Genomic DNA, 62,336 nt, shown 5'->3' with positions numbered 1-62,336 from the left:
TGTTCTGGGCACAGTGATAGATACTGAAATATATTTGTAGAAAACACATTTATTTTTTCCAAGTACTCATGGCACATTTACAAAAACTAACCTCTTCTTAGGAACCAACAAAGTCTCAACAAGTATCAAAGAACAGATACCGTACAGAAGATTCTCCATCCATAAAAACGCAAAATGGAACATCAATTCCAAGAGAATTCCCCCGACTTCCCTTTCTTGCAGGTCTTAAATGTTATCTCCGCCTTTTATTTTTTAGGGTTGGGAGGAGGTAAAGCTAATAATGAACAGGACTCTTAGGGCTCAGGTTTCACCGGCTGGAGCATAGCTGAGATCTTGCTCATCTCAGGTCCTGATCTGCACCAGCCGTGCAGAGAGCTGCGCTCCCAAAGCCTGTCAGGCTGCTGTCAGGGCCCCCGGGGGGAGCTTGGCCACCCCAGGCCTTCTCGATTCTTTGCTGAGCACGGCTGTCTTCCCAAAGCCAGGGCCGTCCTGGGTCTGAGGTCGGGGGAGGGGGATGAGGGATGGGGCCAGAAGGAGTCCGGGCAGGGGGTGCCGGAAAGAACCCCCCCTCCACCAATGCCCCCAGCAACGAGCCAGAGCACGGCTGCTCGTGCCCGAGGCCTCACCCAGACTTTCATAAACCTTCCAACAAGGGTGTCCGCCGCGCCGCCAGGCCAGGCACAGTCTCCATCTGCAAACCCCAGCACCCTCTTTTCTGGAGCTCCCACATCAGAACACCTCCCTCTTCCTTGAGTCGAAAAGAGATGCTGCCTGGGAAGCCCCATGTCCAGACACAGAGATGCCAGCTCATAGATTAACTCATAGAGGAGATCAAACCTGTGGGAAAGGAAGTGGACTCTGGCCTAAAAGGAGATGTCAAGGTGGCGTGCTGGAGGCCACCACGGTGGGGTCGAGAGATCTACTGACACCACCACTGGCCCCCTTCACAGGGAGACCCTAATGAAGTCACCTTACCTGTCCAGGCTGCCATTTCTTCCTTAAGGTGGGGTGACGCGACCAGATGGATGCAAGGCCCTCTCCAGCGCTCTCAGCTGTACTCAATACAGTGACAAGAGCAGATACGTGGTGGTAGCCTAATGCGCCAGTGTTGTCATTTTAAAAATATAAGAAGGGGGCTTCCCTGGTGGCGCAGTGGTTGGGAGTCTGCCTGCCAATGCAGGGGACACGGGTTTGAGCCCCAGTCCGGGAAGATCCCACGTGCTGCGGGGCAGCTGAGCCTGTGTGCTACAACTATTGAGCCTGTGCTCTAGAGCCTGCGAGCCACAACTACTGGAAAAAAAAAAAAAAAAAAAAAAAAAAGAAGGTATCAGAGCATTATTACATAAATTCCACTCCCCTTCTCTAAACTTTACCTGGAGAGGGAATGATACTGGAGATGCACGAAGAATTAGTTATGTGAGTTAGTCGTGCAAGAGAGCCGCCAAATGTCACGTTTAGAATTAGACCTTCCTAAATGTAAACAAACTAAGTGAGCAATATTAGAAGTGTATTACAATTGCGCTTAAGTATTCCTGAGGCCCCCACCCCGGCCTAGCAGGGTGATCCAAGAGAGGAAGCCATCCAAGCATGTTCCAAAAATCACAAGAGCACATATTCTATCAGCTGGTAAAACCCAGCTACACAGAAAAGCTACAAGTAAACACACACATACACACACACAGTGAAATTAATTAACCACCATGGTGTATCCTTGATCCGGCTCCACCTTTTTTATGTCTTAGAGTGGCCACCTTAAACCCTGAGTTTTATCATTTAATTCAGACACTCTCTTGAGACTTTTATTAAATCATGGAAAAGTTAATAACATTTCTTGAGAAAATACATAAGTCTTTTGAGGACATAGGAAAGTTCCATGCAGATAGTAGGAACATGCATTTATCACTTTGTGTAGTTTAAAATTTTAGTTTCAAAGGTTGGAAACATATAGAGGTGCTTCTTCTCTAGAAAATTCACCAACTATCTCTCTTTGATTAAATAACACATAGATGGATATTTTCAACAGGGAAAACCGAGCTTCCTCCAAATTCTCATAAGAACTTAGTGCTGATATTTGTAGGAAGACTATCTCTTCGGCTAAGGAGAAATATTTGTTCTGTCAGAGGACTGCAATTCCTAACTTGTTAACACAGTTGAATATGCTATTTAACTGCCTGTGTCTAATACTAATGCAAAAATGATTTTTAATATATTCATATATGGCCTGATGGAAGTAACAGATGTTGGACCTATAATGGGAACTTTGTATTTTTTAAAGTATCTTCACCAACTTGAATTTGTTGAAGAAAAATATCATCAAGCCTCTAAGTGTGTACCTGTTAATTTGCCTGCTATGTGACCCCGAGGCTACTAGAGCCTTAAATCACCCAACCCATGTAAAATAGACAATCAGCAAGGACCTACTGTACAGCACAGGGAACTATACTCAATATTCTGTAATACCAAGGGAAAAGAACCTGAAAAAAATAGATATATCAATATGTATAACTAAATCACTTTGGTATAACCTGAAACTAACACAACATTGTGAATCAACTATACTCCAATATAAAATTAAAAGTTAACAAAAAACTCCACCCACCCTAGAGTTCCTTGAGAACTGAGTTCACTCCTATGATGACCGGTTGAGAAGAAGAGTTTGCAATCTGCCTGGCGAGTCAACCAGAGGTCTTATTTGGTGTCCATCCTTCTTCCTGTCCTGTGGTTAGCCATTTCAATCTCTGCTCAGGGAGACTCACTGATCTCATTTGTGTTTCATTGTGTTGTGCTGTGTGTTGGTTGAGTGATGTACTTCTCTCTTGCCCAGGAAGCAATACACTCCACTTTGGTTTTCTTCATCTCTGGTGGTATTTTGATCTGACAGATTCAAAGGAAAAGTTTTTGAAAAATAAACTTGATAACCACTACATATCTACCATAATATTAAATATGCAATGTAAGTTGACAACAAAGTGATAGTGTATAGATTCTATGGGGTTCCAAAATTTTTATCAATTGAGAAGTATTTTCAGTGAAGTCATATCTCAATCCTCTGTTCAGTTCCTCACTCCACCCAAGAGAAATTTTGAAATTTGTGTTTGTAACATAGTTTTTTAGAATGCTTTTATTTTGTATAAGGCACTGTTTTGCAAGGAAAGGAAACTGTAATATCACCAAATAAGTTATCCAGCAGACTTAGTTAGAAGGTACAGAGATTTTTCAACCCCAAATTCTATTTTTCTCTTTAAAACATTCTTATACACTTTCATCTCCATGACAGTGTTCTAAGAGAGAATTGTGGCATTCTCTTCATTCCTAGAGCTGGTATAACAAGTCACCATAAACTGAGCAGCTTAAGAGAACAGAAATTTATTCTCCCACAGTTCTGGAGACTACAAGAGTGAAATCAAGGTGTCAGCAGGGTTGGTTTCTTGTGGAGCTCTGATGGAGAACCTGGTCCTTTCCTCTCTTCTAGCTTCTCATGGCTGTCAGCAATCTTTGGTATTTTTGGCTTGTGGGAGCATCACTCCAACCTCTGCCTCTGTCTTCACATGACCACTTCCCTCTATTGCTGTATGTCCATGGGATTTAGGGCCCACCCTAAATCTTGGATGCCTAATATATGCATAATTAGGCATATGCATAAGAAGAAAAAATACTGTCAACCTAAAATTCTATCCCCAGCAAAAATATGTTTCACAAGCAAAGGTGAAATAAATGTATCTGCAGACACATAAAAGCAGGGAAGCTGTCATCATCAACAAACCTATGCTACAGTAAATGTTAAAGAAAGCTAATCAAGAAGAAGGGAAATAATACCAGTTAAAAATCTGGATCTAGACAAAGAAATTAAGAGTTTGGTAAACGGTAAATATGTGGGTAAATATAAAAGTTTTTTTCTTATTTTAAAAATCTCTTTAGAAGATAGTCACCTTTTTGAAGAAAAAGTAAAAAAAATGTATTATGGGGGTTGTAACATATGTGAATGTAAATTGTATGACAACCATAACACAAAGGTCATTAGAGGAAAAATGAAAATATACTGTTGTAATGTCCTTATACTATGTGTGAAATCATGAAGACAGACTGCTATAAGTTAAAGATGTATACTATAAACCTACAGCAACTACTAGAATAGTACAACAAAAAAGACATAGATAACAAGCCAAGAAAAGAGATAAAATGGAATAATAAACATGTTCAATTAATACAAAACAAGGTAGGAAAAGAGGAGAAAGTAAATAAAAGATAGGACAAACAGAAACAAATAGTAGAATGGTAGATTTAAACCCAACCACTTTGATAAATACATTAAATGTAAATTAAAAGGCAGAGATTGGAATACTAGATTAAAAAGTAAAAAAGCAAGACTCACATGTATCTGCAAAAAAAATCCATTTTAATTGATTTTCGATGTTAAATTAATCTGGCATTCCTGGGATAAGTCCCACTTGATCATAGTGTTTAATCTCTTTTTAATGTTTCTGGATTCGGTTTGCTAGTATTTTGTTGAGGATTTTGACATCTATATTTATAAGCGATATTGGACTTCAGTTTTCTTGTAATTTGTTGTCTGATGTTGGTATTAGAGTAATACTGATATCAGAAAATAATTGATAAGGGTTCCCTCCTCTTCTCTTTTTTGGAAGAATTTATGAAGGATTGATGTTAATTCTTTAACTCTCTGGTAGAATAAACCAGTGATCCTAGTCTTTCCTTTGTTGGAGATTTAAAGAAAAATTTTTATTACTAACAATCTTTTTACTTCTTATTGATCTATATGTCTTTCTAGGAAGTTGTCATTTCATCCAAGTTATCTAATTCTTGGCATACAGGTGTTCAAAATATTCCCTTATAATTATTTTTATTTCTGTAAAATTAGTAGTAATCATTCCCCTCATTCATCCCTCATTTTAGTAATTTCATTATTCTCTCTTTTTTTCCTGGTCAGTCTAGTTAAAAGTTTGCCAATTTTGTTGGTTTTTTTCAAAGAGCCAACTTTTGGTTTCATTTATTTTTCCCTGTTTTTTTATTCTTTACTTCATTAATTCTACTTTAGTCCTTATTATTTCCTTCCTTCTACTTGTTTTGGGTTTAGTTTGTTCTCCTTTTCCCAGTTTCTAAAATAGAAGATTAGATTATTGGTTTCAGATCTTTCTCTTTTTCTTTTATATATATTTTTGCTGATGTAAATTCCCCTCTGGGCACTGCCTTAGCTGCATCACATAAATTGTGTTATTGTTTTCTTTTATTTCAAAAAAGTTTCTAATTTCCATTGTGAATTCCTCTTTGACCCACTGGTTAAGAATGTATTATTTGGGAATTCCCTGGTGGTCCAGTGGTCAGGACTTGGCACGTTCACTGTTTGGTCCCTGGTTGGGGAACTAAGATCCTGAAAGCTGTGTGGTGCAGACAAAAAAAAAAAAAAAGTATTATTTAATTTCCACATATTTGTTGAACTTTCCAGATTACTTTCTGTTATTAATTTCTAACTTAATTCCATTGTGATCAAAGAATATACATTGTTATATTGTATGATTTTAATAGTCTCCAACTATTACTGTTGAATCATATCTTTCTACCTTTGTTTCTGTCAGTTTTTGTTTCATATATTTGGTGCTCTGTTATTAGGTGCACCTATATGTTTTTATCTGTTCGATCTTCCTGATGGATTGGCCAGTTTCTCTTTCTAAAATGTCCTTCTTTATCTCTAGTAACATTCTGTTTTAAAGTCTATTTTGTCTGATATAGCCACTCCAGCTGTGTTTTAGTTGTTGTTTGCATAGTATATCTTTTCCATCTTTTGCTTTCAACCCATTTGTACCTTTGAACCTAAAGTGCATCTCCTATAGACAGCACATAGTTGGGTCATTCTTTTTTACCCAGTCTGACACTTCCTGCATTTTAATGGATTATCTAATCCATGTACGTCTCATGTTATTATTGGCATTACCTCTGTCATTTCGCTTTTTGTCTCTGTTGTGTCCTTTTTGGTCTCTGGTTCTCCTTCACTGTCGTATTTTGTATTAAGTGAATTTTTCTAATGTAACACTTTATTTCTCTTTTATATTTTAAACTTATTTTCTTAGTGGTTGATTTAGAGCTTACACTATACATTTTAACGTATCATAATCTACTTCAGATCTTTACTAACTTAATTCTAGTGAGATATAGAAACTTCACGCCTATATAGGCCCTGTCTTCTTGGCTCCAGCCTTCCAAAGTAGACCTTTTGTTAGGCTGAGCTAGGTGAGGAGCAGACACTCCGAAATCGTCCTGTTCTTACCTCACATACATCCCTCATTTCTTAAGTGTCCAGTGCTTCCAATTCCTGGCCTTTCTGGGACCCTGCAGAGTCCACTGACTAAGGGCTTTCTCTGCTGTAGGCTTAGGTTCCATTAATTCAGTTATCATCCATCTATCTCTCTTCTAGCTTCCAAAAGCTTGTCCTTTTCTTACATCATCTTTGCCCTTATGAACTTATCCTCTTTAAAATCCCTTTTAGCATTTTAAAGGAGTTTCAGTTGGATGAGAGGCATTTTTCCAGCCCACCACATCTGACCAGAAGTCTGTCTCCTGTGACTGTCTAAGGAAAGACTCCCGCCGCCAGCAGACTTCCCCTTCATCTCAACGGTCAGAACCAAGTCACCCACCCAATCCTAAATCAATCACAGGCAAGGAGCATGGAACTGACTAGTGACTTAAAGCCTAACCATCGGGGTGGAGTGGGTGTTTGAGATCAACCACAGCGTTCACCCTCAGGAACCTTAATTAAGGCGTGGAAACGCCAACTCCAAACCACTTACCCGAACCCGAAGACAACCTCTTAAAGGCTGTGGTCATGTTTGATAGCTCCATCTTTAGCAGTGAGCGTGGGTGTTTATTTGACTAAGGGAATGATCTAGTACATAAATACAGCATATGGAGATTATATTTGTGTATAAACCAGTGAGATAGTAAAGGCAAGATGATTATAAAGGTGATCCACCCAGACAAGACCTGGAATCACAGAGGGAGGAAAGCTTTAGAGCCTGTGGTTACACTGCCTGAATCCTGCTGGGCTAGCCAGTGACCCTTTCCTTCTGTGTAAAGAGGCATTTTAAATGTCAAGGAGCTACAGGACAGGCTTATGATAGCTCTCAAGCTGAAAACTAAATCAAATTACTTCAAGGACTCCAATCCTAAGGTCATATATATTTAACAGTGGCCAAAATAGACAAGATTGAAAAGTTTGAGCTATTTTGTTTACCACGGCATTCATACATTCATATATATATATGGCACTCATTTGAAAACCCCCAGTTCTATTCTGCAATACATTTAGAGAACCTCTAACAAATTTAATCAAGTGAATTTTTTGTCTGAAATTAAAGTGTGTCCTAAACATAAGCTTTTTTAATATGAAATTTTAAGAGAAAGTCCATTTATTAAACAGAGGATAGAAGGCATGGTCATACTGCCTTATAAAATAAACAAGCAAAAAACACGGAAGGGCAGAGTTTCTGAATTGCCTGCTACAAAAACCTTGTAGTTTAGGAAAGAATATAAGAGAATAAAGAGGCTCCTTTTTTTCATAAGAAAAGTGCACAATGGGTTACATTTAAATTGCACGCAAATAAGTAGTGCAAACACTTTAGTACTTTTTTTCACACATGTCCTTTATCTTGATGCTAAGATGTACTTTCTTGCAACATCACAGTTTTTATGTGCAATGCACTTGTGAAAAAAATAATAAATTTCTAAATATGATACCCATCTCCAGCAAACCCATGAGCTTATGACCTCCTCATGAGGGAACTGACTCAAAGTTTCACAGAAGAAAAGGATGTTGGAAATCTTCTAAGCTTTTGAAGTTAATGGGTGATCTGAGAAAAGAAGAAAACTATATTACTCGTCTCTCTGATTTTAAAAAATATAATAAAGTTCTTTTTTAATAAATAAATTTATTTATTTATTTTTGGCTGTGTTGGGTCTTCGTTGCTGCACATGGGCTTTGTCTAGCTGCGGCGAAGGGGGCTACTCTTCGTTGCGGTGCGCAGGCTTCTCACTGTGGTGGCTTCTCATGTTGTTGAGCAGGGGCTTTAGGTGGAAGGGCTTCAGTAGTTGTGGCACGCGGGCTCAGTAGTTGTGGCGCATGAGCTTAGTTGCTCGCGGCATGTGGGATCTTCCCAGACCAAGGCTCGAACCCATGTCCCCTGCACTGGCAGGCAGATTCTTAACCACTGCGCCACCAGGGAAGTCCCAAGTTCTTTTTTTTAAGGCAACAAAACTGGTGACGATTGAAAACCCTGGTCTGTTTTCTTCAGCTGTTCCGACTGTTGCTAATAGAGAGACAGGGAGACAGGGGAGCGTGTACAGAACCCAGCTTCCCACCACCTGCCGCGTCCCACAGGGTTCGTGAGGGAAACGTAGGGCAGTGGGGAGAAAATATTTTAAAAAGCAAGCAAATTTTTACTCTTTTATTTTATTATTTTTTAATTTAATTTTTATTTTAGATTGCAGTAGAGTTGATTTACAGTGTTGTGTTAGTTTCAGGTGTACAGCAAAGTGGTTCAGTTATACATACACATACATCCATTCTTTTTCAGATTCTTTTCCCATACAGGTTATTACAGGATATTGAGCAGAGTTCCCTGTGCGATACGGTAGGTCCTTGCTGATTATCTATGTAATATGTAGTAATGTGTATATGTTAATCCCAAACTCCTAATTTATCCCTCCCCCACCCCTCTTCCCCTTTGATAACCATAAATTTGTTTTCTATGTCTGCGAGTCTGTTTCTGTTCTGTAAATAATTTCATTTGTATCATTTTTTTTAGATTCCACATATAAGTGATATCACGTGATTTTTGCCTTTCTCTATCTGACTTATTTCACTTAGCAGAACCATCTCTAGGTCCATCCATGTGCCGCCAATGGCATTATTTCATTCTTGTTACGGCTGATTTAAAATATTTACTATTTTAAAATATTCACTCTTTTTAAGAGCAAGTAAAAATATTCACTATTTTTAAGCCTGTGGCTCTAGGCAAGGACTGCCACGCAAACACCTTTAGAGCCAAATAAGTAACAGCCAAGAGTCAAAGGGCGGGAGGGCTTGACCTGTACTTGCTCCTCCAGGCTGCCCGATGCCCTGCTCAGCCCCTGCTCCTTGGGCCACATGGAATGATGTTGCCAGAATTTCTGATTTTTTAAGAGAAATGCAAACTTTCAATTCTACGTGATCCCTCTCGATTTTTAATTTGGACAAAGCTACTTTGCTGGTGGCCTCACAAAATATACCTGCTGGCCAGAATCAGACCATAACCTTCAACGTTCTAACTCTGCTCTGGGGGAAAACAGTGTCTGCTACGGAGAGGATTGCTGTGTCACTCAGGAAAACGCAGCTGGATCTTGTTGCTGAGCTAGGCTACACTGCCTAGTTGCTCTACGTAACAAATAAGATACATGTTTGATTTCTATGGAATTTCAGGGCCAAAAAAATGTAAACAGACAGGAGAAAACTCTTGGGAGTGAGCAGGAAAGCAGGTTTCAGCAATATGGCTGGTGGTCTGCACCTACGGAGGGGAAGATGGTGAGAAACTCACAGTGATTTATCCTGCGTGAGTAAGTATGATGTGTGTGTGTGGTGTGTGTCGTGCGTGTGTGTGGTGTGCAAGTGCTGCAATAACCCTCTGTTATCATGAACTTTCTGTGCAACTCCATTTTAGCAAAGCATTGCAGTAGTTACACGAGGGAAGTAAAAGCCAGAGTTGCCTCCTCGGACAGTTAAATAAGTTTTGAAAGAAAGTGTTATTATTAGGGACGATAAACACCAGAATGCAAATGTATACAAAAAGGGAAAACAAAGGTTTCGGTTAATTCATTTTCATTTGGAGAGTGACATGTGATCACAGGCACTTAAAAGGAGGCATTATTCCTCTTTCACACGCTGCAAATACCAAGCTTTCTCTGCCACCTACTGGCTGTTGGATGCAATTTTTTAAAAAATCTGGGAACTTCCCTAGTGGTCCAGTGGGTAAGACTCCACACTCCCAGTGCAGGGGCCCGGGTTTCGATCCCTAGTCAGGGAACTAGATCCCGTGTGCATGCCACAACTAAGAAGTCTTCGTGCCACAACTAAAAAAAAAAGATCCCACATGCTGCAATGAAGATCCTGAGTGCCGCAACTACCACAACTAAGACCTGGCGCAGCCTAAATAAATAAATAAATAAATATTTTTAAAAATCTGAATAAGATAAAGTATCAAGAACACCACCACAAACATTAATGTGCCAGCTTTAGCAGCAAAGTATTATCAATAAAGCGTGAGGGCTTCCCTGGTGGCGCAGTGGTTGAGAGTCCGCCTGCCGATGCAGGGGACACGGGTTCGTGACTCGGTCCGGGAGGATCCCACATGCCGCGGAGCCGCTGGGCCTGTGAGCTGTGGCCACTGGGCCTGCACGTCCGGAGCCTGTGCTCCACAACGGGAGAGGCCACAGCAGTGAGAGGCCCGCGTACTGCAAAAAAATTTTTAAAAAGCGTGAAATCTCCTGTCTCCCCTTCCCTGACTGCGTCTCCCTCCTCTTCAGAAATACCCATTATCTTGAATTATATTAGTATCATCCTAACACACTTCTTTATAATTTTCCTACATATATATATATCTCTAAGTAATGCTGGTGTTTTGCATATTTTTGAGGTGCACATAAATGATATCATTCTGTATGGTATCTTGTATGAAATCCTCTGCAGTGTGCTTTTTAAACCTGCGTTATACTTATGAGATTCTTCCTCGTCAACCAGTGAAGTCATTTCCACAGCTATGCAGACTTCTATTTAATGGACATGTCATAATTTATTTGCCCATACTCCTTTTGGTGGGTCTTTAGATAGCTTCCAATTTTTTACTACGGCAAACATTCCTTCTCTGACCATTCTAGAATATGTCGCCATGTGTAAATGTTGAGTTTCTTAGATAAAGGTATTGTCCTTGTCTTGCCATAATCCTTACACATCTTGTCTTTCTTGTCATTGCCAAATTGTTCCTCAGAACGATTCTATCAATGTACACTCTGACCAGCCATGTATAATGGTTCCCACTGCTCACCATCCTCATCCACACTTGACATTGTCAGATTTCTGAATGTTTACAGTTATGATGGGTGTGCAGTGATACATCTAGAGGGCTTCATTTCATTCCCTTGATGGACTTTTGCACTGAATATATGAATCATCTTGGGGAGAACCCTTGCTATTGAATTTTTCTTTTGGCAAATATGTTTTGTTTAGGTCATCTTGAATAGGGGTTTATAATCTTCTCCATAAAGATCTTGCATTTCTTTTATTAGATCCAAGATACTTCATATTTTTAGACTACTATAAATGTGTAGTTTTGAAATGAGACTTCCTAACTCACCGTTTTTGGTATTAGGATGGGTATATTAATGCAACTCATTTTTTATATTGATTTTATGTCCAGTAACACTGTTAAATTATTTCGTTAATGGCAAAGACTTTATTTGTAGATTCTTTTGAATTTTCTATAAAGGCAATCGTATTTTCTAAGAATTTCGATTTTTTTTTCTCCTCTCAAATTCTTATTCCTCTTAACAATTTTTCTGCTCCTATTACACTGTCCTGGGATGTAGCACAGCATTGAATGGGAATGGTGAAAACCACCACCTTTGTTACAGCCCTTGATCTTACCAGGAAGTACTCTTCAGTCCTTGTTTTCTAAGAGTTTGCTTTTTAAAAAAAAAAATCATGTGTGTTAAAATTTATCTTTTTGGGACTTCCCTGGTGGCACAGTGGTTAAGCCTGCCAATGCAGGGGACACAGGTTCGAGCCCTGGTCCAGGAAGATCCCACATGCCGCGGAGAAACTAAGCCCGTGTGCCACAACTACTGAGCCTGTGCTCTAGAGCCTGCGCTCTAGAGCCTGCAGCCACAACTACTGAAGCCCACGCGCTTAGAGCCTGTGCTCCGCAACAAGAGAAGCCACCGCAATGAGAAGCCCGCGCACCGCAATGAAGAGTAGCCCCCGCTTGCCGCAACTAGAGAAAGCCCGCGCGCAGCAACGAAGACCCAACACAGCCAAAAATAAATAAATAAAAGAAAATAAATAAATTTATTTAAAAATTTATCTTTTTGGCCCTGCACATATTGATAATTCTATTCGGTGTGTCTCTTGTATTCTGTTAATCTAGTAAATTACATTAATAGATTTTTTTCCCCAGACTTCAACCATTCTTGCATTTGAGGGATAAACATAACTTGAATTTATTTCAGAGTGAGCCCAGCCTGTAATTTTCCTTCTTACACTCTTTTGTCTACTTCTGTTATAGTGGTCACATAAAATGAATTGGGGCATTGGGGCATATCCTCATGATCTGTTCTCTGCCACAAAAACTAAAGACTTAGTAGAAATATTTGTTCCTGAATTCTGAGGGGCAGTGAGAACATTTAAGTAATACTTCATTTCACTTTACAAATGTATAGTATACTAAATTAAATATTAGAGGAGCCTTTGAAAAAAGAGAAAGGGCTTCCTTGTATGCCCATGAGAAAATAGAACATTAGGGAACCAGTCTGATTTGTCCAAGGATTAACACTGATTACATGAACCTAGTTTCTTATAGAAAATTGCTTCTGAGCTAGCAGTTTCCGTGAGAAGGATTTTTCTTAAAAAGCTATTAGGTTTAACATAGTAGAAGTTTTGTTTCTTTACTTTCTGGGAATTCTGGAAGCACTAGATTTATGAAAGTGCTTAATTAGTCTCTATAAACCAACTAGAATGGAGCTCCTGTTTTGACACTGTCATCTAATTTCTGAATGCCTTCCAGGGATAAGAAAATATTTCATACACATAAAGAAAAGCAAAGCCTTTTCTCAATTACAGCCACACAAACACCCAGAGATCTTACAGCTCCAATTTTACAGCATCAGTCACTCATCAAAAGTGAACAAACAAACAAAAAAACCCTCACCAGTTCAAATGAGACGATAACCTCCTAATTAATTTGGGCTCACAAATAGATTAAAAAAATAAACAAAAGCAGATTATCTCTTATCTTTCACCGGACAGAGACTAGACCCCCACCATCTCAACAGAGATCACCAAATATGTGGACCATAAAATCAGTTTCCCAAGCACTGCCAAACACAGTTCCCAAAATTACTGCCACCAATGGGGAGCAATTTGTTGGACACAAACAAACCATAGTCCCATATATTGGGTTGGTCAAAAAGTTCGTTCAGGTTTTCCATGATACCGAACCCGAATGAACTTTTTGGCCAACCCAACACATAGGGTGTTCTCTTGCCACTCATCGACACTGACTTAGCAGCCCATTACATGCCAGTCCTTGGACCCAGTAACAGAAAAAGACAGAGCCCAAGCTAGGAAAGAACTAACAGACGACCAAGAACCAGAAACAAAATAAAAAACACGGAATCAGAAGAAAAAAGAAAGCGAAAGAATCAGAAAGTCAATGAAAGGAAAGTTCTGTTTCCCCTTGGGATTCCTTCTGGTAGCCAAGAAAAGATGTGTCTGGGGTTAAACAGCCCATGAGGCCAATTCCTTGGGCAACACAGTTTAGGCTCAGACAGGTGAGTCCACGTGGACATCCTGGTGGGGCCTCCAAATTGTCAAAGTATAATTTTTTTTAATTAAAAGCATGACATCACACTAATAGAAAGTGAGCATATGTCAAAGGTTTATTTAACTCCATGAGGGAGCCGGCAGAGGCTGTGAAAGACTGAGGTATAGGTACTGACTACAGATGCTGGAATATGGAGGCTGGATTGGATGCAAAACAGGCTCATGTTTGTACAGGCAATAAAACTGCAACCTTCGAGGTGATCTCTTCCACCAGACAGAAATCTCATTCAGCCCTACAGGTAAGAGTCTTAGTCCTAATTGTTACCGAAAGTGGACTCCAGCTGCTTGCCGCTCTAAAGCCAATACTCGAGAGGCAAAGTTGGTGGAAAGGGAAGTTTGCTTCCTTCAGGAGGCAGGCAGCCAGGGGAGAGGGCGAACGCATGTCCAAAGGCCAACTCCCCCCGGCTGATCAGAGGGCAAGAGCTTTGAAAGGGGAGTTTCAGGTGTGTACAGGAGGAGGGAAGGGGCTATGTGTAGAAACAGCACAGTCAACTCTGACAGTCATCTTGAAATTGGTCCTGCACTGGTCTGATCAGCGTCATCTTGATTAAGTACAATTAATCTTCAGTTCCAGGGTCAGTTTATTCCCACTTCTTTGAGACCAGTTCTTGGAATTTTGCAAGATGGAGTAGCTTATGTCATGGCTACAGCCTGGTCATTGTGTCGTTAACTTCTTCCACCTGCTGGGGGTTTCAGTATCTACAAAACAGCTCACAGGATACGGCTCAGAAAATGGTGTATAGCTCTTGAAGAGGAACTAAAGGTCCTTGAATTTACTTAATGACTAAACTATGATTATTTTGTCATGTTTGACCACTTTCCTATGCTTCTGCATTTTCTCACTTCTCTGATTAAACGTATTCCTTTTTTTTTTTTTCTTTTTTTTTGTGGCCGTGTGGCATGTGGGATCCTAGTTCCCAGACCAGAAATAGAACACTGGCCCCTGCATTAGAAGCACAGAGTCTTAACCACTGGACCACCAGGGAAGTCCCTAAACTTATTCTTTGACGAAAGTTTTTCTATAGACAAAAGGCAGGCGGAGGACATAGGACGGAAGGTCCATAGGGTCCTGCTCCGTTTCACAATCAGCAGTAAATAGTAAATCAAACAAAGCTACAGTTCCTTAGAGAATTATCTAGTCTTTGGTGGGCCTATTAGGTAACGCTCTATTAGGACACTGGAGGGACTTGCAGTCATTCTTTGCCTTATTTCCTTGTTTTGGATTTTCTTAAAAAATTTTTTTTCCTTCCAGTTTTATGGACATAATTGGCATATTGCACTATGTAAGTTTAAGATGTACAGCATAATGGTTTGACTTACACACGTCATTAAATGATGACCACAGTAAGTGTAGTGACACCCATCATCTTATATGGATACAAAATAAAAGCAAAAGAAAAAAATATTTCTTCCTTGTGGTGAGAACACAACTGAATGCCTACTGTGTGCTGAATACCTACCAGTGGACTGAGGGGAGGGAGTGGACCCTTGCTCTCAAGGACTGTGCAGTCCAGCAGAGAGAGACAGCCATGGTAACAACTAAGGTCACTACTGTATTATAGGTACTATGGTAAAAGCTCTCCTGAGGGGCTTCCCTGGTGGCGCAGTGGTTGGGAGTCCGCCTGCCGATGCAGGAGACACGGGTTCGTGCCCCGGTCTGGGAAGATCCCACATGGCGTGGAGCGGCTGGGCCCGTGAGCCATGGCCGCTGAGCCTGCGCGTCCGGAGCCTGTGCTCTGCAACGGGAGAGGCCACAACAGTGAGAAGCCCGCATACAGCAAAAAAAAAAAAAAAAAAAAAAAAAAAAAAAAAAGTCTCCTGAGTACCAAGGAGGGTGTAGTCAGGTCTACTGGAACCAGAGGCATTTATTTACCAGGTGCTGGGGAGGAGAGACCATTCCAGGGAGGAGGAGAGTCATCAAAGGCAAGAAGTTTTTAAAAGCCAGTCATTTGACTTGGCATAACCACTGATTATGGCCTTTAATTACATACCGTCCTGAACTGTCACTTAGCTGCTTTGTGCAATAGCGACGTTTCATGCTTGGAGTGGGTGTAAGACAAAAAAAAAAAAAAGTAAGAGGCAGTGTGGGCAGTGATGGGATTTGTGAAAATCAGGAAAATTGACATTTGGGACCTGGTTTCCAATCCCAGTGCAACCACCTGTTGCTGGGAGACCTTGGGTAAGTTAATAACCCCCCTCTGTGATTCCTTTGTGCAAAAGGGTCCAGAGTCCACCCATCACCAGCACCTGGAGGTTGCAGTGTCTCTTTGGAAGCTCACAGGCAGGAAGGCAGCAGAGTCCAAAGTTCCTGCATTTTTGTCATCCTGCAGGTCCGTGGCCGGTTGGGCTGAGACAGCTGGCAGCACTGTGGAAGCACCAATAGGCCTCCAGTCCCATAATTGCTCTCCAGCTATGTGTGTGTGGGAGAAGGGGTGAGGGTCAAAGGGGACACTGAGGTGAAGCCATAACTGTGGGAACTTCCTAGAGGAGGGAATGGCCTTTTAGAATGAGGGACCTCCAGAGGCCAGCCTGTCAGACTTGTGTTCTAAAATTACCCCTGCGGGCTTTTAATTTATGAAGGTGATCAAGTGCCAGGACAGAGGGTCAAAACCACTGAAAGAAGGATTTATTACATTTCCCAAGAGAATGGGACACCGTGCCATGCAGGGCAACAGGGGAAACCCGGGTCTGATCAGGTGGCAGCAGACAGGAGGAGGGTTAGGGTTAGGCTCAGGGTTAAGCAGAGGCCACAGCCTTTACTGGGATGTTCTTGAGAAAGGCAAGACAGGGCAGAGTATTCACTTAGGATCGGCTAGCTTGAATTATTCCAGTGGCTTGGGCTACAGGGGTGGTGTCCAGTCATCCCGTCCCTGGCTCTGGGGTGATTCAGGGCAGGGGAAATATTCTCAGTGTGTATGAGAGCAGAGAAGGGGATGGGTAGGGTGGGCCTTGGGTCTGCCAGTCTGTGCAGGAAAGACGTGTTCCAGGCCAGCTGTCCCCACCCCCAGGAATTAGCTGGCCCTGGTGCTGGTGGGAGGGTGAGCCTGGACTGTGCTTAGTCCTCTACGATACTGTAGCGTTAATATTAACCCATCTCACAAGGATACGGTGAGACTTAGGTGTAATAGCAGACACTTCATAAAATGACAGCTGTGTGACCTGTTTCACCAGCCTGGGCTTCAATAATCCACATCACTTTTTATGTTATTGTAGTAAAATACACATAACATAAAATGTACCAACTTAACCACTTTTAAGTGTGCGGATCAGTGGTACTAAGTACATTCCCATCACCATCCATCACCAGAACTCTTTTTATCTTGTAAATCTGAAACTTTATACCTATTAAACAACTCCCCATGCTCCTGTCCCCACCAGCCCCTGCCAACCACCATTCTACTTTCTGTCTCTGAATCTGACTACTCTAGTGAAATTATACTGTATTTGTCTTTTTGTGACTGGTTTATTTCACTTGTGTAATGCTGTCAAGATTCATCCATGTTGTAGCATGTGTCAGAATTTCCTTCCTTTTTAAGGCTGAATAATATTCCATGGTATGTAGAGACCACATCTTGTTTATCCGTTCATCCATTGATGGACACTTGGGTTGCTTCCACCTCTTAGCTATTGTGAATAATGCTGCTATAAACGTGGGTGTACAAATATCTCTTCAGGACTCTGTTGTGAATTCTTTGGGTTGTATACCCAGAAGTGGAGTTGCTGGATCATTTGGTAGTTGTATTTTTAATTGTTTGAGGAACCATCATACTGTTTTCCACAGCAGCTGCATCATTTGACATTCCCAACAGTGCACAAGGGTTGCAATTTCTCCACAGCCTTGCCAACCCTTGTTGTTTTCTGGTTTTTGATAATAGCCATCCTAATGGGTATCTTGTGGTTTTTGTATGCATTTCCCTAACAATTAGTGATGGTGCACACCTTCTCATGTGCTTATTGGATCCTTGTATATCATCTCTGGAGAAAGGTCTATACAAGTCCTTTGACCATTTTTAAATCAGGTGGTTTCAGACTAAGACATTTTTTAAAAATATTTATTTATTTATTTGGCTGCACTGAGACTTAGTTGCTGCACGTGGGGTCTTCATTGTGGCATGCGGGATCTTTAGTTGCGGCATGTGGGATCTAGTTCCCTGACCAGGGATGGAACCCAGGCCCCCTGCATTGGGAGCGCAGAGTCAGCCACTGGACCACCAGGGAAGTCCCTTTTTTTAAAAAAAATTTATATGGTCACTCCTTGGTATATTTTTTTAAGATTTTTTTTTGATGTGGACAATTTTTAAAGTCTTTTATTGAATTTGTTACAATATTACTTCTGTTTTCACATTCTTTGGCTGCAAGGCATGTGAGATCTCAGTTCCCTGACTAGGGATTGAACCCACACCTCCTGCACTGGAAGGCGAAGTCTTAACCACTGGACCACCAGGGAAGTCCCTGAGATATTTTAATTAATAAGCGGAAACATGAAATTTGGTAGGTAAAATTTTGTACTTGTATTTATAAATGGAAGGAAGACTTTTTTTTTAATGTTACCTAAGAAGAACAGAGCAAGATGGAAGACACAGGCTCAGAAGGTAGCACTTCTAAATATAGGGCACATTTCACATAGGACTTCAGAGACTGACACTAGAATCCAGTTTCCTGAGTCTTGATCTAGCACAATGGTCACTAAACTAGTTCTCAAACCAGTGTTTTCTCACGACGATGCTCTTTCTTTCAGTCATGGTCTGACACACAAACAGACTAGTCCATGCTTATGTAAAATTTCCACATTTTCTAAGAATTTACTTTCATTTATTTTATTTTGGCTGCCCCACATGGCATGTGAGATCTTATTTCCCTGACCAGGGATTGAACTCGAGCCCCCTGCAGTGGAAGCATGGAGTCTTAACCACTGGACTGCCAGGGAAGTCCTCATTTATTTTATTTTTAAGCAACCACAAACCACTTTTTTGGGGGAATAATGATTATAGAAAAGGAGTTGTGGCACAAAAATGTCTTTTTCTCTGCAAATGAATGAAATTCTTATAGGATATGCAAGAAATTATTTACAGTGATCTCAGGGAGTGTAGAGAGTATGTCAAAAGGTATCATTTGAATTTTGTACCACCTGCACGTACTATTTATTCAAAAGGTTTTAAATTTTCTTTTCAACTAAGATAAAAAAACAGAGACCAATATTTAAGCAACTTACAACTTAAAACAAAATTTTAAGGTAGTGTAGATGTTAAAATCTGACTTTGTCATCCATATACCTTGTGTTTTAGCCTCTGACGCATATTTATTGGTGAATGAAGATCATTGACATTTTCTAGAAATAATCTAAAAACGTTGACTAAATCTGGTGACATGGAAGATAGGGAGGGGCTATTCTTTGTCCCAGGTTTTGTGAGTGTTCATTTGATTAGGAATGAGGCAAACTCACTCTTCTTTCATAGCTGTCAGCCTGTTCTCCAGAGACATTACAAGCAAGTTCAACCGCCTACAACTTGCAGTGCAGACCTTGGGAGACTTCCCTGAGCAAACAGTATAGAAGAAAAAGTCCAGTTCTGTGTCCTCAGATGCATGATTCATTTGCTAGCAGCTTTTAGCTGAAAGGGCCTTGACAGAAGCTTTGGTAGAAAATTACACCAAGAAATAATGAGTGTTTGGAGATGGGGTTCATAGATGTTACTTAATTTTGCTCAAACACTCATAAGCTTCCCACAGGTCCTGAAATCTGTGCAAATAAGTACCTGAGGTCATCTCCAATGTGCTTCTAATATTTAAAGCACTTCCGGGCTTCCCTGGTGGCACAGTGGTTGAGAGTCTGCCTGCCAATGCAGGTGACACGGGTTCGTGCCCCGGTCTGGGAGGATCCCACATGCCGCAGGGTGGCTGGGCCCATGAGCCATGGCCGCTGAGCCTGCATGTCCAGAGCTTGTGCTCCGCAGAGGGAGAGGCCACAACAGTGAGAGGCCCGCATACCGCAAAAAATAAATAAATAAAATAAAATAAAATAAAATAAAATACTTCCTCATGGGAGGCTGGAATTCAGCATGTTCAAAATGTGTAACCATTTCGTTTTCTTAAGAATCTGGAACCCTAGTCAGGCCCTGATTTTTCAAATTGTTCACTTTCGTAAAGAATATAGTAACCTGTTTAATAGGCCTGGTTTTCTTCACCATATTCTTCTATTATCTAGAGTTAGGACTAATTTTTTACTTCTTAGGGAGGCAGTGTAACATGATGGTTGAGGGTGCAGGTTTTGGGGTCAGGCTGCCAGACTTCAAATCCTACATCAGTGGTCCCAGCTACAACAGGAGGATAATAGTGCCTCTCTGACTCATTGCAGTGTCCTGAGGATCAAATGGCATGAACTGTTTGGCAAGGTTTTAATGTACATTAACCACTAGTAAATCAGCTATTTGTTGTTATTTTTCTCCTTTTGTTCTTGGAACCTCGGATGTACAACATTAATCAGAATGCTTGGTTCACAACCCACTATCTTTATTGGCCTGTGTATGGTACTGTTTTCTTCATTTTATTTAATTTGTGTTAATTTTTGTATACTAACTTGATTTAATATGATAGCAGACACACACACTAACTCACTCAGTCTTAGAACTAGAATATTGCTAATAACTTGCCTCTAGTTAAAGGCTCTTATCTTGTCCTATTCTTTAGCCTTCTCCCCTCCCAGAGATAACCACAATCTTGAAGCAATATTGTAACAAATTCAATAAAGACTTTTAAAACAATACATTAAAAAAAAAGATTTGCACGTTATTTTGCTACAATGATTTATCCATGTTATTTCATGAGCTCTAAATCATTTATTTTCAATGTTGTATAATGGTCTATCATGTGACTAAACCACAATTTATCTATTCTATCAATGGGAATTGGGACTGTTTCCTTTTTTCTTTGACACTGTTTCTATGTACATGTCTCTGGTGCATTTGTGCAAGAATTTCTCTTGTGCATATAAATATAATGGATGTGCTAATTTATATACACCTGAATATTAAACTCTACAAGATAATACCAAAGTGTTTCCCAAAATGGGTGTACCAATTTACATTCTCACTAGCAATATATAAAATATCACATTGGTCTATATTCTCTCCAACACTTGGTATTGTCAGACTTCTTTATTTTTAATCATCAAATAAGTATGAAATTATATCTCATTATGGTTTCTGTTTCCATTTCTCTAATTATTGATGGCATTGAACATTTCCTTATATGTTTATTAGCTAAATGTGTTTCCACTTCTGTGAAATTCCTGTTCATATCTTTAGCAGGCAGCCAAACCGGCATTTAATTGTTGTTGATCAGTCTCCTAAAGTTTGTCCTTTGTGTTGATTTTTTCATAGAACCAACTTTTGGCTTCTTTGATTTTCTTTATTGTTTTTCTATTCTCTCATTAATTTCCTCTTTAATGTTTATTATTTCCTTCTGTCTGCATGCTTTAGGTTCATTTTGCTCTTTTGTCTTCCCAGTGTCTTAAAGTTAGATTAGCGATTTGAGCTCTTTCTTCTTTTTTTAAAATACAGACTATAAATTTCCCCTAAGCACTGTTTTAACTGCATCCCATAAGTTTTGGTATTTTGTATCTCAAAGTATTCTCTAATTTCTCTGGTGATTTCTCCTTTGATCCATTGGTTGTTTAAGAGTGTCTCATACTTTTCACATTCTTGTGAGTTTATCAAATTTATTTCCATTATTGATTTCTGATTTAATTCCACTGTGAGCAGAGAATACACACTGTACAATTTCAATACTTTAAAACTTCTTTAGACTTTTTAAAGGCCCAGCATATGATCTATCCTGGAAATGGTCTATGTGATTTAAAAAGAATATGTATTCTACTGTAGTTGGGTACAGTGTGTTATAGATGTCTTCTAGGTCTAGTTAGTTTATATTGTTGTTAAAGTCTTCCATACTCTTGTTGATCTTTCTACTTAGTTCTATTAATTATTGAAGGTAGGATATTAAAGTCTTCAATTATTAGCATTGAATTGATATTTCTCCTTAATTTCTATTACTTTTAACTTCATGTATTTTGGGGCTCTGTTGTTAGATGCATATATGTTTATAATGGTTATATCTTCTCGATAGATTGACCCTTTTATCATTATGAAATATTCCTCTATATTCAGTAATTTTTTTTTCTTTTAAAGTCTATTTTGTCTGATGTCAGCAATGCCACTTCAGCTCTGTTTTGGTTACTCTTTGCCTGGTATGTCATTTCTATCCTTTTATTTTCAAACTTTTTTATATTTAATGTAAAGTGTGTCTCCTATAGACAGCGTATAGCTGGAGCTTATTTTTCTTATCCACTTTGACAATCTCTGCCTTTTGATTGAATTGTTTAAGCCATTCACATTAAATGCTATTATTGATATAGCTGGATTTGTGTCTAGCATTTTGCTTTTTGTTTTCTACATGTCTTATGTCTTATTTCTCTCTTGTCTCCTTCTGGGGCTCCCACCACGCATATGCTGCTCTATTAATTGTTGTTTCAAAGGTCTCTTAGGCCCTGTTAACTTTTCTTTAATCATTTTTCTTTCTCTTCTTCAGACTTGATCATTTCAATTGTCCTAGCTTCATGTTTGCTGAATCTTTCTTTTGCCTGCTTAAATCTGCCTTTGAACCCCTCTAGAGAATTTTTCATTTCTCTTATTGTACTTTTCAGCTACAGAGTTTATTTCTGGTTTCTTTAAAGGTTTTCTACCTATTGATATTTCCATTTTGCTCATACATAGTTTTCTTGACTTTCTCCATACCTTCCTTTCTAGTTCTTGAGCATCTTTAAGACAGTTGTAAAGTCTTTGTCTAGTAGGTTTGCTTTCTTGTCTTTCTTAGGGACAGTTCCGTAGGTTTACTTTTTCCTTTGATTGGGCCATACTTGCCTATTTTTTGGAATGCTTTATGATTTTTTTGTTGAAAAGTGGACGTTTGGATCTAATGATGTGGTAACCAGATTCTACCTCCTCCTCAGGGTTTACTGTTTTTTTCTGGGTTTGGGGTTTTTCTGGTTTTGTTTTTTGGTTTGTTTGTTTGTTATATTTTTATTGTTTTAGGCTGTCTCCTAAGGATCTGTTAAGGATCAACATGAAGTGTAAACTTAAGATCATCTCAGGCCTTTTCTGAGCCTGAGCCTTTCCCTGGGTATGCATGGTGACTTTCTGCTTTCCTTGTATGTGCAGTTGCTTTTGAGTGCCCTAGTCTTTAATGCCTGGTTCTGAAAATGGGAGAAAAAAATGAAGTGGGGAGGAGAAGGCGCCAGTTCTTTAAATCCTTTGAAATCACTTTAGCCAGAGGCGGAGCAGCTTGCCACAGTGAGGGGCATGCGCCGATGGCTGCCCACCTCTGTGTCTGTACCTTTGTGATCAGAAGGAGCACTCAGCAAACAGAACACAGACTTCTGATATTGGAGGAAAGGACCTGATTGCCCACCATGGCTCTCACAAGCTGTGTGCAAGGTCTCCTGCAACTCCTCCACTGCCTGCATGGGCTGGAGGTGTGAGATGGGTAGTTGTCACTAAGCTAAGAGCTGGAATTGACCAAAATTAACCACTGTTTACCATCCAAGCCTTCCCCTGGAAGTTACAAGCCTTTCATAGATTCCGGAGTTCCAGTTACTTATATCAGATAGACTCTGCCCGTACTATTGTTGCTTTGGTTGGGAGACAGATTCTTGGTGCTTCCTCCTCTACCATCTTCCCAGAAACCTCTTTCTTCACTTTCATTTTTGAAAGATAGTTTTGTAACATTACATAGTTACATAATTACATTCTTGGTTAACAGGTTTCTTATTCAGCACTTTGTCATCCCACTGCCTCCTGGTCTTTATCTTTTCTAATGAGAAGTTAGCTGTTAATTGTATTGGTGTTCCTTTGTCTATAAATAGTCACTTTTCTCTTGCTGCTTTCTAATTTTTCCCTTTATCTTTGCTTTTGATCATTTTTACTATGACGTGTGTGGGTGAGGATCTCTGTGTTTATCCTATTTGGTATTCGTTGAGCTTCCTGTGTGTGTAGATTAGTGTTTTTCCTCAAATTTGGGGAGTTTTCAGCCATTATTTCTTCAAATATTTTTTTCTCTCCCTCCCTTCCCCACTCCTTCCCTCCCTCCTCAGCTTCTCTCTCCTCTTCTTCTTCTTCTGGGACTCCCATTATGCATATGTTGGTGTGACTAATGGCATACTATGTTTCTCTGATGCTTTATTCATTTTTCTTCTTTTTTCTCATTATTCAGCTTGCATGATCTGTACTTACCTTCAAGTTCACTGAGTTTCTTCTGCCAGTTCAAACCACTATCAAGTTTCTCTAGTGAATGTTTCATTTTGGTTATTGTACTTTACAATTCCAGAATATCCATTTAGTTCCTTTTTATTTGTATCTCCTTATCGATATTTTCTTTTCGATGAGATATTGTCATTATATCTTCCGTTACTTCTTTAAGCATGGCTTCCACTGGTTCCTTGAACAGATTTGCAATGGCTGTTTTGAAGTCTTTGTCTGTTAATTCTGACGTCTGGGCTCTCTCACAGACAGTTTCTATTGTCTACTCTGTCTCCTGTGTATGAGTTATGTTTTCCTGTTTCTTTGCATGTCTCATAACATTTTGTTAAAAACTGGGCATTTTATATATTGTGGGATCTCTGAACACTGATTCCAATTACTCTCCACCCCCACCTCTGGCTTGCTGTGATTGTTTTCTTTTTTATTTAATCACTTGGCTGGACTAATTTAGTGAGGTTTATTTTCCCTTCCATGTGATGTCTCTGGTTTCATTCCTTAGAAGGTGCAGCCTTGGGCGTGCACACAGTCACTTGGGGTGACAGGTTTTAACAGATCTTTCTTTTCTTACCTGCCTCTTTCCCTGGTTCTCTCTGGTAAGTTAGCTTGTTCTCGCTTGTACAATTTAGCCTGTTGCTCTTGTGGAGCTACCAGCCTCCTCTTAATTGCTAACCACTGGGTTCTCCATTGTTCTTGAGAGCGCCTTAGGCGTGAACTTCCCCTACACACTTGCAAATAAAATAATTTCCTTTGGGGAGAGCTTCAGAGTTCTCTGTCCTTATAGCCTGCCGCACCCCCGAGGAAAAAACCTCAGACACCTTCTGGAGCTGGCAGTGGGGCCCATGGCCTGCTTCTCTAGCACTGATATGCCTGCATTATGAGCAGAGCTCAGCTGGTACTGTAGCCTCTGGTCCCCTTGACTTGCCTCTGCTGGCATGGAAACTTCACCCTTTGAGCATATTAGGGAGAAGGTGATCAGGGTCCCAGTATTCTTGGCCTGCTGCACCTGAGGTAGAGCCTCCATTCTATAGTGGGAGCTGAGTGGAGGAAGGGAGTCCTGACCTCTTGGCTGCACTTGCCTGGAGTTTAGTCTTTGCAACACAAAGGTGGGGGGGGCCTGAGAAATACTGGCAGCCTCCCTTCCCCGGGAGATACATACTATAGCCCATGATTGGGAACTGGGAGAAGAAACATATATGCCACACGGTCTTAACTTTCTTATGAGATTTAGATGTTCCTGAATGTTCATCTGCTGTATGCCCTTAGGACAACATGCACAGATTTTAAATGTTTTTTTTTTTTTTTTCCACCACTTACGGTAGTTATGGTGTGGAGGAGTTCAGAGCTTCTCATGCAGCCATTCCAGAAGCTGTTTACCTACTTATTGTTACTACTGTACAGTTTGTCTCACCAAAAATAGTTTAAAACAATGAAAATTTATTCATATCCCTTATGACGTTTAAAAAATGAAACTTTTATCATCTCTAAACCCAAACTATGAATTTAGAAATGAATAAAAATTCTGAAGATTTTGAGAGTTTAAAAAACTATGTATCATTCAGAAAAAAATCTCATCCAAGGTTAAAAAAAAAATGTATCCAGACATGGAATTGTAAGAGAATATTACTTCAAGCAAACTATTGTTATTTTAAGGCCAAACTTATAATCGCTTTTTTGCTTGTGTGTAAATCAGTTTGCTTGGATATTTTTCTTTCACATCGATTGCATTTTAATACACAACTATATAAAACCATAATGTCCAGAAACACCGGTTACCATCAGCCAAGTGCAATGCTCTTCACTCGCTGCTTATCCAGTTCACAGGGTCCCCAATATCAGGGAGAGTCATAACCAGACAAGCAAATCTGTTCTCTTTTTCCTTTAAATGCTATTCATAGTTGGCTATCTTCTTAAAATTCTGGAACACAGCTGGAGTTTTCTTTTTACAGATCACATGGACTTTTAGATATGTCACTTATGACTGACTTTATAAAAGCCATAGGTTGTGGGTATGTGTGTGTGTGCATAATTTTTTAAATAACTAAAGATGATCAGAGAATATTACTTCAATCTAAAAAAAAAAAACCCGTATCAAGTGAAACTTTCAGCTGCCTTCACCATTATAGTTATACTTCTAAGAAAGGGATTACACAAATTATAGTTAAAAGAAAAAATCTCCTCATGTATTTGAATTTCCAAGCAAAAATTTTTGCTAATAACTTTAGACACCAATGTTTCTTTACTGTAGTGACAGAATTATTTTTAGTACACGTAACAGGTACACAACTAATAAACATTTAGATTTTGCAAAATTTTGAAACTTCTTTAATTTGGAATTTGATAGTTCAAACTATGCAGTAGTTTAAAGCAAAGTTTATAGTTGCATTATAAACAAGTATTTCAAAAAGTGGTAACAAATTCTACTCTATTCCAGAAACCCATTTTAAAGAATCTAAACAGAATTGCTTAAATGTAAATGGCATACAGAGAACAGATGTCCAGTGGTCAGGAGTATTTCACAAAGGGATTCTGCAGGGTTTGGAGGTTCGGCAAGTGTTCAGGTCCATTCTAATTCTAAAATTCTACAGTTTTCCTAGCAGTTCTATTAAGAAACAGTTATTTCTTCTATTATTGCCAAATTATATCATTCATAGATGGAAACTTTAGGATGTCACTATCGGTGCTTAAAATAAATGTCATCTTTCATACTATGGTGAAACTCACAAGGGTCTCCTCCCCACTTGTTCCAGACTGAGACCTTGTCCCTGCTGTTTCAGACTAAGTTTCACTATGATTGAAGAGGACCTATTTTAGCCTAAATGTTCTCCTTCTCTTGGCAATGTCATAAACGATACAATAGACAAAATGAATTTTAACAAAATGAATTTTTAAAACATTTCAACAAATGTTTCTTTCAAATTCAGAAATAAGCGCCTGTACCTCAAACTCCCTATGTTAAACATAATAAATGATTTAAATGCAAACAGTTGGTATACATGCTGCTTGCTCAGTTCTCTCCAAATAGGGATTTATGTCTCATGAAAAAAAAGTAGCTTCAGGTTAAATCATAATGCTAAGACACTAAGTAATTATGATGATCTCTTTTACAATTCAATGTTGGATTCTTGGTTCTGAGAACATGGACACACACACACACACACAGATTTTTTTTACGTAGATGACAATTTAGATTTAAGATATACACTTTGCAAAATATTTACCCACATATTCTCCAGGAATCGTTAGAGAGATGAAATGTAAAAACAAACTACTTAGAGACTTTGTGGCTTCTAAAAACAGTGATGAGACTCACGAATAACTAGAAAAAACTCCTGATTCCTTAGAGTTAGTTCGAAGTGTTATCAGATGACATAATTTCAAGTAATCATAATTTTCTATTTTTGAAATACTGGTTCATAAAAAATCGAATCTCCATGAATCAAAGTACTGGCATGGCAGTGAATTACACTGAAAATCAGGTGTACAAAAGACACTCTTGGACATCACCGCTGAGTATCTTTAATACAGCCTTCAAAGGTCTGTGCAGCACTTTGAAATATTAAATAATTACAGTTGGAGCAGTTACTCTAAATCTCAGTAGGTTATTCCTACAGCAGTACTTGTTTACTCAGAACTGTTTTCATTTCAAATATATGTAAAGTTTCTCACAAAGTCAGGACACAACTCACAGTTTGAACAGAAACCTCAGTATTTGAGTCTCGGCATTAAGTAAAATAAACATTACCTATTAGGATGCTTTTGAATGCAAATCACTCCTTAAGGTAAATGGGATGTAATTTCTAACTTGTGGTAAAAGTGAAGAAATCGTTTTTTATGTGAAGCCTTGACCAAAACCAATTAGTCAAGTGCAAGATTTTCACCTTATGGAACAAGTCAAACTCTACCCACACAACACATCTGGCAGAGATCTGGATGCAGGTACACCTACAGTTGGGGACTGGATGTCCCTTAGCTCGGGGCAGTGAGAGAAAAAGGCAAGCCGTGGATCAGCCCCCATTGGTCATTGGTCATTACCTCACTGATAGCAATGCCTACTTTGCTTACTGGAGAGTGTATCTTGCAGTGGAGACACACTTCTAATTCTATAATGCCAGACAGTGGGGGGAAAGAAGGGTCCACTTTTTAAAAATCCATTCTCTAAAGTCTTTTAACCATTTTGATTAGGTATGGAATGACTCATTTTCTGCTCTAAAGACAACCAATCTTTTTTTTTTAAGTATTGACTTGCCAATTTATCTTTGATAAGTGATTAAGAAAGATAAATGAATCTGCTGACTTTACAAATAAGAATATGTGAATAAGAATATATATATTCTGAGAAGTTACTGTCCCATGCTTCTGATTTAAAATGTGACTCCATGCTTCTGATTTAAAATGTGATTAAGTTCTCTCAATAAACTGTTCATTTAAAATTTTAAACTTAAATCATCCTTACTGCACTATTATCATTCTCTTTACTTTTTATTTTCATATCATTTCTATAAATACTCAAATTAAGAAACAAAAATCCCCAATCTTGAAACCAACTTACAATGAAGCTAGTTTATAACTTTTAAAGTATTTTGTTAAAATGTAAAAACCCTGAAATTACAAACAAAACATTTACAATTTTACAGTATATATCTAATTTATTCTTTTAAAAAAATATTCTGAATTGTTTTTATACAAGTGACCAAGTGTAATTGTTTTCAAATGAAACTCCTCTACAGGCTAGAAGAGGGTAGGTGGTATTGCCCCATTGCACACCAACACAAACTTCACTCTTCATGCTGGGACTTCAACTATTTCAAAATAGTCATTTGGTAGAATCACATAACCCCTCTCGGAGACGTCGTCTTTCTCCTTCTGGAAGTGCACGACCTCCTTTAGCTTCTCCAGCTGCCGCTCCTGTCTTCTGCACCGCTGCTGTGCCGTCTTGAGCTTCTTTCTGAGCTTCTCTACTTGCTGTTCGAGCTGGTGAATCCTCTTCCTCTGGTGCATGGTGTCCTCCACAGTGTAGTTGTGGTCACAGAACACGGAGAGGTTATCAGGGGTCTGAAGAGGAGGCATGAGTAACCCGATAGCAGCATCAACCTGGGAAACGGGGGGTGTTGAAGGAGGGCGGGGAAGCTGTTCTTGGGGCTCTGGAAGATCTTCCTTCTAAAACAAAGATGCAGAGCACGTTTCAGTTTCATGACGAAACAGTTCATAAGAACTCATCTGTGGAGTTTAAGAATACTAGACTCATTTCTGTCTCCTCGGTATAGAAACATTCTAAAATGAGAAAATAGTTCAAGTTTTAATTGTACTTTTCTTTCTGAAGTAGAAATGGGATACAAGAAACACAGAATGGTTATTAAGATTTAATTAAATACTAGGCACTTAAAACTGAGGGGAAAAATACTTTGAAACTGAACTATCACTGACAAAGAAAAATCAAAACTTATCGACATGTAAGTAGGACTACAGAGTGATCTCAAAGTAAGTTATGAAGCTAGATTGCGTTTCTTAGTGTGAGGATATTTAACTTTAATGAACTGCACTTTGTATTTTTAAAAAGTATCTCACTGTGAACAGTGGTTACTTACAAGTGATGGCTTCCAGGCAACATTTATTTTCTTAACGCTACTCTGGATTTTCCACAGTGAACACATGAATTTTATAAACAGAAAACCACCCAATGTTTTAAGACACTTATTACCTTGTCATGTGGTTCAGTACAAAGAAATATTGTGGGGACAGCGTCCTCTTTCAGTAACTTGTTGTTGCACTCCCTCTTAAAGCAGTCCGGAGTAAAGTGTTCTGAGCAAATGCTGCTGTACTTGGTGGGCTTAAAGTTCTTCCTTCTGACGGCTGCCTCCCATTTTTTACAAAGACTGGGTCGAGTAAGAGGAAACCTAAGAAGACAACATAATTCAGTTTTCCAACCTTATTTAAAAAAAAAAAGGCACACCCAGACTTTCCCGGTTAGAAAAGAACTAGCTTACATCGGTGTTAACACACCAAGGAGGGATTTGATTAAAACACCGGCCCTGTGAATCTTTTTTTTTCTTTGACAGTGTTTAGTTGTGTCCTTATTACCTTAGTTTGTTGAGAATGTGCTTGTTTTGACATAGAAAACAGACTTGTGGTTGCCAAGAGTGGGAGGGGGAGGGATGGAGTGGGAGTTTGGGATTAGCAGATGCGAACTATTATATAGAGAATGGATAAACAACAAGGTCCTCCTGTATAGCATAGGGAACAATATTCAACATCCTGTGATAAACCATAATGGAAAAGAATACGAAAAAGAATGTATACATATGCATAACTGAATCACTTTGCTGTACAGCAGAAACTAACACAACATTATAAATCAACTAGACTTGAATCAAGTAAATTTTTAAAAAATGTACTTCTTTTAAAATCCTATAACTAAAGTGACCACCACTAATGTGGAATATAAGTCACCCCTCCCAGCATGGTATCTTTGCTCTTCTTAAAAAGCAATATTTCTTACAGGAATCTGATTGATAACATAGCAGTTATAAGAATGTCAGATACAACGACATATACAATCTAAACAGGCCACGCTGATTAAGAATTTACATTATATAAAAATATTCTTATTAAAAGGTAGCCATGTGGATAGATGCACGCAGGTGGCAGAGTTAAGTGATGGGAGGCTGGGGTCGAGGCCCATGTGCAGCGATACTGTAAATAACCTTCACTAACAGATACAGGGATTCCACACACATCTAAATACACAAGGGTAAATCGTATAGGTCCACTATCTGTTTATCTCAGTTTTTAATGCTTAACTTTTATACTGAAGACACTAAAAGTTTCAGGTAAAAATACATGCTATAGAGTGAATCTGTATTAATTATTTTTTCACCAGTGATTTTCTGTGTATTGTAAAACAAAATTGCACATTTATAACTATGTACTGAGAAAAAGAAGCTTTTGGTTCTCTTAGAATCAGTCTGACAAATATGAATTAATCAAATTAGTCAAATCATAGTGAGAAAGAAATAAAGAAAAGTATTCATTTCGAATTACCTCTTAATCAACGGAAATATGTTCATTAGGCCCAGATAAAGGGAGCCAGGAAGAGCTTAAACTTATTGTGATTTTATTCTTCCAGGGCAAGGATTTGGTGAGCTGGGGGGATTGGAAAGAAGCCAAAAAAGGGTGTTTTGAATCTGTGTTGCACAGTTCCTCTTCCAAGTGAGGTACGCCTGAGCCTGACTCTGCTGTGATCAGGAAGCTCTAACCCACCGTCGGGGCGGTCCCTTTTCTTTGCCCAGCATAGCTGTTCCCACTGCCATCAGGTAGAAAGTGAGACAAGGACTCTTAGAAAGTTCCTGCTGGAAGTGCCTCTAGAAGTACAAACATGGTAGCAATCACTGGTAAAACTCAGCACTCAGGGCCTCCAGACTCAAGGACTACAGTGCAGGTTCTTCCTGAGGTCAAGATCTTTCCCATTTACTTCCCAAAACTATTCTTTTAGATAAGGGCTTAGAGGCAGGTTAGCCCCTCTTTCGATTAAATCGACTATTTAACAGCCAGCAGAAACTCAGTATTTCTGATGTGTGAATGTCATCCTTAACCAGTCTGCAGTGCCAATGAAGGGTCTTCCCTATGTTTAGAGTTCCTCTGCCATATCATTAGACATGGGGAGGTGGGAACTGAATGCCTTTGATCACATCACCATCTCCAGACCTGCTCCTTCACTTTGGAAGTCCTGGAGGTCAACTCATCAGCCTTCAGAAATTCTAATAAATCAAGAGGTAATATTAGGACATACTGAACCGAATCCTGGAAGTGTTAAGTGTTCTATCCCCTTCTCGGAAGGGGAAACATCAACACTCTCAAGATGTCTTTAAAGGGACTTGCTTGGTGGCGCGGTGGATAAGAAGAATCCGCCTGCCAATGAGGGGGACACGGGTTCGAGCCCTGGTCCGGGAAGATCCCACATGCCGCGGAGCAACTAAGCCCGTGAGCCACAACTACTGAGCCTGTGTGCCACAACTACTGAGCACCCGCGCCAGGCTCCGCAACAAGAGAAGCCACCGCAGTGAGGAGTCCACGCATGGCAACGAAGAGCAGCACCCGCTCGCTGCAACTAGAGAAAGCCCGTGCGCGGCAACAAAGCCCCAACGCGGCCAAAAATTAAAAAAAATTTTTTTAATTAAAATCTTAAGAAAAAAAGCTCTCTCTTTGCTCTAGACACTCTTATTTTTGTTCCTCTCATATTCTCTCAAACCTATAAAATACACCCACATTCCCTGTTAAAGATAAAAGGTCCCCACCCCCAAACTGAATATTTGCTTTTGCTTTTGTAATTACTTAGCTATAAATAATTTGTATGATTTACCATTAACTCTCATTTCTTTAGCTATTATCCACTTACAGTCGTAAGTTACGGCCACATTTTCTTAACGTAGTAAAACCTGTGAACACTGAATTTGGCAGAATGAAAATGGCACCGTGCAGACATCGGACGATCAATCACTATCATTCCGTTCTGCGGTTTTCTTCTCAAGAGAAAACCGTCCCTCCTAGGACTCCGGCTGCGGCACCTCCCGGATGAAGCAGCCCCGAGGGCGGTGGGCCGCGTTCCCTCCGAGGCTGCTCTTCCCCACGCACGATACCCTGCTACTCCCCACGGTGCCGCTGTGCGCGAAACACAGCTCTTCATCTTGGCAGTATCTGAACCTTTCTGGGAAACTCACTGGTCCTTGAGCGTGGGATCCTAGAAACTGGGTCCAAAACATCCTCCCGGACGCCTGGCTAAGTCAGTCCTAACGGCTGCGACGCTGGACCGCCCCACGCCCCCTCCAGCAGGGAGGGAAACGCGGGCCTTCTCCGTCGCTGCTGCTGCTTCAGCCTCCCTTCTAAAGACTCATTACCACCTGCCTACTCCTTGACCCGGGTGATGAAACCCAGCTGCCTCCGGGTCTGGAGACCTCACGAACCGCCGGGGCTCCAGGCATCGCCCGTGGGCCCCATACCTGCCACCCCGAGCGGCGCGCGAACCTAAGCGCGAGGACAAGCAGGCGCGGCGACGCGCGCCAAGCACGCGCCACCCGGGCGGGGCGCCGGCGGCTACTCCGGGGACGAGCCCACCGCTCCAGGCCCGGAGCGCCCGATGGCGCCCCGCCCCTAGCTCCGCCCATCGCCCCGCCCCTCTCACAGGTCTCGCGCGGACACGCGCCTGGCTCCGCCCCCGAGCACGGCCGCGCGCCCCCGGCCCCACTAAGGGCCGGGCCCACGAGGCGCGCAGAGTACTTACTTGTGGAAAGAAACGGGCTTATCCTTGTCGTATCGGTTCTTGCAGCCGTAGGCGGAACAGGACTGCACCATCCTTCCGGTCCTCAGTTACTTAACTTCTGCCGCCCCAGCAGGCAGTTAAGGCTGCTATCGATGTGGCCGCGCTCGGCTTTGACACCCTCGCTGCTTCTGTAGCTTTGGTCAGCAGTTAGAGTGATGAGAGCCTCATTCGGAGTGATTCATGTGCTCGTTTTGTTGTTTGCATTAGCAGAAGGACCACAGCCATCGCCCGTCTCCCATCTCCAAAATGGCGGAGGCAGCTTCAACCTCACCTCTCGCGAGGAGTTCGTCCTACTGTCTCTGATTAGCCCTGAGGTCAGAGGTAACGTTCCCTGGGACGCAGGCCATTGGCTGAGGCCCGGCGTGTCGCGCGGCGGGCTCGGCGTTGCGCAAGTGGGCGGGGCCTCCGAGCCTCCGGAAGGAAGAAGGAACTGCCTGGGGGGAGGGAAGGGGGAGTGGGCGGAAGCCCAGGGCCGGTTCCGGCCCCACGGTGCTTCGCTGGATTATCCCGGACGGTGTAAGGTGGAGAGCTAGACGGTCCGTTGGGTCCGCTGGGCTAAAGCAGGGCAGGTGTAAACCTGAGGACGTTGGGCAGTTGCGCTCGTTTCTCTGAAAGCGCGGCCACAGATGGGGTGATTCCTAGAACTAGGTGGACTCCTCCTCTCCCAGCCCGCTGGCCTCCATCGCCTTACCTGCCTCTCAGGTATCGCGAGGCTCTGAGGAGCCCAGGCCCCGGCGCCTAGCAGCGAAGGCGGACGCCCGAACGCCGCCGACGGGCCGAGGCTGTTGGCTGCTGTAGCGATCTCAGTTAGCCGTCCCCAGGTGCTGCGTCGGGAATCGCCAACAGCTGACGCGCCTTTCTGTCGGAGGGAGGTTTTGCCTCTTCCGTGGGTGCCGGTAATCTCGTGTCTCGTGATGAAGTGAGCAAGACTAGTATAGCCCCCGTCTTCATAGCGCTTATGTTCTACTGAGGGGAAGGCGGACAATAAACAATATAAAGGGAATCGTACTGTGCGAAGATGCCTGAATACGTTAGAACGCTGGAAGGGTGAATGAGGGCGGAGGAGAGGTCACTGCCTACTGTCTGAGAAGGGGGCCGTTGAATCTGAGAACCAGAGGAAGGGAAAAACATGTAGCGGTGTAAAGAAGGAAGGTGGGCAGGCTGGGGAGAGCGTTCCTGGCCCAAGGAGTGTGTGCTACGACCCTGAGGCAGGAAGGAGTTGTGTCTTTTCTGGGAGCTGAATGGAGGCTGTGTGGTCGAGCCCATGAGCCAGGGAAGGAGGGCATGAAGTGAGGCTGAAGAGCAGCAAGTTGTTGGTCTGGATGTTAGCGCAGTGGGAAGCCGCTCAGCCATTTAAACATTTTGAAAAGGTCATTCTGGCTGTTAAAGGAAGAGTTTATCAGTAAAGGGCAACAGTGAAAGTGAGCCGACCAACTAAGGGGCTGTTTCAGGCGAGCAAGAGGTTGGCAGCTTTGGACTGAGGCGGTGACAGAGACACGTGTAAGGGGCAGAAGCACCAGGGCTTGCTGATGGATGGAAATGAGAATGAGGAGGAAAAGGATCAAGCTACCGGGGTGATTTGAGCGTGAGTTTCTGGCTGGAGCACTTAAGATAAATGGACGGTGGTGCCTTTTACTGAGATGCTGATGACCTTAAAAAAATTTTTTTTTAAAAAAACTATGTCCCCCAACAGGATAGAGGCCTTGGAGGGGTGGGAGTGATTCCGGAAGCTTTGGGGTTATGTAGGACTGAGGAATGTCAGACGTGAAAGAAAGTATAAATAGTTCTGAGGTTGGGAATGCAGGCTACTAAAGAAGCGTGGAAGCTCCCCAGCCAGTCCAGGGTGCCCTTTTGAGGCTTGTGATCCGGTCATTTCAGTCGTTTGGTTGGATTTCCCTCAGCCAAGTTCTGTTCTCCCCTCCCCTTCTGTCTTCTAGCTATCCGTAACTTGGAAATGAAATAAACATTTTTATTATTTGTTGACTATTATTGTAATGTTTCCTTACTTCAAAATGGTAAATTTACTGGTAAGGTGAATTGAATGTAATTAAAATACATATATATTACTGAACTGAAGGTTGTATTTTTCTATGTAAAAAACAGTCCCCCGAACTAAATTTTCAGTGTGGTCTGCAAATCAATTTATTTGCTTAATAGAAAAATAATTTTCACTACCTCTAAACTAACCTGCACCCATCACTGGCTTCTCCTTTGCCCATTTCTTAACATTTCCTAAGGCTGAAATAACTGTTCTTTACTTGTCAAGGGGTGACTTCAAGGAAGCATTTTTACTTTTCAAAGATGATTGTCTGCTTTTTAAAAATGTTGATGGAAGCAACCCAAACGTCCATTAATAGTTACTCGAGTAAGTTGTGGTACGGTCATACAGTGGAATACTATACAGCAATTAAAATAAAGCAGTCCCATAACCTGGATGATTCTTAACAAACATAATGTTGAAGAAGTCAGACACAAAAGAAATACACTATATGATTCTGTTTTTTTGTAGAGTAAAAACACAAAAGTAGGTAAAACTAAAGTCAGAAGAGGCTACTTTTGGGGAGAGAGGCAATGAAGGGGGGCCTATGGGATGGTGGTAAATGCATCTTTTGACCAAAGTGATGGTTAAACAGTGTGTTCACTTTATGATAATTCATCATCTGACCTTTATAAGATGTATGGTATTTGTTCTGCTTTAATAAAATAGCTTATTAAGCAAACAAGGGCCACACAAGATAGGCAAAACTGCCATTTTTTTTTAGAGAATGAGAGATGTTTATATGCTCTTATGATCTCTTCATCTGACCACTTCAGTAAATATCGAAAGTGAATATATGCGTAGCTTTATGTGACCATTTAAGGGAATGGGAATAAATACAGATGAACTGAAGGATAGTTAGAAGTTTGATGTTCTTCAGAGTCTTAAGAGGCCGGGAGCTAATTCATTTACTAATAGAACACTTTTTAGGGAAAAAGGAAAATTTAACCCTTGACCTTAAAAGGGTAGGTTTTGTCTCAGTTTTTCTAGAAGGGTACACTTTGTGTTCTTGCTTGATAAACTGAAGAAAAATACACCACTTGTTTTGATGTTGGAGAAGGCTAAGGCCTAAAGATGCCTTAAACTCACTGATCTCTAACAGTTTAGATTTTAGTTTCTATCCAACTATGCTGCTTTTTCTAGAAACAGTTTTTATTTTAAAATACCCTCACATTCATTCTCTCTGGGCCTCATTATCTTCATCTGTAGGGTTAGGCTGTAGGACTGAGGAATTCCTAATTTAGAATCCATGAATGGTCAGCTCTTTGAATCCCCTGAAAATGAATCAAAACTATACATATGTGTATATATGCATTTTTCTGGGGGAGCTATCCATAGGTTTTATCGGATTTTCACAGAAAAAACACAAAAACTAGTCAGTTTCTAAGGTCCCTTACAGCTGTTAACATTCTAGGATTCGTGAAACAAAGATTAATTTCCATGTAGATGTTAACTATAGGTTTTCTCTAAGACCGCTTAGCAGGGTGAGTGTTTTGATCTGAATTATTAGATATTTTTAAGTAGTTATTTTTAAATTTTGTGTTTTAAAATTAATTAAAATCTAAACTGTTAGATATAGTGAAGTTTAAAACATCTTTATTTAGCCCTTAGCCCTCTCCTGTGTCACATACTACATTCCCCTTAAAAGGCCACTGGTCTGGAAGAAAAAGGACAGTGTTCAGACATGCTCAGTGTTGTCTAACGGGTGTGTACACCCCTCATGCCCCGTTCTGGACATGGGACAAGTCAGAGGAGGCAGTGGGTGAAGGGGACAGTGACTGATAACACCTGAGATTTGCCTGCAGTCAGGAACTCGATGCTTCAAACAATACTGATGCCGTGAAGATGGTCTGGTTCTGACTGAACAGCAAAAGCTCAACGATTGTCTTTATCTCTGTGACAGGATCGCCTCCTGTCGGCAGCCCTTAAAGCCTACTAACCTGGTCTTGGGAGACTCTTTAAGTCTTAGGGCCTTAAACCCTTGAGTGCCCTTTTCCTATCCCTCAGACTCAGAAAAGAACATTTCACTTATCAACTATACAGTTTCAGTAAAATACACACTCAAAAGAAATAAGGGTGGGGAATCAGGGTGCAAGGGTACTGATTCCCATCTCACCCTTATTGTCCAGAATTAATATAGATTGCCCACATTAAATAATTTTTCTCAAAAACATTTCTACATTTTAAATTTTCAAATTAATTAGAAACGTGATGAGGTGTAAAAGAAAGCCATTGCAACCATTGTATTGAATGCTATTTCAGGAGTTCCGAATTTTAAAGCAGACAGTGTCAAAGAAACCAGACAATAACAGCTACTTTTTAATTTTAGGTATGTTGCATTTATTCAAAAGAGCCACTGCTTGACAAACTCTTAAATCACAAGGTTTGAACCAAACTGTCAGTCCTCTGAAACAGCTCTGTGAGGTAGGTAGCCGCACAGCCACAGGGACCAGCACAGTCCTTTCTTCCCGTGTTACTTTCAGTGCTGAGAACTGTAGTAGCTGGAACCACTGTTCTAGTGGACAGTTAGAACAGCTGTTTCCTCCGTCTCCCTCCCCACAGAGCTGCCCGAGTTATCATCTGCCCCTGGGGCTGGACCATCTGTTTTTTTGAAAGTTACAATATTGTTGTTTACAAGAATCCAAACTGTTGCTTTGATTTATATGCTCTAACTCTGAATCACAGAAGTATTACTATGATGTTTAAAAATTTAAAACACTGATTGACTCTACTTGCTTTAAATACTCTCGGGCCCCTTCTACATTTATTATCACTGATCAATAAAGATGACATAACAAACAGATCTAAAATTCTGAGAAGACAGCATATTCCCTTTTCAACTTAGTAAGACTTCATACAGTGTTTTTGTGTGTTACAGAAGTTGGTACAATACGCCTCTACCAGGAAAGTCTTAGAAGGAGTTCCAAATATTACAATAAAAGTATTGTAACTAAGTGTGACACTTGAAGCAGAACACATGCACAGAAAATTAAATCCTTTCAAAAATGCCTTTGCCATAGCCCCACACCAAATTTGTAATTGGTAGGCAATGCGTTTCGAGACTGGTAAATGGTGGTGTAACAAACTCCTACTCATTAGCTTCTCAAGTTAGTGATTGCAGCTGAAACGGTTTCCTGTGAAGTGTGCCACCCTATGAGAACTTTGATTTGGACATGGTGAATCAGGATTCGTGGAGTCTTGATATGTAACCTTTCTAGACCTTTGCTCTTAGGAGAACCCAAGCTATCCTACTCCACCTAGTATGTTCCAAAAGTCTTCCAAAGGATCCCAGTTTCTCCCCATGTAGGAGTCCTAGGAGTCTAATACCAGTTCGGTCACTTATCTGTGCATGGCTTCAGACAAAAAAAAAACCCTTTCATCTACGTCAGGGATTTCATCTATGAAAAGGAAGGTAATGCCCTGCCTTCTTCACCTAACTCTCTTGAGGATTAAATGAACAGTATGCAAGAAATTGCTTTAATTACAACGTGCTATACTTAAGGATTTTGTTTTTCTCTGTGACAAGCAGCAGCTTTGTCTTAGGCCCAAATTACAAGACACTGCTGATGTATCATTCAGCATCTCATCAGTTGATGGCCTCTGATTCACCTGGAAGACTGTGACAGTGAGGCTCACTGACACATGAGTGGACAGGAGGAGTAGCAGTGGCTGCCAGGCACAGAGCTGACACTGCCTGAGCCCTGGGGATCAGTGACTACCCTGCTGTCCAGGTCACTCAAGGGCAGTGCCAGCTGAGGGAGTTAAGATTTCGTAATACTTGCGGTTTTGATTCTTCTCAAACAGAAAACTGCATAAGAGAGCGTTAAGTGCTTAGGCTGTAGTCATCCAAAAACCAAGATAACGTTCCTGCTGAGTCATCTCATTCTGCACAAGGCCTGATGAATCTGGGCTATATTCTGTCATCTAGGGACAGTATTACAAAAGTGTTCTGACAAGAGAAAACAAACCAAATCTGTACATTCTGTTGCTATAGCTCACCAGTAATTTCTCTTGTCAGATTTAAATGGTGTTCCTAGTGCCCTCCTCAGGGCTTTGATGTTCACAGCTACGGAGAACCAGCTTCCTCAGGAACGTACCAAACTGCCGTGTGTCTGCAGCATCACCCAGGTTCCTGAAACAGAAGCTCCCTTTACAAATAACTTTTATATACTGTTCCTATAAGAGGACCAAACTCTTACTGAAATGCCATAACTGAGAATATCAAGCGTGCTGCCTGGAGTCCAGTGTCTTACAACTTGCTAATTCTCCTATCGCTTAAGGAAGTGTTCTGTAAACCAGAATATGAAATCAAATTAACAAAGTTCAAGTTTCTTCTTTCCCCTTCAGCTGGTAGCAAAGAATTATATCAGAATGGAAAAGCAGAACTGCTCCAAATGAACAAAACCTAGCTACTCAAAGAAACACTGACTTTTCCCCAATATTGTACAATATTTTATTGTAACCAAAATACTTAGGTGAGTCTCACAGCAATATATTCTCACGTAGGTACTCACCGAGAAGGAGGAATTGGATAAACTGTACCTTTGACAACACCTTACTATACATCCAGTTAACCTGAATAGCTTGGTGGGGGAGAAGATATAGAAGCATCCCATTTTATATAATTCCATATTTTTTCCACAACTTTATAGACAACACAGAATGAAGATACAGTTGTAAATCACTATAATTCTAACCTTACTATTGGAACCTGCAACATGTAAAAAATTCCAGTCATATATTGCTAGGCATTTGCCAAATGACAATCAAATGTTCGTCATACAGTGGTTTTAAACTTGTAAGATAATGTTCAAAGGCTTTAAACTGTCATGGTCCTTTTGTTTGACTTTACACATTGGCTCAAATATTTTAGGGCATTCATTTTCTCATCTGTTGAGTCTCTGTGTTACTACTTCTCGGTACATAATAGATATGTAGATGAGCAACAGAAAGACGACAAAGAAATCATCGAGAAAGCCTAGAATTCCAAACAGGGCTTCAGGCACAAAATCTAGAGGCGATATAAGATAGAAAAAAGCCCCCATTAAACAAAGTATTATCCTGATACGGAACATCCAGAAAAGGCCTCCGACTGAAAACACCTCCCTGAATGCATGCCTCAGTAAAGTGGGTAGGTCCATAATTCTTTCCATAATCTGGTGGGGGAAGAACAAATACGGTGATTTGGTATCTAGTGTGTTAGACTTAAAAATAATATCATTTTCTTACAACGTGCAGACAAACTCAGTTAACATGAATGAAGGAGTTTCACGTATTCACTGAACACCATATTTTCTCGTTACCCATTTTATTTGAAAATAGTTCTTTGATGACTAGGTTCTTATAAAATAGGTCTTATTGCAGATAACTGAAAAGTAACTAAAATATCAACTAATTTGAAACACAGGATATAGTAATACAAAACTCAAGTTATTTCTAATTTGAGTTAGTAAAATAAACCCACAGAGAACCCAGTGTACTGAACTAGGCTGAGGCTTGAGCTCAAGTCTCAGCTTTAAAGTTGGACAGACCACTTATTAGCCAAGTGACCTTGGGGAAAGTTGTTTAACCTACTAGAGATAAGTCAACAACTAATTGAGGATGTGCCACAAGGACTGTTAAGAACTAGAAGAGATATTGTTATAAAAGACCTTGATAAATTGCCAGATAATATATAAGTATATACATATATAGAATATATAAGTATATACACACACATCAACTTTGATGGCTTTGACCATCTAAGAATAGCAATGAAACTGATTTCCTTCTTAGGATGTTTATTCTGCTTAGCTTGAGTTTAAGTGAATTTTTTTTTTTTTTTTTTTTTTGCGGTACGCGGGCCTCTCACCGCTGTGGCCCCTCCTGTTGCGGAGCACAGGCTCCGGACGCGCAGGCTCAGCGGTCATGGCTCACGGGCCCAGCCGCTCTGCGGCATGTGGGATCCTCCTGGACCGGGGCACGAACCCGTGTCCCCTGCATCGGCAGGCGGACTCTCAACCACTGCGCCACCAGGGAAGCCCTAAGTGAATTATTAATTGCCACAAAGATTTTTGGAATGCCAGGCCCTACCCTTTCTGGAAATGATTATGGGTTCTGAATATATACAGACTTATAATTAGATTATATTTACTTTGTAACTATACTAAAACCCACTGAATTGTGTACTTTAAACGGGTACTATATGGCGTGTAAATTACATCTAAATAAAGTTGTTTTTTTAAAAAAAAGACAGTACCAGTATCTATTTGTATGACCTTGAGCAAGTCAGTTTCTTCTCTGACTGGAAACTTCTCACTTCCTCTGCATAGCTCTTAGCTGACTGCATGACCATAACTCCGCGTGTAGTCATGAGGCACCATGACGACTCCTCAACCTAACTTCTTTGAGGTCTTACTTCTCAGGGGTTGGGGCATGCAAGAGAAACTGGCCAGAGGAAGTAGATCATTTCCTGTGGTCATTCCAGTGCCCACAGTTCAGCTGTTTTTAACAATCTGTATAAATATCACAAATCCAACTCTAAGTACGTATTTTGTCCAACAAATGCCGAATAAGTTGAGAGGGAGATGGAGATGAAAATGGGAAGAACTGAGCAAGCGATGAGAAAACGGTTTTAAAAACCCCACCAGACAAAGAAAATCTTGTAACTCCTTTTGGAAAACTGATCACAAAAGAACAAAAATGGTCTTTTTAGAATCACTCCTCATGCTGATTTTCTGTTCTCTGTGGAAGAAACTAATACTTAAAGCAAAACAGCTATACAGCTTTCACAAGGTCTATGGTAAATTACTTAAGATATTCTAATGACCAGCCAGTATGTCTTTTGAATACTGTTCTGTCCTTTATCAGGGCTATTTTGTTCAGTTCTCATATGGTGTTGTTTATACAAAATCTGTAGTGATTAGACAAGAAATATGGAACGGGTTATTAAGAAATGTTTGTGTACTAATCACAATCTGACTCTAACTCGGGGGTAGAATATCAAAGTGAGAGCTAAATGTCTTTATTATAGTGTAATTTCATCACATACCAAGCTTTCTTATTCATTAAGTATATATCTGACGCACACAAAATAACTGAGCAATGGTATGCTTCGCACCTTAAAAATACGAATGAACATCTTAAAATGATTTTTTTAAGTCCAGTGGTAGTTCTTGAATTTGAAACACTGATCTTCAAAGAATCGTCCTAAGATGCCCCTGGAGGATACATAAGAAAACTGCCGGATCAGAAACAGCAGAAGAGGCTCCCAAAGAACCACGGAGGGCAACAGGGACCAGGTCAAGCTTTTCTTGTCACTAAAAGTTTTGCCTCTCACCATCCACAGCAGGCGAAACTGTATGCCTTTAAATGTACCTGACGTCCCAGAATGAGGAACAGCATGTACGAGGGAGCACAAGTCTACGCAGTTGTGTAATACAGAAGCATTTTAACAGCTTATATTCTTGGCTGGGAGGAGGAGTATCATTTCTATCTTAAGGATAACCATAAATGCTACAAACATTAAGGCCTACTGGATTCCAGACACTGAGACCACAGTAGTGACTAAATATACACAGTCCTCACCCTCATGGAGCTTTCCGTCTCCCAAGAGAACGGTAATGAACAAGGTCGGAGGGCAATGACAGAGAGTGCCCTGACTGATCGGGGACAGCCTCTCCGAGGAAGATATACTAGGGCCGACCTGAAGGAAGAGGAAGTCAGCCCGGAGGCGAGCAGTGGGACAAGCATTCCGAGCAGAGGAAATGGCACGAGTGAGGCACCAAGGTGGGGAGGCTCGAAGGTGGGGAGGCTCGAAGGTGGGGAGGCCAGGGGCGTGTTCTGAGAGCCGCATCCCGAGGGAGGGGACGGGGGACCAGGCCATGCGGGGCCTTGAAAGCCACAGCCAGGAGTGGGGGCATTATTCCAGAAATTCAGAAGTTTCAAAACACAAGAGCATCGTGGTCTTACTTATGTTTTCAAAATATGACTCGGGCTGCTGTGCAGAGGAAAAGGTCCGAGTGAAGAGGTCACTGCAGTTGTCCTAAGCAAGAGATGGTGGTGGCCTGGCCTAGTCTGACGGCTACAGACACAGGACTTGTTATGAGGCAGAAATGACAGCATGCCCAGAAAGAGAGAGAAGAGACACGTTAGGACTTCTTTACAGATCAGAGAAGGGGAACGAGGGAGAAGAGGACGTCAGCACTGAGCTGAGTAACGCTGAGGTCAGGAGGGATCGGGTCGGTGTTGTGCACGTTACACCTCGTGTCCGAGACGCCAGGAACACGCCAGCGGGAGGTACGCTGAGCAAGTGGACGTCAGCGCCTAGAGCGCGGAGCAGCGTCTGGGCTTCCAGTACGAATTTGTACCGAGTGTGTTCTGGGTTTTCAAGTACATATTTAGTCATACACTTCTAGAATTCTTTGTTAAATTGTGAGAAAACTGGGATGAGTCAGTAAAGTGTGGGTTTTTAATCTATCAAATGCCTTTTTGGGGGGGAGGGGCAACTGTAGAATTAATGTGCTCTTTAAAAATAGAATGCTTTTGAATACCTGACATACAAAAGCCCCAACACTTAGGGTTACTTAAGGGAACAAATCCAAATGGGGCCAGAGGGTAAAATAGAGTAAAACACGATGGTAAATCTCCCTCCAGAAGTTCTCAGTTGTAAGTTTTCCGTAAGACAAACCCTATTGTAGAATCACGTAGGAGTCAATAATTTTACCTTTCCCTCCAATTTTTTTCTATTGCTTTTTTTTGCTGGTATCACTTTCGTAGAGTTTTATAATGCCATTTTTTAAAAGATAGAAAACTGTAGTCCTTGGGAAAGCTGTAACTCAGTGAATGACAGCAACAGTGAAAAGTAGACTTTACGTAACACACACAGATTTTTCACATTGACTATTTGTTGGTAAATCTCACTTTACAAAGGAGAAGTATCATCACACTCTTAACTTTGCACCCGCTACAACATTACTTACAGATCTGGGCTGCCCTGAGAATCTCCGGTTATAATCATTAATATCTTGATGCAATGATACAGCATCCTGAGACTGGTCATTTTCACCAAATACTGTTAGCAGTAAAGTTACCTGTAGATTTACAGAAAAAAGAATTGTTACACCTTTCTGCAGCATTAATTTTTTTTCATTTTGTATTATTATTCAATAGAATGAGAAAAGCTGCTGAATTTAGATTTCGCTCATTTCTTTTAACAAAGGCAACACAGGGGAGAAAAGTCAGCTACTATTTCCTTACAATAAGATCCATTCAAAATGTTATTTGAACTCCTGTAAACTAAAATGGGCACTGGTTTAAGTACTTTTCAATCCACACCAGGGATCAAGTTAGTAGTTCTCTGTTTGGGCTAACAGACATTTGAGGATATAAGAATGATGAGAAAATATTCAGGAGCAAAGTGACATATCACTTTGAGAGAAGAAAATTAGGGCTTTCTTTTTTGATTAAAATCATGATTCCTTATCCTCTCTGGTATCTGAATTATCTTTTTTTTTTTTTTTTTTTTTTTTGCGGTACGCGGGCCTCTCACCGCTGTGGCCTCTTCCGTTGCGGAGCACAGGCTCCGGACGTGCAGGCTCAGCGGCCATGGCTCACGGGCCCAGCCGCTCCGTGGCACGTGGGATCTTCCCGGACCGGAGCATGAACCCATGTCCCCTGCATTGGCAGGCGGACTCTCAACCACTGCGCCACCAGGGAAGCCCTGAATTATCTTTGAATGCTACCAGCATCACACAGAGATGAAGTTATTGCAGGAACCAGCTCTCAAGCACCCATCTCTACTACAATCAAAAAGGTAATTCTTGATACTGTGATATAACATAATATATTTAACACTGATTCCTCCATGGCAGAGCTAAGGAGGATACACAAATGTTCCTGGACTACACTTGGGTAATATGAAGATGACAGTACCTCGAAAAACAAGTATATTTTAAAATATAACACCTCCTATAGAAATGGCCACTGTACAAAGAGATAGATATGGGAAGGAGCCGTGATAGATTTGGGTTTAAATCATCTTGCTGTTGTTTTGACCCTCAGCTCAGCTGTAAAACCAGGACCCCACGGCTCAGGTGCTTCCCAAACACGGGACTGCCTAAGAGCAGCAGGTGGTAGGAACAGCAGGTACAGCCACCTCTTCACAACTTTGTTAATAAAGATGAATTCTTTCACTAAATATTAACTGACCACATACATGGGCCAGGCACCGCGCTAAGTGCTAGATGTACAGAAAAAGGACAACGTGGCCTTGCGCCTTGGTGATCACAATCCCCAGCACAGAAGGGGAGGGAGACGTGTTCAACAGCCCGTCATAGGCACTGGGGTAGGCGTTATAGTGATGCTGGAGAGGAAGGACTTCCTCTGTCTGGGGTGTCCAGAAAGCTTGACACTTGCAGTCACCCTAGGGGCGTGGTAGGACTGCTGGCGTGTCAGTGTGTGCGCCCAGGGGAGACGTGGTGACCATGTTCCAGCCACAGACAGCAGCCTGCACACTGTTCCCAGTGAAGCAGGCGGTGGGGCAGGTAGGTGAACTGCAGTGGGACCGCACTGCAGTTAGGGAACCCACAGGTTTATCTCCACCTTTCTCGCCTCTAGCCAATTTACGTGTGGTCCAAAGGATACCACCTGCTAATGCGCATATGCCCTATGAAAAGCCACAGGTAGTGCCAGAAAGAGGGGCAGGTGGTGGAACTAATTCTTTAGGGCAAGACCTTCGGCCTGGTCTCCGTGTTGCTGGCAGAGAGCTAAAGATGAGAGGTGGCACTGGCAAATAAGCTTCAGGGCCAACTGCCTTGTGTCACACATCAAATCAGCCGGAGAGGTGGTACAAAAAATGATCTTCCTCCTAACCATGTGGTAAAAAGTGTGAAAGAGGCAGAATCTGGGGATGTATCGATAGAAGCAAGAAGGAAAGAAGAGAAAGCCTTGAACCTTCCTCCCTCCAACCAAAAAAGGCAGCAATGGGAGAAGTGGATAAGCTAGAACAATGGCTGAAAGGTACATACACGTGTGTGCATTTCTGTGTATGTGTGTATGTATTTAATGGTGCACACCATATGGTTTTATTTATATACAGTCCCCAAATTAGGCAAAACTGAACAGTAATCTTAGAGGAGCATGCTAAGGTAATAAAACTGTAAAGAAAATCAAGGAAATGCTTATCATAACAGTCAAATAGTAGCTACCTCTAGGAGAGGGAGGAAGGAAGTGGGGGAGATTTGGAAGGGGTCCCGAGGAGGCTTCTGGGGCTGTGGCCAGTTTCTGTTTCTTCACCTGAGTGGTGGCTACTCAGGTGTTGCTTTGTGACAAGTCAGCGAGCTGTACCTCTTTATTTTGTGTGCTTTTCTGTATGTCTGTTATATTTTACAAAGAATTTTTGAACAACTGTTGTGCCTTCTCTAATCTTATTCTACTTTGTGGTCCCTGTGGGTTTACGCCTTTCCTGTTTCAGTGGGGTTGCCAGAGGGAGCAAAAGTAAATGCGTGCACTCAATTCAGCATCCTGACTTGGAAGCTCTCCATCTTGGTCGGGACGTCCGTTTGCACTGGAAGACTTCCCAAGGAGAGGCTGTCTGTGTACCTGATCATGAGTCATTATCAGGCATATATTTTAAATGAAAATAATATAAATATAAAGGAAATTCTGAAAAGTGAATAGAACATCCCATTTGGCTATATTTATTAACTTAAAAACTACAAATATCAGTTTCTCAGATTTTTCAAATGAAACAAAATTTTGTTTCTCCGGTTTGTCGAAGAAATTGAGCCGTTTGGTAGCGTACTGATACTTCAGTCTCCGACACACGTGCGTAAAACCTCACTGCGTCCCTCGGAGGCAGATCTGTATTGATGTAACAGGCTAATCTGCTCTGGGTGATGCGATGTGGCCACGGCTCCACAAGAGACATTTTTCAAAGGCATTGTTCGTCACTTAAAGCTGTTTGGACCCTCACCACAGATGGGCAGGTTAAAAAGAAAGTACAACTGAAAAACTATTTTTTTCAGAAGAAGTCTATGCAGGGCATATTTGCTTAAGCCTGATGGCCAGTTCAGTTTTTCCCTTGCTGGTGTTACAACAAAGACTTATTAGGATTTGGGGAAGGGTTCATGTACCAGCTGTTTTTCACTATGACTGAAGGGATATCAAAGGGAATTCCCCTTTTTTTTGAGGTGTCTTAAAGACATTAAAAAAAATAATGGAGAAACATCAGAGAAGCTTGGGATAAATGAAGTTATGCTAAAAACATAAAAATAATTCAAGAGTTAGATACAGAAACTATAAAAATTTACAAAATGAGCTAGTATAAATGATGTTTTCTGGGCACAAACATTACCGTTTGTCTACAGATTGGACAACTGATTGCCCCAAGCCATGAACCGTATCGCCAGTACGCCACAATGCAGGTACCTAATGGGAAGAAAACATTAATATTGATGTTTTTAAGTCCATATATCCTGGGGAAGTTTCATATATTTGAAATATTTTAACAGCATCACCTATTTAAAAATGTTTTTTACTTTATCCAACCAACTCTTAAGGCAAATTCAAATCTAATAACAATTCCCAGCCACTGAAAAATATTTTAATTTAAACTACCAGTTAAGATACAAGCATTTTTACAATCAAAAGCAAGCATGCATTAACTGCTTCAATGCTATGAGGCTTAATAGAAAATACTGCATTTCCTATGTGAGTAAATAAAACAGTAATTGGACATTACTGTACATATGACAACCAACAAATCACACTATAAATTTTCTGCTCCAAATTTGATATATGTTACAGAAACACAACTTCCATTTTTTTAAAAGTTTAGAAAACCATGTCACTTAAGTGTCAATAATAGTAATTAGGTAGTATGCACAGAGGAGCCAAAGGATACAAAGATTTCACGCTTCCTGCCCTACCAAAGTTCATAATCCAGTTAAGTAACTGCATCAACTTTTGTACTGGATGGATTTGATTTTTCTTCTTGAAGGCATTGATGAGCAGTGAAACAGGTAAACACGGCCTAGAGAGAGGATTTACAGACCTTAAAAAGTGGTGGTAGGGCAGTGGTTGGGAGTCCGCCTGCCGATGCAGGGGACATGGGTTCGTGCCCCGGTCTGGGAGAATCCCACATGCCGTGGAGTGGCTGGCCCCGTGAGCTATGGCCGCTGAGCCTGCGCGTCCGGAGGCTGTGCTCCACAACGGGAGAGGCCACAACAGTGAGAGGCCCATGTACAGCAAAAAAAAAAAAAAAAAAGTGGTGGTAGGTGCACTAAGTGTATAGGCACTGAAGTTCAGACCAGTAACAAATGAAGAAGGAGTATTTTTAAATACTGGCTGATGTTTAAGGAGCCCATTCAGTTTCTTCTCTGCAGGCCCCCATTTCTCGGGTCATCCAGGTTCCACCATGAATCTGAACTAACTGCTTCCTGGCTCCTTCAATCAAACTGAGGAGACCAAGGTAACATACTTAAATGACTCAGAAGGTAGTTACATCTTGAAGTGTGTAATATTAAATTTCAGTACAAAAGGTGTACAGAATTTGAACCCAACTTTGTAGGGGTGGTAAGATTAGATAGGCAGAAGACAGGAGGGAGGACGCTCTGGGTTTTGCGATGGCAGGGACAAGTCCCAGAGGCAGAAGTAACAGTACACGAGGACACTGGTGAGCAGGCCACTGGCTGAAGCCAAGGCTGCCCAACCTGACCATTAGTGACTGTGGGGAAAAACTGGTTCGATGATTTAAAGACAAGTTTAAAAAGCTAAACCATCTGTATCTGATATCTTTTCCTGCTCTCAGGGTGCTGTGTTAACTAGATAATATTTACTAAATACTTTGAGCAGTCTAATTTCATACAGAAACCATATGAAAGCAAAACCGATCATAAATGTTAGTATTATTACCATCTGTAATGATGCCTTAGATTTATCTACTACCTTTTCACCCAAAAGTCCAATGTGTTTTGACATATGTTAATTTATTTAATTCCGTAACTTTTTCCCACAGATTGGAGTATTGGTGTCCTTGGTTTGCAAATTATGTAGCGGCCACTTGCCTGCACTGGAAAACTATGGTCCAGCAAATCAAACACTTCAGTTCATAAACATCTGCTGTGATGTGCCTGATGCTTTCCCTTAACTAGGATGGCGGGAGAGATGACTCAATGACTTGAATCCAGGGCACAATCTCTCTAGATCTGTCTATTTGTAACCTGAGAATAAGACCTCATAAGACTGCTGGGGAATTAAATAAAATAATGTGGGTTACAGATGCAAGTTAGGTGAAGTCTGTTGCTGCTGTTACTCTTGACTTGCTGTAAAGGAACTGTAGTTCCACACATGGAGCTAAGCTGAAATGCTCTTCATATACATGGTATCGGTATCCTTGAACTACTGTTCAAAGAAACACATTTCTATTTATTGAGAAGCTGAATAACTAGTTGTTGTTTTTTTTTAACCTTTGAAGCTACAGACAGTAAATAAAAGTGTCCCGACAAGAAGAGCAGGATATCGGAAGGAATCTACCCTATTACCCCAGATCCAGAGGTAAAACCAAGAGCACAGCACAGCCATCTTTCAACTGACCGGGTTATCCACACAGTGCATCAACTAAGCCTGGGCTGGCAAACAGACTTCGCCCAGCCTGCCAGACCTCACTGATTCCCAACCCCTGCCTCGGGTGCTGTGCTAGGGGATGGCCGAGGCACAGCCAGACCCAGAGCGAGTCCACAGTCGATAAGGAACGTCAGCTAGAGGTTTGAGGGGGAGCATCTGCTTTCTCTGATGGCCATTTAATCCCCTACCCCAACACCTGATCTGTCATTATTCGGCTGCTCACTAGCACTTCCAACAAATAATGAAGGATAGACACTGAAATAGTGCTTTGTAATTCGTTAGTTACTTAGACACAAACCTGAGGGAAGAGGTTGACATTAATGGATGAGGCAATGATGGGATTGGTCAGTACTGACTAAATGGGCACAAGGTACAGAAAACCCTGCATAGCATGGAATGGATTCCAGATACTTTATTTCACCCCCAACAGCATGAACAGTAACACTGTATACCTTGGAATTCTGACTCTTAGACAAAAGATACCAAGGGGAGAAAGCAAAGTACAAATCACTGTACGCTACATGTTAAATCAGTACAGTTTGCTAGCAATTAGCACCCTATCTTGCATACAGCTGTTCGAAGGGAAAGAAATACTACCAATAAAAAATAGGTCTAATGATGAGATAAACCTTAAGGAGAGAGTAGTTGTATAAACCACCGATCACACAGTATTGGGTTGGCCAAAAAATTCGTTTGGGTTTTTGGTAACATCTTACGGGAAACCCCGAATGAACTTTTTGGCCGACTCAACAGAACTGCGCACAGGCTGTGAAGTCAGACCCGGGTTTAAAACCTAGCTCTGTCCGTCTGCAGCTGGGCTGCCCTTTGTAAAATTTCTTAGCACTGCTGAGCCTTGGGGTTCCTCACCTGTGAGCTGGGATGAGATGGAGTATGTTGTGTCCAGCACACAGCAGGCCCATAATAACCGACTCCTGCCAATCTCACGGGACCACAGCCAGCAGTGGCTACGCGGTATGCCCCATCACTCTCTGTGACTCTTCCTGGAAGGTCAGGAGACGCCAGGGGTGGACAGCACCCCTTCCTGACACTAAGTTAGTGCGACATCAACGTCCCTTCTCGTCCCTCTGTGTTCTAGGGTTCCCAAGCCTCTGGAAGTCCCGGAGGAAGAGAGGTAAGAACTTCTGCACCGACTCAGAGTGGAAAAGGGGTGGCAGCGCCCAGGGAAGGTCTTGGGCAAGGCCCTTGGGAGAAGAACCCTCCTGCCTTGGGAAGGAGGAGTAATAAATGAAACCACCAAAAACCGATGAAAATGAGGAATTCAGTGACTCCCTCAGGGTACAGATACCCTTAACTCACTGTTCAAAGACACACATTTCTGTTTATTGGGGGCTGAATAACTAGTCATTTAAAGCTTTGAACCTACGGACACTAAATAAAAGTGGCTGACAACAAGAGCAGGATCTCAGAAGCAATCTGCCCCACTCACAAAATACAAAACGTGACAGAGAGAAAATTAGGAATCCAGCTTGTGCACACACACGGGTCTTGGTCTAAATAGTCACTTTTACCAAGAACAGCATTGTTTGCTTACCACAAAAGAGATGTCCACAGTTTGTTTCAACAGGGAGGGAAGCTTGATGTAAACAAATCGGACAGTACATGTCAGTGTAGAACTGCTGTCGGGCAGCAGCAGGTGCATCCTGGTGAGAAAACAAGTGCATATTGAGACACGACACACACAGGCTTTTCAAAATTCATCTTCATGCTAAAGTATACTTAACGATACAGTCAGGACTGTGTAATCCTCAAATTTTAGATGTGCACTAGTTAAGGTCTTACAAGTTTGATAAACTTATGAGGCTCCAGTGTTGTTCTGCCTAAACTGCATGGTCTCTACCTTCCTTCCTGAACACAGTCTAAAGATAAAGATAAAAACATATATCTAAAGATAAAAAGCCGATTAACTCAGGAGTTACTCTATTAGAAAGAGTAAGTTATTCTGGGTAACACAGGCTGAGCTAATGCATTCATTAGCTGAACAAGAAATGTCAAACTACTCCGCAGGTGTTAGCTTTCTTCTATTTTTAACATCTGTTTCATTCATACATTCCTGATAGTCGTTACTTGTTTGAAGATTAAATGAGATAGTTGTATGTGAAATCACTTTGTAAATTGTAAAACACCAGGCCAGCATGAATTATTGATAACAAGAGCTCTGGAACACAGTACCACTAATACGCTTAAACTATTTTTGCATCAGTGAATTTCAGTTCTGTGAAGCAAGAATTCTTGTCTGTTTAGTTCACAAATGAATTCTCAATGCCCAGAACAATGTCTGGCATATGGTAGGTGTTCAATAAATATTTGGTGAATGGATAAATCATAAAAACCCTGTTTGGAATTAAAATTTGACTGGTGGGTAGACAATTTTTTTTTTGATATTAGGTATCTCAGCATGAAGGTATACAATATCCTACTTAATCCAGCTTTCATAAAATATATTCCGTTTCTGGTTCTTAGGGATCCATATGGTGAAAAGCAAAGAAGAGGCACAGGAGAACAGTTTTCTTCTTTGCTTCAGTAGTTTTAACAACTTTGATCACCGAAGAAAAAGAAAAGGAAAACAGCCATCCCTTAGAGTCATTTCTTTGAAGGTCTTAGGGGAATATATTTTATTTATTTATTTTTAAAATTTTATTTACTTATTTTTGGCTGCATTGGGTCTTTGTTGCTGCGCGTGGGCTTTCTTTAGTTGCTGCGAGCGGGGGCTACGCTTCGTTGCGGTGCACGGGCTTCTCATTGTGGTGGCCTCTCTTGTTGCAGAGCACGGGCTCTAGGTGCGCGGGCTTCAGTAGTTGTGGCTCGCGGGCTCTAGAGCGCAGGCTCAGTAGTTGTGGCACACGGGCTTAGTTGCTCCGCGGCATGTGGGATCCTCCTGGACCGGGGCTCGAACCCGTGTCCCCTGCTTTGGCAGGTGGATTCCTAACCACTGCGCCACCAGGGAAGCCCGGGAATATATTTCAGAAGAGTAGTTTTTCCACTACATTTCATTAAAGCCAATTAGACAGTAATTATTTCCTCACAAGTAAATAATAGGAAAACTGTTGCCTTTTAAAGCAAGTCAAAACTAAATTCATGGAAACATCTTAATTAGATTAAGACTAGTCATTTGCTTAATCTGAAAATGTACAATCAATAGAATAATAAAAGGTAACTCCAAGCAGGAAAGAAGCGCATGCTTCCAAAAAGGAATTTATTGATATATCATCGCAATTTCTTATGCAAGGGGAGTGACAACATCTACTCCTCATACACATGCACAGATTTATACCACAACAGTACCTGTTCTGTTTGAAGTTGTTCCCGAAGCACCCGTACTAGCTCTTGGTTTTCTGGGTGAATGTTTTGATGTGCATTTCTGCTGAATAAAGTATAATATGGTTTTAATATAAAATATTGTTAGATGAATCCATTTTCCTTATGGGTCTAATTTTTGACCTAGACTACTAGCAACATAAGAAACGTAAATGATGGCCTACAACTGTACTCCAACTGTAGGACTGAACATTCCAGGCTATTCTGAGATCACTGATTATCGGCTCATTTCAGGTTTAACTGGCAAATGATGAAATCCAGAGGCCTAGTACCTTGGGGATTGAATGTAATTTCAGACTTACATATAATATAACACGTTTATTTCTTTTGTAAGATTTCTTGTATTATTATGTATTTGAACACTTTTCCATATCTAATTAGGTCCTTCTCCCAACTTTTCACCTATGAGGTGAGAGGGACAGAGAAAAACAAAACCTTAAATGTATAATGTAGAAAAGCCCAAACCTATGATACCACTAATATCTTAACATTAACAATTAAAATGAAGAATCAAAGGCAGGAAGTTTGAGGTCCATATAAAAGGATAGGATGAGTGAAGTGAGGACTGAAAACTAGAAGCAGTGGTTAGGTTGGTAGGGTCAGGGGTGAAGATTTACATCTTGAACCAGTTTAGTGTCATTTGGCTGTAGAAGTTTTTTCTAAACCTAAATCTCTTTAACAGCAATATTTTAAGTCTACTCAGTGTTGTTGTTAATCTATAGAAGAGCCTTTACTCTCTAGCTGAACCAATATAGCACAGCAATAAGAATTCTAAATCAATATTCTAATGGGCTAAGGAAAATTAAAGAAATCCATCCCAGGGTTATTTAATTTTTAGTAAAAAAATTTAAATTTTAGAAAAGAAAGCTGAAAAAATATAACCATTAGTTCAGAGACGACATAAAAACGATTTAAAGTCAAATATCTAATCAGAAGCTCAACATAAATGAAACTACTTGAATTCTGTTTAAACACCTTAAATTTTGGTGGATTATTTATTTTAAAATGTTACGTTCTTATGACTGAATAAATGAATCAGTGAAAGAAAGCTACTCTATGGGAAAAACAATCTTTCAAGGAACAGCCCAGGAACCAGCCTATTTACACACCAGGAAACACCCAGCTAACTGGAAATTCTCAGCTCTTTGACAATGAAAAACCATTCCCTTTTCATTGGAAAAAAACAGTCATGGTTTTCAGAGGATTGATGTAAACCATGTGACTGGAAGGTCTTTCTTTTGGTCTCTTTCCATAAAAGAGAAGATATAAAATTCTTAAATCTGATAGTAGAATATTAGAAAAGTCAAAGTATTGCCAAAGAACAAGAACAAACAGCCCAAGATGCTAAACATGGCCTGTAGCTCAGGTAGCTAATTGTGACTGGCAGCTTTGAGTACAGAACCAAAAATCTAGAAATCTAATCAAGATAGATTGAAAGCTAGATTAGATCAGGAACATACTGTTATAGAGAAAACCTCAGGCCTCAAATGGCATCACCTATGCTAAAGCCTATGACACCAAACCGAGACTTCACACCTGGCCCAACTGCAGCTCCCACATTCCCCAGGAACGGGATCTGAATTGGTCAATCTGGGGTTTCCTGGTCAGTACCAAGGAGGTAGCCTGCATGATAAGACCCCTGCCATTTCCTTCCCCCAGAAGAAGAAGTCTTGGCCTGAAATAATCCTAACTTTTCTTTTGCTAATAATTTCCTTGCCCCACCCTCCTTCTGCCTATAAAAACCTTCCATTTCATACAACGGAAGTATCTCTCTACTTGCTGGATGGGATGCTGCCTGATTCATGAAGAGCTTAGTAAAGCCAATTAGATCTTCAAATTTACTTGGTTTAATTTTTGTTCTTTAACAATATGATCACCTTAGCTATGAGAAAATGATGGCATTTGACACTAAGCAGGTCTAAAGTGAGATGCCAAGGAAAACAGTGGCTCTGCTATGAAACAGAAGTACATGTGTCGTTAGTGTATTTATCAACGATTTATGGTCCTTCTAAGTTCTCTGAAAAGAGAAACCAAAACTGTCAAACCAGTTAAGTTATATGTAGCCCTGGAAAAGAGCCAGGAACCTCTGATACGAGGAAAGCAATGATACCCAAAGCGTGGGTCAGGAAAGGAAGTTTGAATCAAAGTTTACAAATATGCAAGCATGTGGTTCATAGGTTAACCTGCCTACCAGACCCTTTTGACTGGCTTCTGGTATGTCAACACATGGCAGCTATTATTAATGGCTTAAGAAGGAAGACCAAATAGAAAAGATTTTAAAAGAAATTAATTGTAACTATAAAACATTGCTGAAAGATATTAAAGAAGACACAAATAAATAGAAAGACATCCCAGGTTCATAGATTGGAAGACAACATTGTTAGGATGTCAATACTATCCAAAGTCATCTATCTTCAGATTCAGTGCAACCCCTATCAAAATCCCAACAGCATTCTTTGCAGAAGTAGAAAAACCCATCCTAAAATTTATATGGCATCTCAAGGGACTCCAAATAGCCAAGATAATCTTGAAAGAGAAGAACAAAGTTGTAAGACACTTCCTGATTTCAAAACTTGCCACAAAGTTATAGTAAAAACAATGTGGTGCTGGTAATAAGGACCAACGTATAAACCAATGGAATAGACCATAGAGACCAGAAATAAACTTTCACATATATGGTCAACTGGTTTTTGACAAGGATGCCAAGACCCTTCCGTGGAGTAAGGACAGTCTTTTCAACAAATGGTGCGGGAAAAACTGGATATCCATATGCAAATAAATAATGAAGTTGGACCCTTAGCTCATACCATATACAAAATTTAACTCAAAATGGATAGAAGACCTAAACTTAAGAGCTACAACTATAAAAATCTTAGAAAAAAACATAGAGGGAAATCTCTGTGATCTTAGATTTGGCAATGATTTCTTAACCATGACACCAAAACACAGGCAACAAACGAAAAAATAGATAAATTTGGACTTCATCAAAATTTAAAAATTCTGTGCATCAAAGGACACTATCAAGAGTATAAAAAGACAACCAACAGAATGAAATAAAATATTTATAAATCATATATTTGACAGGTGATTAAGATAGAATATAGAAATAACTCATATCTCAAACACAAAAAAGCAAACAACCTAATTCGAATATGCACGAAGGACTTGAATAGACATTTCTCTAAAGAAGTCATACAGATGGCCAATAAGCACATGAAATGATGTTCAACATCATGAGTCATCAGTGAAATGCAAATGAAAACCACAGTGAGATACCCCTTCACACCCACTAGGATGACTATCAAAAAAACACAAAGTAGCAACTGTTGGCCAGGATGTAGAGAAATTAGAACCATTGTGCATTGCTGGTGGGAATGTAAAACCGGGCAGCTGCTGTGAAAAACAGACTGAAGGTTCCTCAAAAAGTTACACACAGAATTACCGCATGATCATGCAATTCCAGCTGAAAGCAAGGACTCAAACAGATTCTTGTACCCCAACGTTCACAGAGCACCATTCAAAATAGCCAAAAGGTGGGAACAACCTAAATATCCATCAACAGATAAATAAACAAAATGTGGTATATACATACAATGGAATACTATTCAGCCATAAAAAGGAATGAAATTCTGGTAGATGATACAGCATGGATGAACCTTGCATGCATTATGCTAAATGAAATAAGCCAGCCACAAATGGACAGACACTGTCTAATTCCACTTTATGAGGTACCCAGAATAGCCTAATTTCTCGAGGCAGAAGGTGGAATAAAGGTTACCAGGAGCAGGGGGAGGAGAAATAAGGAGTTATTATTTAACTGGTAGAGTTTCTGTTTCAGATGATGAGAAAGTTCTGGAAATAAACAGTGGTGATGGTTACACAACACTGTGAATGTACTTAATGCCAATGAATTGTACACATAAAGTGATAACTTTTATGTTATGGATATGTTACCACAATACAAACAAAGGATGAATTATAATGACTACAGACATCAAAGAAACTACAGAAAAGAGACAAAAAGTTCCTTTGTTTGAATCTCCTAGTACGCATGCTACCCCTCCCCCAACTCATTAATTGAATACTTCACCTAAGTAGCAGGCTGACAATTGCCAACTGAATTTGAATCTGAACAGCTGGACAGCAACTTAAACTGACCCCTCATCCAATCACATGACAGGTTCAAGACAACATCCACGTAATGGGGAGCACCTTATATTATTTGAAAAGTTGTATCGTAGGTTAAGCCAAAATCTCATCATTTAACTCCACCTATTGGCCCTGTATGAGGTAACAGAAAATATCTATTAATAGATATTGGTCTCTGCCCCTGGTTCCTGGCACAGAGCTCCAGAAACACTTGCAACTTCCTAAGTGATGAGAGCACGAGGAGTACCTTGTATTCTAATATTTGGTCTTTGACCTGGCCCCTCACACAGAGTTCCTGAAGGCCTTGTAAATTCCTGGGTGACAGGAGTGTCTTTCGCTCTAATGAGGCGACTCTGGGTGGGCTCTTGGATGAGGGCTGCTCCCCAGAAGGACAAAGTCCTGATTAGAAGCTTGGAATGTTCAGCATCCTCCACCCCTGCCCCCATTCTCCAGAGAGAGGAGGGGCCAGAAACAGAGTGAATAATCGATCACGCCTGCGTGAGGGAGCCTCCATGAGATCCCAGCAGTGCGGCCCGGAGAGCTTCAGGTGGGTGAACACGTCCACACCAGGAAGGTCCTGCGCTCAGGACCCCCCGGACCTTGCCCTATGCATCTCTTCACCTGGTTGTGCATCTGTATCCCTTATCACACCCTTTAATAAACTGGTAAACCTAACTGCTTCCCTGAGTTCTGTGACCTGCTCTAGCAAAGTAATCAAACCTGAGGAGGGGGTCATGAGAACCTCCGATTTCTTGTGGGTAACCTGGGGACAGAAATCAGACAGAAGCTGGGGGTGACTTGGGGACCTACTATTTGCCGTTGGCATATGAAGTGTGGTGGGGAGGAGGCTTGTGGGACCGAGCCCTTAACCTGCGGAGCTGACACCATCTCCAGGCAGACAGTATCAGAGCTGAGTTAAATTGTGGGACACCCAGCTGGTGTCATGGAGAATTGCCTGGAGGGGAAAAGCCCACACACATTTGGTGACCAGAAGTGAAGAGTTCTGTGTAAATATAAAGGAGACACAGGAGAGAAACGGTAGGGAAGAACTGGATCCTTCACTACGTAAGAAGGAAAAATCTGTAGGTTTTCTCCTTTATACCTAGTTCTCCGAAGCTACACAGAATTAATTCTTCTTCAACAAAACAAGCTCTCATCGTATTTAAAGCTTTTGCATCCTACAGTCTTTTCCCCTAAGCTAGATATCCCCAGTTCTTTCAGGCATTTTTATATGATTTGTTTCCATAGCTTTACCCATTTTGATAACCTCCCCTGAATGTTTTCCAATTTAAAATTCTTGACCCAAACTGAATATAATCTATATGTGACCTTTATGTGATTATTCTGATTAATACACCTTAATGCTGTTTGGCATCTATAACATACAATTGCCTTATTAATAGAAACTTTTATTTTGGGCTTCACATCACTACAGTCTGTGAGGAAAAATATTTTATTTACAAGTAATAATTATCCATAGTAGAGAAATTAGAAAAACAAATAAAGGAAAAGAAAAATATTTTTAAATAAAATTAATTTTATAAAAATACTTTTTTTAAACAAAATGGGCTACTTGACCTATGGTTTTGTCATGTGCCTTTCACTTAATTCTCACTCAACAATTTATCATGGATACTTTCAAATGACAATAAATTCATATCTGCATCCCGTTTTTAATAGGTAAAGAGCAGATTTTTTTTTTTTGGTTTTTGCCTAGTCATGACCCATTTTAAAACAGCTTGATTGAAGTGTAATTAATCACCACCACCAATTTTAGAACATTTTCATCACCTCAAAAAGAACCCTGTACCCTTTAGTTATTGCCCCCATACCCCCATCTCCAACTCCAGTCCTACACAACCACTAATCTACTTTCTATCTCTATGGATTTTCCGATTGTGGACATAAGAACAGACTCAAATATATGGCCTTTTGTGTCTGGCTTATTTCACTTAGCACAATGTTTTCAAGTTTCCTCCATAAGGTAGCATGTGTGCATCAGTATGTCATTCCTTTTTAATGCTGAATAATATTCCATTGCATGGATATACCGCCTTTTGTTTACCCATTCATCTATTGATGGATCCATTCATCTGTTTCCACCTTTTGGCTATTGTGAATAATCCTGCTGTAAACATTCCTGTACAAGTTCTTATGTGGAGATATGCTTTCATTTCTCATGGGTATATATACTTAGGAATAAAATTGCTAGGATATATGGTAACACTATGTTTACTCATTTGAGGAACCGATAGTTTTCCAAAGTGGCTGCACCATTTTAACTCCCCTACCAGTAGTGTATGAGGGTTCCAATTTCTCCATATCCTCAACAACTGTTATTATTTGACTTTTTGGACCTAGCCATCCCAGTGGGTATGAAGCTGTATCTCACTGTGGTTTTGACTTGCATTTCCCTGAATGACTAAGAATGTCAGGCATCTATTCACATACTCATGGGCCATTTGTATATCTCTGGAGGAACGTCTATTCTGGTCCGTTGCCCATTTATTAATCGGGTTACTCATCTGTTTATTATTGAGTTTTGAGTTCTCTACATAGTCAGATATAAGGGCCTGATCAGATATATGACTTGACATGTTTTCTCCCATTCAGTGTAATGACTTTTCACTGTCTTGATGAAGTTCTTTGAAGCAAAAAAAGTTGTTACTTTTGATGAATTCCAATTTGTCTATTCTTTCTTTCGTTGATCATGCTTTTGGCATCATATCTAAGAATCTTCATGATTTACTCCTATGTTTTCTTATAAGAGTTTTATAATTTTGCCCTTACATTTAAATCTTTGATCCATTTTGAGTTAATTTTTGCATATGATGTAGTATGGGTCCAACTTTATTCTTTTGCATGTGGCTATCCAGTTGTCCCAACATCATTTGTTGAAATCTTTCCCCACTGAAAGGTCTTGGCACCATTGTCAAAAACCAGCTGACCATAGATGTATGGGATGACCCATTTTTAAATCTTGATTCTGTTGTACCAATACATTAGCTATCCATCCCAACTGACAATTTAACAAACATGCTTCTTTTGTCTTCTTCATCCCAGTTGCTAACAGAAATGAGAAGAACAGGCTCAGAAGCAGAGCCCTGCAACAATTCAGTGTCCTTCTTTTTTGGCTTACACTAAAACATTAGTCAGCACTCCTGGGAATGATCTGTCAACCAGTTATAAACTCACTTAAATCTGCTATCATCTGGTCATCATTTCCCCACTATGTCCACAAGGGCATCACCAGGTACCGTGTAAAATACTCTACTGAAATCAAGATAATGTCACCCTAATAAGAAACTAACCATGCAGAGGTAAAAGAGAATGCTCATATTCTGTTTAATAATCCTTTCTATAATTTTTATAAGAAACTAACAGATCTGTAGTTTTTAGAATCACTGTAATCTCTTTTCTACTTTATACTTTTTTCATTTCTGTTTTCAACGATATATACAAAATTTTATTTATCTCCATGTGTTAATACTTAAATTTCTAGTTTATTACCCTGTCTCTGTTTATTGGTACATAGACATCTAAGACCTTTAAAAAGTATTCCTGATTCTATAATAGTAATTTTTAAAAAATATTTTAACTCCTTTAATCCTCTCAACAACCATATGTTCTAAGTGTTTCACATTTATTAATTCACTTAATCCTACATAACAGCAATTTTAATTCTAATCTTAATCCCGCCATACTGTCCAAGATTTTTTGTCCCAGTTTTTTTCATTTAAACACTGAAAATATATTTGCACCTATTATATCACCTACAAGTTGTAAATTCAATTATGAAAATTACATTTTAAAACTGTGATACTCCAACAGAAAATATTAACATTTTATTCAAAATATGGATGATAAATCTAAATTTTTTTCTGACTAGACAGTTGATGACGGGAAAAATACACAGTAGCATTTAAAGCCTAGTGGAAAATAAAATACCTTAGTAAATACATACAACCACTGAACTCATTACTTGCTTTTTTTTTTTTTTGGTTAGTTTCTGCTTTATAACAAAGTGAATCAGCTTTATTACTTGCTTTTAATATTAAGTATTAAACATTACTAGAAGCAGTCAGAAAGTCAGTGGCCCTTGGAAATACATATTATTTAAATTCTTTTGTCCTTTAGTCTCACCTGAAAAGTGCATATACCAGGGTAGCAATCAAAGCGAAACTGACCACAACTGCCACAAGTACTTGGTCACTTACTCCTTCTATGACTGAATCATCATCCAGTTTCAAACTGTGAACTTCACCTTGATATTTGGCCATTCCAGGTCTAAAAGAAAAAGAGATAAGATGAAAATTAAAAACGACACAGTGAAAATGAAATATATTAATAAAAACGATATAAACGTAGCTGACTTCTGATATATGTATTTTTTTGTAGCACCCACTTGAGGTAGGTTGCATTAAGTACATCTCCAGTGGGGAATGCCCCATTAATGAGTTCTGTAAAATCTTAAAAGAAGAAAACACATTTCTCATGCCCAATTGCTCTTTTCTTATTCCTGAATACCAAATAAATTCTCCACATAGATCACATCCCTCATGGCACTGAATGTGCGTCATGGAATGTACCATGTACGGATATGGAAGGAAATATATTGTCTTCTTCTGTAAATATTCCTGTATTACCTGGCATACTGCCCTGTACACAGAAGGACCTAATAAATATATGTTTAAATAGGAGTGATTTTCCTTACTTATGGTGTTAGTAATTTGAAAAGTAAAAGACATGGAGGCTATAGAACATTTATAGCTATACTGAGACTACTTGAATTAATGAAAATTCTGTTGCTTGGAAAACGATTAGCCTCACTTGGGACTAAGCTCAGCTTATGGTTCAGAATTCTGGGAACTGCCTGGAATATGGAATCACTCTGAGGCTGCGTTTCCTTATGAAGAGAAAAGGGAGGATATGAAACTCTCCCTCCCA

The 62,336-nt window shown here is 40.4% G+C and overlaps 2 protein-coding genes across 3 annotated transcripts; both read right to left on the bottom strand.

Moving 5' to 3' along the window:
• Positions 1-28,583: 28,583 nt before the first annotated feature.
• On the bottom strand, positions 28,584-31,256 carry THAP1 (THAP domain containing 1; the record flags this gene model as incomplete). The annotated part of the gene is made up of 3 exons (XM_079726818.1): positions 28,584-29,106; positions 29,648-29,843; positions 31,207-31,256. 3 exons carry the CDS (start codon positions 31,254-31,256, stop codon positions 28,732-28,734), a joined length of 621 nt encoding a protein of 206 aa, XP_079582944.1. The 3' UTR covers positions 28,584-28,731.
• An 8,930-nt stretch (positions 31,257-40,186) lies between these two features.
• On the bottom strand, positions 40,187-61,676 carry RNF170 (ring finger protein 170; the record flags this gene model as incomplete). 2 transcript variants are annotated; one of them, XM_079726613.1, is made up of 6 exons in its annotated part: positions 40,187-40,456; positions 44,261-44,371; positions 47,635-47,708; positions 51,457-51,565; positions 53,208-53,283; positions 61,533-61,676. In XM_079726613.1, 6 exons carry the CDS (start codon positions 61,667-61,669, stop codon positions 40,187-40,189), a joined length of 777 nt encoding a protein of 258 aa, XP_079582739.1. The 2 variants fall into 2 exon arrangements, with proteins under 2 accessions (XP_079582739.1, XP_079582738.1); XM_079726612.1 differs by having other exon boundaries at positions 53,208-53,286; positions 61,533-61,669.
• Between the last annotated feature and the right edge of the window lie 660 nt (positions 61,677-62,336).

The sequence above is a fragment of the Hyperoodon ampullatus genome (assembly GCF_949752795.1).
Source record: "Hyperoodon ampullatus genome assembly, chromosome: 20".
Lineage (NCBI taxonomy): Eukaryota > Metazoa > Chordata > Mammalia > Artiodactyla > Ziphiidae > Hyperoodon > Hyperoodon ampullatus.
Note: the sequence above shows the minus strand (reverse complement) of the source record. Positions and strands in the feature narration are given on the sequence as shown.